The following is a 72,089-nucleotide window of genomic DNA, read 5'->3' on the forward strand; positions in this document are numbered from 1 at the left end:
ATTTAACTTTTAAAATGTATTATCTTTTTGTGGCATAAACACAAACAGTCATGATGTTTTTATCTGATTGTCAATCAATCACTTCAAAGGGCTCCTTCTCTAGGCTACCCACACACGTTCATCCACTCGCAAATTATTTCCAGCCTCCAAACATGAGGCTGGAAAGAAAGAGACATTTTTTTACACAAAAAGGGTAATGACATTTGGCGATCGTCATTAGGCCAGAATTTATACGTCCACTGCTGTCCCCGCGTGTCTCGGTGTCGGCCACTCATCTCTGCCTTGGCAAAATGACAGTGTTCTCATCTAACCACATCACGTTGTGGAGCGTAGGCTATACAATCCGTTTTCAAGTACATTTGCACATTTTTCATTCGTCTAACATGCGGTTATAGCCTACAGTTTTCTTGACATTTTGTTTTAATTATTGTGATAGGCTCATACCCACACTATTTATTTTGTCGGGACGCCGTACCAGACCGCCTTACTTACTTTCACCCTTGGTTTTCATACAGATGTCTCAATTTCCGTTTTCCCTTTATTTTTCATATTCTTGAGATGCCTCTCTGTGTTCACACTGCAGGTACTGCCTTTCCTCTTATCTGATCCGGTCTGGGCCCAGCACTGTCTGCAGCCCAGGCACAGCAAACTTCCCCATCGGCGCCCAACTCCCTCGCCCGCCCTTAGAAAACAGGAAATGATCCATCTTCAGCACAGCTAACAGGCTGTGGAGGCAGGAGGTTGGGAGCGTTAAGGGGGGGCCTAGGGTCAGACTACACTTCACCTAACATCCTGAATATGTGAGCCCCAAGACTTCTTTCTACTTCTGTCTACTTCAGAAGACATCAAAATCCTCTTTTTGAAGAAAACATCCATGCCTCCTGCACAGTGGAATGATTCCCCATCCTTCATCGTCCATCCTGTATCCTGCACTTCTATAGTGGAGGGAGCTGACCTCATTGCTCCTGTTCGTTGTGTGTCTGGACCCCCCCCCCCCCCCCCCCAGCCCCTGTATGGAGGACATTCCAGTAAGGGTGTCAGGTCAGCCCAGGAGCTAAGGGATAAGCAGCTGTTTGCAGGCAGACGTAATTTGTTCAACCTCTGATTAGGCCCCAGAAATGTCAACTATGAAGAGACACCAACGGTCTCGGCAGCATCATTTGACACCTCTGCAATCTGTCATGGCAGAGAGCAGCAGTGTATTAAGGGGCCGAGTTGAGGTGGAGACAAAAGCAGCTGCCTTGCGCACACGGGCCCTCATAATCTCAGCACCATTTGCCTAATAGGAGGACTCACTCGTGTGTCATTACTCTGTGTTTCTCCTCTATTTGACTTGGTGTGAAAGTCAAGGTATTGTCATAAGAGAGAGTGGCGAATTGCCTCTGTTTGGTAGAAATGTAGGACACCACTGGGCACACACTGGTTGAATCAACATTGTTTCAAAGTAATTTGTCAGTGTATTGTGACGTGGAATTAACGTGGAGAAATGCATTAGATGTTTTTTTTAAAGTTGTCAACCAGTACTGTTTTCATCTCATTTCAACCAGCGTTGTAAACGTTGAAATTACCTGACTAACAGGTTTTTACATCAATCTAATTTCCACATAATCATAACAACTATGTATACATTGAATTTTTGTCTGAAATTCCACGTAAAAACATCAATATTTTTTATGCTATATTCAATATATTAGGTGGTTTAAATTGGGTTGAATTTCATGTTTAATTAGACATATTTTATTTGACCAGGTTTCAATGTTGATTCTAAAATGATATATTTGAATCAATGTCATTGTTTCAACGTAATGCTATCAACCTAAATAAAGAGGTATATTGAGATAAAACTCCATGTCACAATACGCTGACAAATTGTGTTGAAACAACGTTGATTCAACCAGGGTGTGCCCATTGGGACCTGAGTGTGTATGTGTCAAAGGATGTTGTGGTGAGAGAGACTTGTGAATGAATACATTGTAATGTGACCACAAAAGCGGTCTGTTTCAAAATCAGCACATCGTACATAAAAAAACGGCCAATGTATACCCAGATTGAAAACATTAGTGCATCACATGCTTTTTATTTAGTTTAACAACTTGACATTTCGATCCACTTGTTACAAAAAAAAAGTAGTTTAATTAAAATATCAAATCTACAGTTTAATGAGGTAAAAGCAGAGTCATTTAATGCACGATTCTCAATTCTTATTTTTATTACTTCTGTGGTTTATGCTCAACGTCAAAAAACCACTGTGGTTCTGGAGGAATAAAAACAAAAAGGAGTGGCTTTCCTCAGGAAAGTTATTTTACATATACACTTAAATTATACAATTTTAGTATGTTAATAAACATGTCATTTCATAGTTTTACAAGTTCCATGTGTCTTTCCTCAACATGTAGCCCACCTTTAGTAACATTGTATATTAAACCGTACATTATTTCTTGTTGTTTCATGCTGGTAGTAATGCAATACAAGTACACACACTACACTTAAAGGAATCCTCCATTTTATGCCTCAGCCAAACGTTATTAAAACAACCGTTTCTAAGCTAAAATGATGAAAGAGGAAAAACCTGTCTGGATCCGGGGTTCAGTGCGGTTGTATGTCTAAGCAAAGACACATTCGAGGGACGTTGTGGGGTGTTTCCAATAAAATGGGACTTATCTTTTGGTCAGTGGTTAGAGTTTCAAAATATGGACAGACCACATTTCTGTCAAGGCCCTGTAGCCACCTCCGGTCATAAAAAGGTGATTATTCATAACATAACCTCTTCCCCTTTTTTAAAAAAACCATTGCTAAAGCAAAGCAAACTGAGGAGTACCATTTGAAAGGAACATTTATGAAGCTATGATCCAAGCGCTAGGTAGGCTAGGTAGGTTTTTTTTATGTGGTCGGAATGGTTCAGATCATCTACACTTTGCTGTGCCCCAATACTATATACTGTACAGTGTTTTCAAATGGAAAATCACAATCTGATGTTCAAAGGGTTCCAAAAACTCTCATCCATTTCTTTACGCTTTAGGGGGGTAGATGTATAGCAATACTTGAGATGGAAACTTACCATATTCATACAACATCTAGAGATAAATAGTGCATAACGTGCACTACCTTCAATTGGTTTGGTGTAACAAATAATGTTGTCCTTCTTATACACAATTTTACTAGTTACTGAATGGCAATGCTTTAATATTATTATTATTATTATTATATATATATATATATATGTATACTGCTCAAAAAAATAAAGGGAACACTTAAACAACACATCCTAGATCTGAATGAAAGAAATTATCTTATTAAATACTTTTTTCTTTACATAGTTGAATGTGCTGACAACAAAATCACACAAAAATAATCAATGGAAATCCAATTTATCAACCCATGGAGGTCTGGATTTGGAGTCACACTCAAAATTAAAGTGGAAAACCACACTACAGGCTGATCCAACTTTGATGTAATGTCCTTAAAACAAGTCAAAATGAGGCTCAGTAGTGTGTGTGGCCTCCACGTGCCTGTATGACCTCTCTACAACGCCTGGGCATGCTCCTGATGAGGTGGCGGATGGTCTCCTGAGGGATCTCCTCCCAGACCTGGACTAAAGCATCCGCCAACTCCTGGACAGTCTGTGGTGCAACGTGGCGTTGGTGGATGGAGCGAGACATGATGTCCCAGATGTGCTCAATTGGATTCAGGTCTGGGGAACGAGCGGGCCAGTACATAGCATCAATGCCTTCCTCTTGCAGGAACTGCTGACACACTCCAGCCACATGAGGTCTAGCATTGTCTTGCATTAGGAGGAACCCAGGGCCAACCGCACCAGCATATGTTCTCACAAGGGGTCTGAGGATCTCATCTCGGTACCTAATGGCAGTCAGGCTACCTCTGGCGAGCACATGGAGGGCTGTGCGGCCCCTCAAAGAAATGCCACCCCACACCATGACTGACCCACCGCCAAACCGGTCATGCTGGAGGATGTTGCAGGCAGCAGAACGTTCTCCACGGCGTCTCCAGACTCTGTCACGTCTGTCACGTGCTCAGTGTGAACCTGCTTTCATCTGTGAAGAGCACAGGGCGCCAGTGGCGAATTTGCCAATCTTGGTGTTCTCTGGCAAATGCCAAACGTCCTGCACGGTGTTGGGCTGTAAGCACAACCCCCACCTGTGGACGTCGGGCCCTCACACCACCCTCATGGAGTCTGTTTCTGACCGTTTGAGCAGACACATGCACATTTGTGGCCTGCTGGAGGACATTTTGCAGGGCTCTGGCAGTGCTTCTCCTGCTCCTCCTTGCACAAAGGCGGAGGTAGCGGTCCTGCTGCTGGGTTGTTGCCCTCCTACGGCCTCCTCCACGTCTCCTGATGTACTGGCCTGTCTCCTGGTAGCGCCTCCATGCTCTGGACACTACGCTGACAGACACAGCAAACCTTCTTGCCACAGCTCGCATTGATGTGCCGTCCTGGATGAGCTGCACTACCTGAGCCACTTGTGTGGGTTGTAGACTCCGTCTCATGCTACCACTAGAGTGAAAGCACCACCAGCATTCAAAAGTGACCAAAACATCAGCCAGGAAGCATAGGAACTGAGAAGTGGTCTGTGGTCCCCACCTGCAGAACCACTCCTTTATTGGGGGTGTCTTGCTAATTGCCTATAATTTCCACCTGTTGTCTATTCCATTTGCACAACAGCATGCAGAATTTATTGTCAATCAGTGTTGCTTCCTAAGTGGACAGTTTGATTTCACAGAAGTGTGATTGACTTGGAGTTACATTGTGTTGTTTAAGTGTTCCCTTTATTTTTTTGAGCAGTGTATATAATATGCATCTGTATTCATTACAGTATATTATTTTTCATATTTAAATGAGGAAAGAACATCACCACATTTTTAGCCTTGGCAGCCATTGGTTATCAGCCAATACAAAATGCAGATACATCTCCGTCAGTTGCCAAATCCAATAATAACGTGGCATTTTGAACTTTGAAAATAATCAGCACACTCTGGCAGGACAACAACTATATAAGTGGCAGCAAAACCATTGACTGAGCCAGACTTGTTCTCAGAACTGCCTGTGGAGTTCGTAGTACATATAAGACATTTTATACTGAAGGTGACCTTGTGACTTGTGACTTTTCCTCTCCAGAAACGATCCAGAGTGACTTATGTAGAAAAAACATCCTGTCATTCCAAATGTATTAGGCTATATAGAAATGAAAAGCATGAAAAACAAAACATTGTTCAATGTCCCAATGTCTTGGTGCAACACCTCTATAAAAATGCCTATATCTCCCATATGGTTGTGAGAACATTCCAGATGCACATAGGGAGTCGTGTAGTCTGAAGGCATCTACGCAGTCTGTCATGTAGTCTATGGGTAGTTGTGTAGTCTGTCATGTAGCCTACATATGCAGACAAAGCTGCAATGTTGCAGTCAGTTCCCAAAAAGGAGAGAAGTCTACCGCAATAGTCCACAGGCCTGGGGGTGAGAGTCCACAGGCCTGGGGGTGAGAGTCCACAGGCCTGGGGTGAGAGCTGAACTCTACTTGAGTTCATGCGTCAAATATTTAAAAAAAAGAGCGAAGCAGTTTGTCCTCCAACTTCGCAAGGAGTTCATCACTCACAGTTTAGCTCCATGATAAGACGAGACCCTCTCTCATTCCACAAGCCCTCTTCTCTCCAACCACACTTCCAGGCTGACTCCTGGAGTAACGTTACCAAGCAACAGCCAGGTGGTGTAGAGTTCCCCTCCGGACAAACTCCAAAGTTGTTATGGTGAGACGATAGTAACAGGGTAAAGCAGGAAGCATTCCTTCTAATATAGTTGTCCCATTGGCCTTACAGAGAGTGTGGGGTGGAACTCTAACGTTGCATCTGAAATGGCACCCTATTCCCTATATGGTGCACTAATTTAAAATATTGCACAATATAGGGAATAGGGTGCCATTCTGGACGCACTCGATGTCTATGAGAAGTCCAGCGGACGAATCATCATGGTTGTTGCTCGTAACGAGTAGCTGGGACCCTTAAAGTAGTGCCACTTGATGCCATTTAGCTTCCCGATGTGTTGCCCTTTGGTGAAGTACATTCCGTTGAGGTTGGACGGGCCGCAGGCGTCGAACCACCAACCTGGGCAGAGCAAAGAACAGATGGAGAGAATTAGATCATTTCATAAGCCCCCATGACAAAAAGTTTAAAACAACCAAAGACAGACATTAGTGTGTATGAAACGCCATTGCTTAAAGCTAAAGGAAAGCGGAAACTTTATACCAGAAGGTCCTTAGACCGTAAACGTCACATTGAGTTTCTCTATTCTGGTCCTGCAATGTTGAACCTTGACAGAATGCTACAGTGAACTCCAACAGCAGCTATGGAGCAGTTGTTTAGACATAATTACAAAGGTATTTAAGCGTGTTAACCCTCGCAAGGCTGCCGGCCCAGATGCCGTCCTCAGAGCATGCGCAGACCAGCTGGCTGGAGTGTTTACAAAGATATTCAATCTCTCCCTATCCCAGTCTGCTGTCCCCACTTGCATCACGATGTCCACCATTGTTCCTGTACTCAAGAAAGGAAAGGTAACTGAACTAAATGACTATCGCCCCGTAGCACTCACTTCTGTCATCATGAATCGCTTGAGAGGTTCGTTTTAAGGACCTGTTCACTCTCAGTGGTATTTAAAGAAAGAGTAGATGTGCATGGGCTCAAATAAGCTCTGTTGGGATTGACATTCAGAAGACAAAGTCCCTGCATATAATGCTGTTTTATGCACTTTTTTATCCTCTTACATTACCTTTGAGAAAGGTAATGTATTGCTTTACCCCTAGCACCAAAGAGCACATGAAAATGAGCAAGACAAATATTCTATTTTCAGGTTGGCACTGTGTGGCTGGTGTGGCATGTGTCAATCGATGGGTGATATATGGTGGGGCACAGCCTTTCCCCTCAGGTCTGAAATACCAGTGCCAGTGTGAGCTGTGACACTTCACAGAAGACCTCCCACTGAGTCCCACAGTTAGTACTGTTGCTCTTGTCTTTGGCATGTGGTCAGGGTGGCAAAGGTTTTCCCATTGGTTCTTTGTGACTAAATCCATGGGGATTTATTTCCGATTTGATCAGTATCCTCTGTGTTTCCAGTGCTGAGCTTTTACTCTCTTGTAAAAACAGATGCCCCTGCTAGAAACACTTGGTGATCTGTTTCCAGAACTGGATAGTCTATTGTCATTGTCACCTCAGTACATTAGTGAACATACAGTAGGACTGGAATGGTCTGTTCATTGTGACTGAGCTTGTGTGTACAGCGCCTTCAGAAAGTATTCACACCCCTTGACTTTTTCCACATTTTGTTGTGTTACAAAGTGGGATTCAAATGGATAAAAAAAATGTTGTTCTTCAATTATCTACACAAAATACTCTGTAATGTCAAAGAGGAAGAACAAGTCTAACATAGTTTTAATTACTGGAAAATAAAACACTAATATATCTTGTTTAGATAAGTATTCAACCCCCTGAGTCAATACATGTTAGAATTACCTTTGGCAGCGATTACAGCTGTGAATATTTCTGGGAAAGTCTGTAAGAGCTTTGCACACCTGGATTGTACAATATACAGTATTTTTTGTACAGTATTTTTTTTTTCCATCTGCGTTTGTGGGATCTTGTTTTTGTACAGCTCTGTAAAGCCTGCAGAACGTGATGTTCGTTTTCCGTTGTTTGTTGTTTTTGCTTTAGTGTTCTGAGTTAAAATAAATATTTATCATGAGCACTCAACACGCTGCACCTTGGTCTACTCCTTACGATGAGCGTCACAGTCTGTTAGAAAGCAGACTGAACCAAGTTTTCCTCTAGGATTTTGCCTGTGTTTAGCTCTATTTCAATTATTTTTATCCAAAAAAGAAAACTGATAAGCATACCCATTCCATGATGCAGCCACCACCACGCTTTAAAATATGAAGAGTAGTACGCAGTGATGTGTTGGATTTGCCACAAACATAACGCTTTGTATTCAGGAGAAAAAGTTCATGTCTTTGCCACATATTTTGCAGTATTACTTTAGTGCCTTATTGCAAACAGGATCCATGTTTTTTATTCTGTACAGGCTTCTTTTATTTAACTAGGCAAGTCCGTTAAGAACACATTCTTATTTACAACGATGGCCTGGGTACAGTGGGTTAACTGCCTTGTTCAGGGACAGAACGACAGATTTTTACCTTGTCAGCTCAGGGATTCGATCTAATAAACCTTTCGGTTACTGGCCCAAAGCCCTAACCACTAGGCTTACACTCTGTTAATGTTTTAAAATCACCATTGGCCTCATGGTAAAATCCCTGAGGGGTTCCTGTCAGAGGGGTTCCTGTCAGAACCGACGCTGGAGATGAGAAGCAGGTATGGAGAGTGAACATTTAATTTTGCACAGACATAGGACAGGAACAGCGTCAGAACCGGGTAACACCACGACATACGACAATTAATGCAGAAGCGGGGAACAGAGCTGGGGAACAGAGCTGGGGAACATACAGGGCATATAGGGGAGGTAATAACACAGGTGATTGATTCCAGCTGAGTCCAATGAATCACTGATGCACGTGACGAGGGAAACAGGTGTGCATAATGATGGTGGCAGGAGTGCGTAGTGCTGGGCAGCCTGGCGTCCTCGAGCGCCAGAGAAGGAGAGCAGGAGCAGGCGTGACACTTCCCTTCTTCTCCGGCAACTGAGTTAGGAAGGGGGCCTGTATCATAGTAGTGACTTAGTGTATTGTATTTAAATGTCTTTAAAATATATATATATATTATATATATTATAGGTGCCCTTTGCGAAACATTGGAAAACTTCCCTGGTCTGTGGTTTAATCTGTGCTTGAAATTCACTGCTCGACTGAGGGACCTTAGAGATAATTGTGTGTGGGGTACAGAGATGAGGTAGTCATTTAGAAATCACGTTTAACACCATTATTGTACACAATAATTAGTTAGCCCATGCCACTTATTACGTGACTTGTTAAGCACATTTTTACTTCTGACAAAAGGGTTGAATAGTTCTTGGCCCAAGACGTTTCAGCTCCGATTTTTTTAATGAATTTGCAAATAATTCCACTTTGACATAAGGGGTATTGTGTATAAATCAGTGGCACAAAATGTCAATTTAATCCAAAAGTAATCCATTTAAATGAATTTAAAACGACAAAATGTGGAAAACGTGGAAAATACTTTCTGAAGGCTCTGTTTGTTTTTCTCCTCTTTGGTTACTGTTGTTTTTCTTACTGTTTCTACTGCACTGATCATATATACATGTTATTACAGGGAATATGGTAAAAACAATCTACGTCAGTGCTAACACACTGCTGGATTGTGAGACTGGCTTGTTGAATTAGGGGAAATACGCAGTCCTTAGATCGGGTTGGACAGAATTCCCCGATCCCCGATATTGTCTTCTCTTGCCATTGACCATAAACGGTTTACAAGCCCAGTCCTCCACTGGGGAACTGTCATACAGTGAGTAGGGTCACCTTGCTCCACTTACGCAGCCAGAGAATTAGAGTCATTTTGAATCTCCCTGACACTTGGTACCCGGCCCATGGACATTTATGGTGCTAATTTGAAACCCCAAATGTGCTGTAGTGGGAGTGCAGAAGTTAGGAGATGCAGTAAGCTGCACACACGCCTCATTACTCTGTACTGTGGTACAATGCCACATGCACAGGTCCGTGTTAAAATGACACAACCCAGTCTCAGGGTTTGAGCTGGGAGGAATCAGGCTAGTCTTGTGGTGGAACCAAGTTCTCTAGACACTTGACCAGGATGCATTACAAAGATAAATCTTCCTTTCTGCCATGATGTAGTGGTTTGTGGGGACTCTTCTTGTGCCATTTCTCAGTGTGGTGCATTATTGGGTCTCCCCTACCACATCACTAAATAGTACATTATTGGGTTCTCTTTGTACCATGTCACAGTGTGGCAGTGTTGGGGAGTAGTGAACTGTATGTATACTGAACAAAAATACAAACACAACATGTAAAGTGTCCCATGTTTCATGAGCTGAAATAAAAGATCCTAGAGCTTGTTTCTCTCAAGTGTTGTGCACAAATTTGTTTACTTCCCTTTTAGTGAACAATTCTCATTTGCCAAGATAATCCAAACACCTGACAGGTGTGGCATATCAAGAAGTTGATTAAACAGCATGATCATTACACAGGTGCACCTTGTGCTGGGGACAATAAAAGGCAACTTTAAAATGTACAGTTTTATCACACAACAAAATGCCACAGATGTCTCAAGTCTTGAGGGAGTGCGCAATTGCTGACTGCAGGAATGTCCACCAGAGCTGTTACCAGAGGATAGAGTGTTAATTTCTCTACCATAAGCTGCCTCCAACATCGTTTAAGAGAATTTGGCAGTACATCCAACCGGCCTCACAACCGCAGACCATGTGTAACCACGCCAGCCCAGAACTCCACATCTGGCTTCTTCACCTGTGGGATTAACTGAGACCAGCCACCCGGACAGCTGATGAAACTGAGGAGCATTTCTGTGTGTATTAAAGCCCTTTTGTGGAGAAAAACTAATTCTGATTGGCTGGGCCTGGCTCCCCAGTGGGTGGGCCTGGCTTCCAAGTAGATGGGCCTATGTCCTCCCAGGCCCACCCATGGCTGCGCCCCTGCCCTGTCATGTGAAATACATAGTTTAGGGCCTAGTTAATTTATTTAAATTGACTGATTTCCTTATATGAACTCTAATTCAGTAAAATCTTTAAAATTGTTGCATGTTGCGTTTAGATCTTTGTTCAGTATAGGTCAACTAGTAATTTAACTACATTTAACTACATGCAGTAGCTTGGTGGTAGTTGAACTCAATTCAAATCTTGGTAGTGTTTTCAGTAGTTAATTACGTTTTTACCATGTAGCAGTGTAGCTAACTACTGGAACTATACACACTTATTTTTTTGCCAAAATAAAATAAAATATGGGTAAAGTAGGCAAGAATGTTTTTGTTTTATTCAGCATCAGACCTGCCTAATTCTCACTTCAAATATAGTTTTTGTGTTTAATAGGCTAAATTACACATTCTGTTAACATATGAACCCAGAGTGATATGGTCTTGCAATTTGTAGTCTGACATTCAGATTTAGATATGATAATTTATCACTCAGTATTTTGTAGTTACCTTTTCAATGTAACTTTAAGGGTAGCTTTACTTTTGCTTAACTTCTTCCATTGTGAAGTCATTGGTAGCTTGGTAAACTATATTGTCAACACTGCAGTAAGGTGCATTATGGGGACACTGGTACTTACCCCCTGTGAGCATGAGGGCACACTTGCAGATGCAGTTGTCGTTGTCCATGTCTTTGGTGCTGAAGTCTGCCCCGTGGATCACCAGACTGCTCTGCCTGCCTGCTGTCCCACTGTGACTCTTCAGGAACAGTCTGAGAGGAGGAGGTAGACGATGACAAGAAAAAAAAGACAAAATAAAAGAGGGCGATTAGAGGGAGAGAAGAAGACATAACACACTGTAAGAGACCTCCCGAGAAAGTTACATTTTCAGCAGTGATTGCCTGAGTAAATCTGTTCTGCAAACAGTCTCTCCGCCTGGGTCAACATGAATGAATAAAGAGAGAGAAGTTTAGACAAAGTTGTCTGGGAAGCACCTGCAAGCCTCAGAGCTTGCAGGTGTTATTTACAGTATAACAGGAGCAGAGAGACCAACGACCAGGTCGTTAAGGGCTGACCCAGGTACAGCCCAATGAGGCACCGTCATGTAGGCTACATAACTCCCCTCACACTGGTCCTAGTGGTCCTAGTGATGATTGGATCTGACTATCTTTCTCACCACTCAACCCCTAACAATTCTCCCCAACTGGGAATTGAATAGGGTCTAAGAGAGTCAAAGGGTGTGTACTTTGAAGAATCTCAAATAGAACATATATTTTGATTTGTTTAACACTTTTTTGGTTACTGTATGATTCCGTATGTGTTATTTTATTTTGATGTCTTCACTATTATTCTACAATGTAGAACATAGTTAAAAAAAACGAGTAGGTGTGCCTAAACACACTTGAGGGTGTGTCATTGTGAATTGTGAAATCACTCTTGGTAAGAGAGCAGAAATGCTGTAGTGTCAATCCTCTCTTTCCTGCTGTGACCTGCATCATTAGGAGCTCATTCTGTGGCCTGCCTTTCTCTAACCCACATTATCACACGGCTAAGAGTTTTCTCTCACCAAAGATGGACTCTCAGAGCCAAGGAACTCTGTCAGATGACCAAGCCAATGTGTCTGCTCTGCGCTCTGAAACATGTTCTGTTAAGCAAAATCATTTCCTGAGACCCATCGCCGTCAATCAGAATGGACAGGGGAGTAGGCGGTAACAAGTCTCAGTCAAGTTGTGTTTTTTCCTATGAGAAAGGTTGGAAATGCTTTTAAAAATATCTATATAAAGTACCAGTCAAAAGTTTGGACACACCTACTCATTTAATGGTTTTTCTTTATTTGTACTATTTTCTATATTGTAGAATTATAGTGAAGACATCAAAACTATGAAATAACACATATGGAATCATGTAGTAACCAAAAAAGTGTTAAACAAATCAAAATATATTTTATATTTGATTTTATATTTGCATTGAGGACAGCTTTGCAAACTCTAGGCATTCTCTCAACCAGCTTCATGAGGTAGCCACCTGGAATGAATTTCCCATTGCCCATTGAACGTGAGTGGGGTGAAATGTAGCCTACAAAATATGTGTACAACTAATGAATGCAAAGATATTACATTCTGATGTCCCTCAAACTGTAATTGACTGACACGTCTGCTTGTAACTGTGTGGTTTCAGGTTAGATTCATGAAGTGGAGACACTGGTCAGTGGTGTGTATTCTTGGAGCAAGTCTTTTAACATGAACATGACTCCTGTATTTAGACAGCTGTGTAAATGGATGATTTGTAAGGAGCGAAAGCGGAAAGAAGTGACTATGTCACTGTTGGGAATTCAACTAAGCCACTAAACCAATACTGTATTATGTAGTGGAGAGTCATAGCTCTAATCGGTGGTTTTATCTGAATCAAAGGTGGGTTGGATGAATAGAACATGCTGAAATTAGACATGGTAGTGGGGTGATGAAATAGTGTAGGGAGTTGAGTGTGTGTGTGTGTGTGTGTGTGTCTGTGTGTGTGTGTGTGTGTGTGTGCGTGCGTGCGTGTGTGCGTGCACTTGTATTCCTACATTATCTGGACCCCAATGTCGTAACATTTCACCTTAATGTCCTAAAAAGTTATTTGTTCAAATATATTTTAAGCTTAAGGGTTAGGGTTTTGGGGTTAGGGAAAATAGTATAAAAAAAAAAAGTACACTCCAAAAAGTCCTGAAATTTCACGAAAACACAGCTGTGTGTGTGTGTGTGTGGGTAGTGGAAGGTTGGGGGTAGTGAGTCTTCATCTGTGACACATGCTGAAGAACGACTCTGACCCTTTAAGACTACAGAAGTTCTTGCAGATACTCTATTGTAGGCCTATAACTCTCGTATCACAAAACACAGCTTGAGTTCCTGGCAGTTTAACTTCTGTTAATTCCTGACCCACACAATCCAGGATGTAGCCTGCTACTGCTCTGATAAAGAACAGACACAAGCTGTGTATTTAGAAGACATTTACACAGCCTTTCGACCGCACACAGAAACATCGCCAAGACACGTCATAAAGAGGGATTCTCCGCATGACACTCGTCCGACCTTAAAATAGGTTTTGTCTGTATTTACTGGGTGTGTTGTGTATTTACCAGACAATTTACCAGATAATCCACCTCAATTGACATCTGCATCCTGTCATGTCAAGTCCATTATGTGCTTAACTGATAAGTAGGGTGATCCGAAGCAGCAGTCTTCAAGAGGAAAAGACGGTTTTCCTGCGTGAGTACAGTTGTTCTGCTGTCTCTGTTTCTCGGCAGAAACGTTTAGCGTGTCATGTAACGGGCTGTATTTCATCTCCAGGGTCAAACATCTGCGCAACCGATGAGGGCCCTTACAGACTTTGAAGGCCAACTGTGCCGATCTGATTGGCTCTTGTTGGAATAACTCGAGCAAATTAGATTGGCCAAGGCTCATTAATAAACACAATGTTGGATTGTGGGGGATTGTTTTGAGCTTTCTCAATGACAGCCTGAAGGAAGAAGTGTTGGTGTCCTGCCATGTCTTCTGCTAATGTCCATAGGGGATGCTGGTTTGTTAGTGTTATTTCGTTGCTGGATGTTGGATATATAAAACATTTCTACAAATGCTAATAGTATTAATACTACACATCATTATTACCGCTTTGTTGTAGATTTGATTTCAATCGCAATAAGGAAAGGACTCTGGAGCATTGCAGAGTACAAGTGGGAAATTACCAAAACTGGGATCAGTTGAGGATCATTGTTTTATGATAATACATGATAATTTGAAACTTGAACAATTATCAAGCTTTCCCAAAATATATCCTTGGCAAACTAATTAAATTACATCTATTTTCAAATACAGGATTCTCTTGTGCTAAACTACACGGTATGCATCGACTAGTCCACTGCAGTCTTTAACAGCCCACTCCAATATGCATGAGGGAATGCATGAGGGCATCACTATCATTAGCGCAAAGTCTGCAGACACAGTGGCGGTCGGTGTTAAGATTAGGGAAGACGTTCTTTTTTTTTTGGCGCATGGCCTTATTTATATCAATCAATCAAATGTATTTATAGAGCCCTTTTTACATCAGCCGATGTCACAAAGTGCTTATTCAGAAACCCAGCCAAAAACCCCAAACAGCAAACAATGCAGATGTAGAAGCACAGAGGCTATGAAAACTCCGTAGAAAGAAAGGAACCTAGGAAGAAACCTAGAGAGGAACCAGGCTCTGATGATTGGGCAGTCCTCTTCTGGCTGTGCCAGGTGGAGATTATATGGGTACATGGCCATTAAGGTCAGATTGTTCCTCAAGATGTTCAAACATTCATAGATGATCAGCAGGGTCAAATAATGGTCACAATGGTTGTAGAGGGTGCAACAGGTCAGTACCTCAGGAGTAAATGTCAGTTGGCTTTGCATAGCCGAGCATTCAGAGGTCGAGACAGCAGATGTGGGTGTGGGGTGGGGTGGGGTGGGGGGGTAGGGTGGAGAGAGTCGAAAACAGCAGGGACGGTACAAGGTAGCATGTCCAGTGAACATCAGGGTTCCATAGCCACAGGCAGAACAATTGAAACTGGAGGTGGACTGGGAACAGTAGGCAAAATTAAGAGGGGAAAATAGACCAAACTATTAGGGTGAGGCACATGGGCTTATTACACAACACACACTTAGTATTACCTTCTTTCCTACAGTATACATATCTCCCTGGCATATTACATCATTTATGCAGAAGCATACAAGACATTTTTGGACTCACCTTGTTGTGCTGTGCTCACTTGACAAGGAAGGTGGCGCGGCGGTCCTTTGTGGGCAAATTTTGTCATCAAAGTCTGGCATTCTCTGGATTTATGGTGCCTTCAAAACAACTGGGAACTCGGAAAAAAACAAGGTCAAATCATGATGACGTCATTGATCTTCAGGTCGTAGCTCTAGAAAGAGGCCGGATTTACAATTCCGAGTTGGATGACGGTTCAAAACTTGTTTTCCCAGTCGGAGCTTGTTTATTCCCAACTTCCCAGTTGTCTTGAACTCGCTGAAGTCAAGTTTTCGCATTTCTGAGATAACAGTTGTTTTGAGCAAGGCACAAATCATGATTCATTGACATCATGGCCAATGTTGAATGTTTATCATTTTAAACTTGGAAAAGAGCTTAATCCCAGATTTGGGACCACACAGCCACTCCACTGAATAGCAGGCTAGTGATTTCTTTGCAACGCTTGCAGTTAGTCACGGATTCAAAACCACTCATTGTTGAATTTGTGATATCCAACTTGTTGTGTAATGTTTATGTCCAATGGCCGATGAGCACTGATTCGTTTTCTCTATAATTTCTCTTCATTATTTCTCTTCATATGACAAGGATTAAAAAGGATTTGCCAGTAGATTTTCGACTTCACTTATTAAACCTTGATTTAACTAGGCAAGTCAGTTAAGAACAAATTCTTATTTACAATGACGGCCTCCCAAAAGGCAAAAGGCCTCCTGCGGGGACGGGGGCCTGGGATTAAAAATTACAAATAAATACAATATAAATATAGGACAAAACACACATCACAACAAGAGAGACAATACAACAATACATAAAGAGAGACCTAAGACAACAACATAGCAAGGCAGCAACACATGACAACACATCATTGTAGCAACACAACATACAGTGGTTTGCAGCCTTACAACCTGGAATTAATTTTGGGGTTTGTATCATTTGATTTACACAACAGGCCTACCACTTTGAAGATGCAAAATATGTTTTATTGTGAAACAAACAAGAAATGAGACAAAAAAACGGAATACTTGAGCATGCATAACTATTCACCCCCCAAAAATCAATACTTTGTAGATCCACCTTTCTCAGCAATTACAGCTGCAAGTCTCTTGGAGTATGCCTCAATAAGCTTGGCACATGTAGCCAGTGAGATTTTTGCCCATTCTTCAAGATAAAAATGCTCCAGCTCCTTCAGGTTGGATGGGTTCCGCTGGTATACAGCAATCTTTAAGTCATATCACAGATTCTCAATTGGATTGAGGTCTGGGCTTTGACTAGGCCATTCCAAGACATTTAAATGTTTCCCTTTAAACCACTTGACTGTTGCTTTAGCAGTATGCCTAGGGTCATTGTCCTGCTGGAAGGTGAACCTCCGTCCCAGTCTCAAATCTCTGGAAGACTGAAACAGGTTTCCCTCAAGGACTTCCCTGTATTTAGCGCCATCCATAATTTATTCAATTCTGACCAGTTTCCCGATCTCTGCCTATGAAAAACATCCCCACAGCATGATGTTGCCACCACCATGCTTCACTGTGGGGATGGTATTCTTGGGGTGATGAGAGGTGTTGGCCTTGATGGCCAAAAAGCAACATTTTAGTCACATCTGACCAGAGTACCTTCTTCCATATGTTTGGGGAGTCTCCCACATTTCTTTTGGCAAACACCAAACGTGTTTGCTTATTTTTTTCTTTAAGCAATGGCTTTTTTTTCTGGCCACTCTTCCGTAAAGCCCAGCTCCTTCGAGTGTACGGCTTAAAGTGGTCATATGGACAGATATTCCAATCTCCGCTGTGGAGCTTTGCAGCTCATTCAAGGTTATCTTTGGCCTCTTTGTTGCCTCGCTGATTAATGCCCTCCTTGCCTGGTTCATGAGTTTTGGTGGGTGGCCCTCTCTTGGGAGGTTTGTTGTGGTGCCATATTCTTTCCATTTTTTAATAATGGATTTAATGGTGCTCCGTGGGATGTTCAAAGTTTCTGATATTTTTTTATAACCCAACCCTGATCTGTACTTCTCCACAACTTTGTCCCTGACCTGTAACCTACAGGTGTACTTTTGTTATATACAGTATGTCTGCTTGTACAAAAGTTTATTTTGTATGTGTGTGACATAGAAATAATTGTGGCAGTCTTTCAAATTGACTTCTTTCATCTCTTGACTGACACAGTTCAATCTAGCATGCTGGCTTCATTGCTTTTATCCCAGTCTGAGAAGGAGTTTGGAGACGACCAAACCTGCTGAGGTCCAGGCAGCGCATGCTGTCGCACACCTGGCAGTCATTAGCCTGCTGAACTGCAGCCTGATTGGCTCATAGCAGATGTTAATCACCATGCCCAATGGACCACGTCCTACCCAGAGGTGTCTGGCTGTAGCCCATTCGCTCGCCTGCCGCTGGGTGTCATCATGGAGACAGACGAACATATGGACACACACACACGTATGTGCACACACACTCACCATTTTTTACTTTACAAGTTGTCAATGATTATCATCACTGAGGTAGATCATACTGTATGCATCCTTGTTAATTTCTTTAAACTAAGACCTTAAACCGCAACCCAACAAAAGGTTAATAAAATATCAGAATAATACTACCGCCTCTCACCTAAATCATCTTTAGATTTTAGATTCACAACATCACGTTGAACACAGCTACCTTAGCATTTGATTTACAGACAGACAGTATTCTGTCTGCCTCCCCTCAGTCAGAATGCAGTGCGGATGAGTGTTGGATGAGTAAACTGAGCTTCAGGAGTCAGGGGTATCAGGGATCCCATCTCAGTGTGAGGCTAGCAGAGAGGGGTCACAGCCGAGCTAGAGAATCCCTCCTTGGCCAAGTCCTCCTCCAAATCCCCACGTCAAATACATCTGAGGGTACTGTCTGATTCCACCAGGGATCTTTCCATTACCATATGGAGAAATCCCAGGATTTAGGGAACTTGGCTGGTTGAAGAGGAAGGCTATTTAATAAAGACAGTCAGTTGAACATAATAGGGCCTTTCTCCAACGGAGAGGATTTCGGCGTACATGCGGAGAAGGAGAGCGTTGAGCTGTAAACCTCACTTGTGTTCGTGCATATGTTCAGTAACTCCCACACTGCTTTTTAACATAGTTCTATTTCGAAATGTTCTGGAGATTATGGTTTTATTCAATACTTAAATCCTCACATGCAACGTTAAAGCACAACTGCAATGAAATATACTCAGACACACATTTACTGGCCCAAATACAGCATGGTGCATGCAAGCAGAAACGAACATGAAATTTGAATCCTTGCAAAGATTCTATTCATAATGTAGTAAAATAAATAATCATAACTTATACTGTAGTTAGTACACCTAAGGGCATTTGAAAGTTAAGGAAAGTCTAAATAGCTTATAAAGGATTAACAAGTAGACTAAACAGTTATATAATTCAATACTTCAATATGCATTGTTAATATGTCAAATGTTCCCCCTGGACCACTGTGGTACAGGGCCACTACTCAGATCCATGTTGAAAAGGATGTAAGTCATTGGTCAAAGCCCTTCTGTAGTCTGTGTCATGTAATCAACTCTGACCCCTGACTGATGGCTCTGACCCCTGAGAAATAACATGTATCTGGCACTATCTCATGCCCGGCCGACCCCCGGAAACACTCTCCCTGACCACCCAGGCCACCACACACACACACACACACACACACACACACACACACACACACACACACACACACACACACACACACACACACACACACACACACACACACACACACACACACACACACATACACACACACACACACACACACCAGTTCTGGAAACAAAAGTCCCCATCCATTTGTTAGTTAAACTTTGCAACAACACTGATGTTTTGCTTCACAGCAAACCTTCTAAGCAACTTACAACCATAACTATCATTCTCCTCGCCCTCTTCGGTCCTTCAAAATGATCTTATTAAATAAGATTAGACACAAATCTATTATGAATAAGATCTGTCCACAGACTGGCAGTGTGAGTGGTTGTTCCATTTCCCTCCCTGCCCCTCTGCAGTAAAAATGTATTTATTCCCATCTTTCTGATCACTCTCTCTCTTTTCTTTCTATCAGTCTGTATTTCCTTTCCTGCTCTTTCCTCCCTCCATCTTTCTCTAATAAGATACCTAACAGGGTCTAAGGCCTCATTTTGAGGCCCATACTGTAAATGTTGATCAATTAGTGTTATCAATCGAATGTGTTGATGGAGGTCATTAGGTGTAATTTGCAGGTCATGTCTAAATTACTGTACAGCCCACTATTTCAGTTGACACCCACTATTTCACCGAGCTAACAATTTCAGTCCATTTTATAGACTGTTCCTTTGTATTGTTTGCAGAGAGACATAAGTTATAGCAATTACGGAAACGTGATTCACAATGGAGCGAAAACCAAGAAAAAATGTTTTACAAGCCTGTTCAAGCACGGTTCAGTGGGAGCTGTGTAGTTATGAGTCAGCCCGTGAATACTCTTTCAGCAATGTCAACGGTATTTGTAAAGTATAAGTTGAGCAGCATTGTTGACGCCAGTTTAAAGTATATTGTAATATGGGCATGGTAGGCATTGTCCTTTTGGGGTAAAATAAGACATTAAATAATGGGAAAATACGGCGGAGAAAAGCATTAGGGAACAAGAAAGTTAGCTGCACACACTGACTCATATTTAAAAGACAGAACAAGTGAAAATATTTTCACAAACACTGTATTCCCTTGCTGTAAAATTGATACTAAGATGCTATTTCATGTTTATATGGATGCAGGCTATTGCCAGTACAAACATCCTTAAGCACGGCTTCAACACAAAAAAAGGGAAGAGTTGCACAGACTCTCCAAGACATCTGCGTCAATCCCATAATACTGTGTCATCTGGAATTGACTATTGCCGCATTCAGATGCTAGTCGGAACTAGGAAACACTGAATTTCTGACTTGCTGATTCGTTGCAAGCTGCACGTGTATAACTATAACCAGTTTGCAGGTCGGAAATTTCAGAGTTTCCTAGTTCTGACTAGCACTTGAACACGGCATTAGTCACACCATGAGAAGAGAACCAGGCCAATTTACTTACTTCTCCAACTACTTACTCACAAATATGTTTTGAATAACCAAGATCTACATTGCGATGGATTGATTTAATAGCTTTGTTATATTGTATTTATTATGCTGTCTGGATACTAAATAAAACAGTGTTGGTGAGTCTTACTCAGCCTCTGTGCTTTGGAAATCATTAAAATAGGGGGGACAGTAATAAATGTGACAATTAGTCCTTTCTGTATGTGATTTAGATCAAGGATTAGAATCCTATATTTCTCTGGGCAATAATTGCACTTCTTTCAAACCAAGTCATTTCCGTCTGGCTTTATATTTAGACGCAACCAAGGAGCTGGCAGTAAAGCAAACATTTCCTAGCAAAGCTCGACATTGTTTATAATAAGTGGACACACTTGTGCATCGGTGGACTACAGCTTTAAATTACCATCTGTGGTATCCAATGGGTGCGTGTAGGTCTATGGGCCTGTGTGTGTGTGTGTGTGTGTGTGTGTGTGTGTGTGTGTGTGTGTGTGTGTGTGTAAGTGAGTGTGCATGACCGTGCTACTTTCGTTTACGTGTCTTAACAAACGTGTCTGTCTGCGTCAGTGTAGATTGTACTATTCCAGTAAAGCCCTCTCCACCGATGCCCAAAATAATCCAAAACCAAACCAAAACGTCATGCTATCTTTTGCTACAATCTGTTGCTTCTCAGTACAACCAATACAAATTGAAGAACATGTCGCAGATTGTTTGGGATTCTGAAGTGGAGGTGCCAGAGCAGAGGAGAACAGAACAGAGATGGCAGCTTTGTTTGTGGCCTGGTTGGTTTTGGCCAATGTTCTTGAGAAGCAATCACACAACTATTTGAGAGATAAAATATATTTATAGTGAACAGCAGGCCGATTAGATTTCTCCACTCAGAAATCTCTTCCCTTAACTAAAGCCCACTGTAGGCCCAAAGACGCCTCTTCCTGCCCTGAAGAAACAAACAACCACTGTTTCCCCCATCGAAATAGCAAGAGGTTACAGTATGTGTGCGTGAGGAAGAGAGAGAGAGGAAGAGAGAGAAACAGTGAAAGAGAGAGAGGGAGGGAGAATACTTTGAGTGCAAATAAATCACTATCCCTGTTCAAGTGTCCTTTTACATACAGTGTAGATAAACATACCTGCATTATCCCCCCTTCAACCGTATCCAACATGGTCCTTCTCTGCACTTAACAAATCGTTCCTTGTCAAATACCGACTATAGGGAGAAGGAAATTAGTGCCTGATGGGTCAGTATTAAACTCTGAGATGTAAAAAGGGATGGAGTTATCCAATCTTCACAATAGGAGATATAAACCCGAATTTAGTCTCAGCGCATAACAAAAGAAATTGGTTGACCTCTCCCTATAGCGTTACCGTAAAATCAGTTTCTGTAGCCCACAGAGAAAACCTGGAGAGTGTGCACCAGGTCCTAACACTTTAAGAGGCGGATTTCGGAAAGTAAATCCTGTCGTCACATAATCCAAGACGTTTCCACAAATTAGATATGACAATCGCCTCACTCTCAACCCGACACCACCATTTTGCCCAAAAATCTGAACGCTGCGAAACACCCTTCCCGGCAGCATAAATGGCTGTAACGTCTTCGGAAAACAAACAGAAATCCATCTGAAGTTGAAAAAAGGACATTTAGAAACTGAAGTACCTTCTTATCAGAAGGGGCTACACATCTGACGAATCACCTCAATTGGAATTGTCAGACCATCTCCTCTCAGAGACCTTTGATTGCTCGGAACTTTCTGGAATGTTCCAGTAGTTTTCCAAATCTAACGAATCCAAGCGTCTGCCATAGTTTGAAGCATATTTAGCGCTCTTGAAGAAGCAAAAAGTTTAACCCCTTATTCAAGGACCAAGTGTCAGTTGCGGGAACACTTTACTGAACGTAAATATCTGTTATGACATGATACCATTAAATGAGAAGGAATTTGGACTGGATAATGTCAGCAATGTCTCCATTTTAGATATCAGTCAGTAGTGGCAACATGAATTCGAGGCTTATCAAGATACATAGATACATCTCTTTAATAGTACCTGTAGTTGCGTTTCTCACTATCGATGTGAAAGCGGTCGTACAGGGAGAAGGCCTGGTGTCCGTCCCAGTCGGTGAGCTCCACACGAAGGGCATACTGCCTCTGGCTGGTCAGCAGGTATACAAACTCATTCCCCAGCCAGTGCTCTGCAGAAACGGTCCCAAAGCCCTGCAACAGAAGAAGAAGAGCAAGAGGAGGCCAGAGTCATCACTGAGGCCCATAAGGAATCTTACTGTAAATTCCGGGATACAGGATAGAAGTCGTTCCCGATCCCTTCCAAGGTCTTCCTGGAAAAGATGCAATCTCTCCACCATGGAATTTGTTTATAACATTTTTGTGATGTCATCATCAATGACTACTTCAGGATTGACGCCTAAACAAATGCAACACAAAGCATGAAACCGCACATGAATAGACCTCCCTGTTTATGAGAGCGTAAATTGGGACCAGCTGAAAAAGGCACACAAAGCACCTTTTCCACCCTTCCTCTCCCCAACCAAACCAGACGCGTAATAAACCCTCTTTATTACACAGTCCATAAGAATGACAACAGATGCACACAACGCCACGTATGCCTTCTGAACAATTACAACATTTAGATATGATCACAATGACTCCCATTGTAGACAAAGTGCTTTTGACAGCAGCAGCGGTAACAAACTTGCAATCGGGAGAATTAGAAACTAGGATGACATGATGGCTCAAAGAGACTGGTCTGGAGCTCTGGACTGTTCCATTAATGATTTGCGGAAGGGTTGGGGGTGGGTTGAAGGGGGAGATGTGCCGAGAGCCTGTGATGATTAGGAAAATGGAAGGAGGAAAGTAAACATGGGGCATTCCTCCAGCCTGAGACATGTCCTGCTGTGTGGGTGGAAGGAGAAAGTGGCTGGGCCACGTCCCTAACTCAATCTGACTTCCGACCGATCTGCCTTTTAAGCACCGTCCAAGGCCTCCCCTTGTGATTCCGTTTCACCTCTGGAAACATGGCTTGTGGTTGGGATGGTTGGACTCAAACAGTAGTGGTTCCCCCTTATTGTTCCACACCAGAGTGTTCATTCACACGCAAACGTGGCTGAATGCATCTACCAGGAATTTCAGAGAGGAGGTTTGAAGTATTGTTGGGTAGAGAAGTAAACATTTTCTTAAAACGATAAAGATTGATAGAAAGTGCTCTTTCATAAAGTTTGCCATACATTCTGACAAATACTAACTTAGACAAGTACTTACTTAATAAGGTATTGCAAATTGTCAAATTGATTTGTGTCTCATACTGGTTAAAGAACGCATGCACCATTTGTTATCCTGCTACATATACTCTATCTAGTACTGCTAATGTAATTATAAACATTACGGTCATAAGATCACATACTTGACGACTAATAGTAGGGGTCACTGCCAGAGTGCTCTCCATCCTCCCACAAAATAGGAATAGCCCAATGAGGTTCGCCTAAAAAATTTATGAATCCTTCAAGTGAATTTGAATTTACGTGCAAAAGCCCACAGAGACCAACAGCAGTGAATTGAATCACACAATAAAACAATATCAATCACTTTCAGGCTCTTCAAGGAGGGGTCTCTGAGGGAGGCAAAGGACCACACCGATGGTGTGCCGGTATTCGGTGGCGGTGCTAGGGTCTGTGCTGATTCCATTGCCACTTGTATTCCACGCTCTCCATGCTTGGCTAGAAGGGTGCCATGGCTCCCTCACTGCTTCTAACCAGCTGGACTTTCTGTCCGTATCTCTTTACCCTACAAATGAGCCCAACCCTTTTCACCCTTGTCAAATCCATATTTACCCTCTGCAGATCATCTATTACCATCTGCTCAGATTGGTAATTAAAACCTCCATATTTAATCTGGTCTCCAGCTGGTGTGATACTTACGTTATGTTAGTATACGCTACAGCTAATTGGAATGGCAATGGGGTAGCTCATCGCTCCTAAAAGCAAAACAGAGCTTATTCTCTTAGTACACCAGTCGATATCTATTCCCGTATTGAATGGACGATGATGATCTCAACACCTTGCACTGTTACGTAAGACTAAACAAATGTATCGTTTTCGGACTACTGCTGTCCTGTTTGAAATGAAGAACAACAGTGTGTCAGGCCCAGGGTTGGGTTGGATTTCGTGCCAGCCTCCGACACCCAAGCTGGAGTCTCTAATATGAGGGCTGAGGAATCCCTCCCTGTGTACAGATGTACCAGAGATACAGCTGGTGATGCCGGGTAGGACCCATTTTGTAGGAGTGTTCCACACGGGCCTGGCCACTCTTGAGAATACAAGGGAATCCTACCTCCCTCTTTGTCAACATGTTAAATCAAAGAGAGAGAGGCGAGAGTACACCCATTTGTTATAATTTACTGTAACAGAGGATGTGTGTTGGGAACAGACTCCTCATTCATGCATGGCTTTATCTGGTGCGTGTGGTGCTTTAGAGTTGGGCTGTTTGTTATTCTTCTCGTCTTACCGTCTTGTACTCCTTCCACGTTTTCTGGAAGTCCACGCTGCCGTCCTCTCTTCGCTGGATGATTGTCCATCCACCGCCAGCGGTCTCCATGTTACAATGCACCTGTAAGCACACATTGACAGACGGTCATTAAGTTCTCAGGCTGCCTACAAACACAATCTACATGCTCTTATCTTACAGTTTAGAGCACAAATATAGACATGAGAGGTTAAATTTGCATCATCATCAATTTGCATCATTCTAAAGTACAGCGGGCCTAAGTAGTGATTCCTTTCTATGAATCATCGGTTCCAGGACACAGTCCTTCTCATGTATCATCAAGGCGAAGTATTGTGAGTCCTCCTCAAATGTAATCAATGTGTCCTGATCCTCCAACAACTCCCAGGAGGTGACCCCAATCCCAGGCCTGGTGCGGATACAAGTGGACGGGGCCAGCGGAGCAGGACACATACCAGTGGACACCTGGATGGAACATGACCCTTAACCTTTGGCCGCTGTGTAAGCTGATAACAGGGGTATCTATCTGCTGTGGTGCTATTTGTTTGAGTAGTGGAGAAGGTCTGGAGGAGGTCTATCACCTCGAACGAGACCCCAGCTGAACACACAGCGCCCAGTCTGGGTATAATTAAGTAGGTATACCCCCTGACAGAATTATTCTCCGAAACCAAACACGAGGCTTTCTACTTTCTCCTTTCTCTCCCCCTCATCGCTCACTCCTCCGCCAACCTTCCCCCTCGTACCTCCCTGCCATCCGTCTGAGGCCTGGCAGCACCCTGTGGAGGTGGTGAACACCTGTTTCCCCCCTCCCCCGCCACCCTCTTGTAAACCCTGGCACTCATCAGGCTGCCAAGTGTATATTTTCAGCCTTCGATTATTCCTGAAGCACTGAAGCAGCCAATAGCTATCATAGCCCCACTTCACTCTCAAGTGGGTCAATGTCTTTGGCTTTCTTGGACAGAGTTGAAGCTCACTCTACTAACAAAAACACGCTAAACTCCATTAAACACCCATCAAAGAGCTGCCTAACGTGATGAAATGGTAGATATTTTCACATGGCAGTCTCTATATGAAGTTCTGACTGGCTGCCCACCTTTTTTGTCTCCTGGGCATTAATATGTATGGTGTAGACCCCATTCTTGTAGAAACCAGCCTGGTACAGATCGGCACAGTCCCGAAACTTCTTCTCTTCGTCCACCCGCTTCGTGCTGTTTGGGACTACTGAGGAAACATGAGATACATATTTGGTATCACAACTTCAGGCTGTGGAAATTCAGGCTGGTACTAGAAAGACTTCAGAAAATAGTACTTCTAAGCTAAACAGTCGCTCAGATGTAGTCGCTCAGAGGTGGTGTTGGAATGTTAAACTGCCACAGTTAAATTGCCTTCAGACTGTCAAACAATCTATCAACAAGTATCAACAAGCAACTTCCATATGTCTTTATTTTCAAATTATATATTTGACTGACAGGTGTCAATGAGGTTATTAATAGCCCTGTGTTCAGCACTTGGGCGCTGTTATCTATCCATTACCAAAATACACTGAGTATTCCAAACATTAGGAACACCTTTCTAATATTGAGTTTCACCCCCCCCCCCCCCCCCCGGCCTCAGAACAGCCTCAATTTGTCGGTGCATGGACAATACAAGGTGTCGAATCCATTCCACAGGGATGCTGGCCCATTCTGACTCCAATGCTTCCTATCATTGTGTCAAGTTGGCTGCATTTACAGTACATCCCTGTTAGTGAGCATTTCTCCTTTACCAAGATAATCCATCCACCTGACAGGTGTGGCATATCAAGAAGCAGATTAAACAGCATGATGATTACACAGGTGCACCTTGTGCTGGGGACAATAAAAGGCCACTCTAAAATGTGCAGTTTTGTCACACAACAAAATACGACAGATGTCTTTTACTTCAGCTCATGAAACATGGCACAGCACTTTACACTACATATTTTTTGTTCAGTGTATAGACAAGTATGTCATTTTTGATCCCGCTATTTAAATAAATAATTGACTACCTTTAGTTTCATGTCACATATGAGCCATCAAGCAGTGGGGTTTTTGTAATATCAAAACCGGCAGTGTCCATTGATCATGATTACCATCTTTACATTCCAGAAAATGAATATGTAAGTAAAGTGACACAGAAGCCAAACTACAAGGTCTCTGTGTGGATATCCATATAGCTCATGATAAAATCAGAGGGTGACTGGGTGGATTATTAGCAAGACAAAAGCAGTTTGTCAAGTGGATGATCTCCCGCCCAGAGAGAGGGCATCTGACTTTGACAGGCCTGTTCAAACAGGCAGCTGTGTCTATTTCCATCTGTATATAATTATGGCGGCAATATTTTTGAAACCAAGCAAGGGGCCTAGGACAAAATACTACAAGCTATACATTTCAAGTTCCTGTTATAACAAGTGGTTTATATTTACCCTCCAAGTCCTTGTTATATCGATGGAAATTCCAATTCCAAAACGGGGGGCGCATCTCAGTTTTCACACCATTGTTTTTACTATTGGGATTGTTTACGCAAAGGGGATGTCACTGGAAAGCGAAACTTGTCAGTGATCCTTAGACTCCACTTTGATCCCCCTTCCTCAGCTGAACAGTCAGTGGAGACACAGGCTGTAGGTTAGGCATATTATTTTGGCCATTTTGATGAAGTATTGAGTGTCAGCGACAAGAATATCCCACTGTGACAGGTTGACAGAGTAGGACCTTGCTCTGCGGACTCTAACACAACTAAAGGCCGGCCCTGTCGTGACGCAATTTACCTCATACGGGGAGATGGCAGGACGCATTAGAGAGGTGGGAGAGTTCGGTGTCAAAGGGCAACCTTCTGACTCACAGTCTGTCACAGTGAGGACAAATTTCACAATAAACGGTGCAGTCAAAGTCTACCAGAGACTGGTGGATCCCTGCTATAGGAGAGGCACCCTTGAAGAGCTTGCAGCCTGGCTCTGAAAATATGAGGTATTTCCCAATATTTATTTACAGACAAATATTTTGTGGTTCAGTGGAGACTTGTATTCAGCAGGAGGTTCATGTGAAAAGGACAGCAGGGCTGGGTGTTTGCGTAAATCAGTACCCTTGCCAAATGAGCCCAAATGGACCCAGAGAGGCTGTGACGCAGATCTAAAAAGACTCTCATGAACCTACATGGACCCAAGCAGACCCGAGAGGCCCCTCAAAGACCCCTGGGGATTGAAAAGGTCCCTTTATACATCTCACTGTGGATCCAGAAGGCACCTCATGGAGTCAAATGGACACACGTGGACACAAAGGAACCAAAATGGACTGTGACAGATCTAGCAGACTCAATTAAATGTGAAAGGATGTTAAAAACCAAATAAAATTGACTCAAAACCACAAACAAATATCTGAGGGAAAGACAAGCAAACCAAAATAGGGTCAATAGAAGTCTGGAATAAGTCCATGATAGATGGTGCCATTACACACCTCATGGATATTCTCTCTACTTGCTCCAGAGTATCTTTGCAGCGTCAGGTGTCACTTCAAGACAAATTAGTATGCCTAAACATGAGCATAGTTTAATCATAAAAGGCCTTAATAGAACAGATCTGATGATTTACTGTACACTATGTACAATCAACACTGTAAATGCCATTTTGAAGCATTTCATAGAACTCTGAGCTAAATGCGGGTAATTAAAATAAGATCATATTCTCTCCAGACATGGCTTTCCCGGCTGTCAAAATGATTGATGGCATTCATTAGGTGGGATGATAGAATACTGTGAAAGAAAATCATGTTTAGCGGCCAGAGATTTTGAAGAGCGTTCCAACACTGAGGTCAATTACCACTACTAACGGTATTTGGCTCAATGCTCTCTCTAAAGATTTAGTTAGTAATGACGACCCAAACGTGAGCTCAGTGGCATCTGGCTCCGTCAGAGATGGTTGGATTAGAGTTCAGAGCATAGTACAGTGGAAAAGGTACTGAAGAGTATTTCTGTCTGTAATAAAACCTTTTTTGTGGGGAAAAACTCATTCTGATTGACTGGGACTGGCTCCCCAGTGGGTGGGCCTGGCTGCCCAGTGGGTGGGCCTAGGGCCTTCCAGGCCCACCCATGGCTGCATCCCTGCCCAGTCATGTGAAATCCATAGATTTAGGGCCTAATGAATTGATTTCAATTGACTGAACTGAAACTCAGTCAAATCTTTGAAATTGTTGCATGTTGCATTTATATTATTGTTCAGTATAAGCCTTAATATTGAGAAGTATGTTTCTTGACAAACTTCAGTAACAATGTTTATGGGCATTTAAGCGTCTAAACTCCCTTTTTAAAGTGTTCCCCATAGTAACTGTCAGTGATGATTTGAATCTGAGCATTAAAGGAAATGCTAAGGGTCAGTTTTCAAAACAGAGCCTAACTCGAATAGACGCCATCCAATGGCACGAAAAGCTAACCCTCGAAACGAAAACACAAATCTGTTTGGTAAACAAACAAATCCTCCCCAGGAAAATCCTCCCCTGTAACGGAGCGTCATCACATCTAGATTTAGACACCGTGGGGAACGGAAGTGTTGCAACCTCCCCTAGGAGCCATTATAGGTTGAATTATTCGGCAGGGGTGAAGAGGTGACCCCAGCGCCCGGTTAGCCCTCATTGCCACCGTGGAGGAGGATGGGACCAACCACGGAGCCAGGGCGTCCATTGTTTCATTTCACTCTCCTCTTGTTAAAGCAGCCACCAATCAAGTTGGGAGGCTGGATGCCCCAGTGACCCAAAGAAACACCCCGAGCTGACAGGGAGATAACATGGCTGACTAGGTGACAAAGTTGCAGAGGTGTTAACGAAATGGATTGCTGGCAACTAATGGAACATGGCAGACGTGGACGTCTTTCCAGGTCAGTTAATGACTTGTTTTTCATTTGGCGAACAGTTTTAGCGACTTAAGAAACCCTAATAACATATTTGGGTCACAATATGGCACGGCACAGGGATTAGTTAATTCACAGGGATTAGTTAATATGACCCAATCAGTAGACAGCTTTAACGACACTCACAGGACCATCTGCCATAAAGTGTTCCTACTGTCAGAGCTATGAAATGAAGCCGCTAGGGAGTCTTTTTGCATAGAACAATAAAGCTATGAAGTAGCACGTGATAATCATGTCATGCACATATCTACTCTCCATGTCTTAGATATCTATTCATGCCTGCTCATTTCCTGTTATACGGGTGAATAGCCACAGGAAGCAGTGGGGGGTCATGGGCCGTCACAGCAGGAAGTAGGGAACATGAACAGAGTGCAAGGTTTCTCGCTAGACACTCCACCAATCCCAGCACACACATTTACTTGAAATCTCCTGTGACTGAATGTGATCGAGGGAAGCTTGGGATCAAGTGGGTTTGGGATTGTGCTGTTGTGTTGAGATGGCGGGGGTGTAATGAGTTCACTGCATTGACTAAACATGAGGCTCATGTTGCTGTCAGGGTCAAGAGGTGGACCGAAGGGTCCCTTATCATTGCCACGGGGAGACACGAACGAAGAAAAAGAGTTGATTGCTCAAAATGGTGGCTGTTTGACATTTCACTCAAGCGGTAACCACAGCCTAAGCTGTCACGGTGAAGCGTGATAAGCCATTACCGTAAAGAGAGCACCACACCGAGCAACTAGAGTGATGAGTGCTTCTGGGAAAAGAACGACCACTTTGGCTTCTCCCTCAAGCAGAGGTTAAGGGCATCACTGTGCCTCTCTGTATGGAACCATGTTTATCTTATTGGCATCATGGCAGCTCTTCCTCTCTCTCATCTTTGGGAGCCCAAACAGTTTCCAAGCACCTTCTTTTAAATAACATATCGATTTAAAAAAAATCTTGCACCTGTAATAACACGCATGCACATGTTTTGACTTTTCTCTTCAGGGTGTAGCTCCAAACTAGGCATCTTCTTGAAGGACAACACAGTGTGAAGTCTGTCAACACGAGACCCTTAGCTACTATACCTCCGTCCTTGTTGCAGAGGCTGATGAGGTTGTGCACTGTGTCCAACATTTCCTGCTGCTGCCTCTGCATGGCGGTGCTGTTGCCCGTGGCCCTGGTCAGCTGGGTCTCCAGCTCACGGATCACCCCACTCTGTTTCCCCACCAGAGCCTGCAGGCTTCCCTTCTCCTCCCGCAGTGTCCCCAGCTCCGACCGGTGTCGAGACTCCATCTCCTGCATCTTCTGCTCCATGAACCTTGGGAGGCGGAAGACCCGACATAGGAAGGTTTGTTAGACCTATAGCTTTAGTTTATAGATGACTGTAAACTAAAGCTATAACCAACTTTCGGATTAGTCCTCTATTCGTGATTTGGTGCTTACATAGTTGTATGGTAGTTACATAATAGTTACCAAATAATTACTGGTATTTCTTTGTGATTGTCAAAAACAGTCGAATTCCATCACTTTCTAAGTTGTTTTCTACGAGCCTTCTTTTGATAGGTCAAGCAAGTGAATTATCATACCAAATCCGCTTCCGGCATATCCCCTTCTCCCGACCCTAAAACATGTTCTGAACTGTATCCGTGGCAACATGTGGTATAGAAAGCCAACTATATACATTACGCACAGACATAATAGCAATGCAAATGTTTATGTCAGTGCATTCAGTCACCATGAGTTGCACACAGACAATGAACATATATACATTTCATCAGACACTTTGCAGACTAATTTAAGCTCTAACTGTATCCTATGGTCTTCCATTTTATAAATAACGTCTGAAAGATGATACAGTCTGAAAGATGATACAGGCTGACGTCGTATTGATGAAGAAATTCAGAACTACTCCCCTTGCATTAAATTGATGAATAAAATAAAATGTTGAAATGGGAGGTGATTTCATAATTGCACAATCTTTGAAAATTGCTCTCAGTAAAGGAATCCTCTGTGGCAAATGGAATGGCATTTGATACCATTTAACTTATTCCGCTCCAGCCATTACCACGAGCCCATCCTCCCCAATTAAGGTGCCACCGACCTCTTGTGGAACCCATGTCTATAAACCTTGAGTGCAGCTCTCAAATATAGGAATCAGTATATATATATATATTTTGTTCAGAAGACATATGAATGGAAGGATTCAGTACAGCTGTGTTACTGTATTTACAGTGAGCACTGGGGATGGGAGGGAGCTTTTAAGCGGACGATGAGAGACAGTCAACCGGACCAATCAACAAACTGGACTCTGAAAAGCCATCCAAAAGCCACATTCGATTGCTCCCATTGCAACATCATTATAGTGCATCTTTCAAAGACCAGCTCATCTAGGAAAATATGGCCTCATGAACTTCATACTGTTATACATCAGGGGATTGGGTGTGTTGTTGCACATCGAGTTGATCTGTCTATACATGAGTTTGTGTCTGGAGTCATGAAAGGCAGGGTGTCTTTCAATGAAGTTTCACATTGTGTTAGCGGCCTGTGAGTATACCCGTTCTTGTCGTGGAGCTTTCTGATCTCGTTGGTCTGCACCATGAGCTGCTTCTCCAGCTTGTTGGTGGACAGGGAGTTCTCAAGCAGCTGAATCTCTAGTCTGGAGGTTTGGTTCAGAACCTGTCCCAAGACAGAAAGAGGTTAGCGGTATCCTGCCTTATAGAGGTGTTCCAGCAAAACAAAATGTAGGTAAGATGTAAATCACCAGCTCCTCTTTAGGAAGAGGTAATAAAGTATAGGTTTGGCATGAAGAGAGGTTGTTCTGACACATGCTACTACTCAGTGATTTTGCTTAGCAAACCTGTATTTTTTTGGCACATCAACAAAAATCTACCCCCACAAGTACCACTTTTGTCCCCTTCCTTCTAAAGCTCCCCAAGTATCAAGAGAAGTTGAAACCTAAACATACATATGCACCAGTGGCAGTCAGTGCCGTTTAAGATGAGGGAGGACGATTATTTTTTCATGAGCATGGCCTTATTTATATTACAGCAAGTTGGATGACTGTCATTCATATTCCATTCACCCAGTTCAATGTAACAGCGTGTAACTACATGATACAAAAATGATGATACATGATACAAAAATGTTCCTTATACCCATTAGGAGGTTGCTACAATGGACACAGTGACACAAACAAGAGATTCTAATCTATTTTTCAACAGGATCGGCAGAATGCATACAACCCTGATCACGCGTAAACACACAGCCATGTCATATTTCTCTCTCGCTTCTCCTTCATTTTGGAAGAAATGCATTTGTTCAAAACTGTTGTCTTTCTCTCTCTTTGAGTCAACTTCTCACCACATTTTATGCACTGCAGCTAGCTGTAGCTTATGCTTTCAGTACTATAATAATTATTTGATAACTTCGATTGGGTGGAAGTCAACGTACCCAGAGGAGGACAGAAGCTAGCTGTCCTCCGGCTACAGCACACCATGGTGCTACACTACAAAGGGCTGTTGAGGCTACTGCAAAATAGTGTGTTTTAATCAATTATTTGGTGATGTGATTATATTTAGTATAGTTTTATCTAAAATTGATAACTTTTCTAATGTTTTACCATTTTTATTTTTATGAAATTTACTGAGGAGGTTGGTCCTCCCCTTCCTCCTCTGAATAGCCTCCACTGATATGAACATCACATAAAGAGAGCGTAGGTGTCACGTCCTGACCATAGAAATATGTTATTTTCTATGGTAGAGTAGGTCAGGGCGTGACAGGTTTTTTTTTTCTAGTTTAGTTTTTCTATGTTGTCATGCTCTAGTTTTGTATTTCTATGTTGGGTTTTGTTTGGGATGATCTCCAATTAGAGGCAGCTGGTCCTCGTTGTCTCTAATTGGAGATCATACTTAAGTAGGGTTTTTTTCTACCTGGGTTTGTGGGAGAATGGTTTTGAGTTAGTGTATGTTTCTACTCTGCGTCACGGTTTGTTGTTTTTGTTCGTTTAGTTTATTGTGTATGTATTGCAAAGTTTCACAGTGAAAATAAAATGTGGAACGACACACACGCACTTTGGTGCGCTCCTTCCTACGACAACCGTGACAGTAGGTATTTACATGTCATCCATATTTTCTTTGGCCAGTTCCCCCTTTTGCCTTTTTGGGGTGGTTTAATGTGGAATAGCTGAGTCTATGGTGCGTGAGATTGTTACCGGCAGGAGTGCGAGAAGTTTAGGGGGATATAGTACCTGCGTCTCTACATCCGTTAGCTTGCGGGTCTGCTCGGCCGTCTGGGACAAGAGGTTGGTGCCCATCTCCAACATGGCGGCCGTGTGGTTGTGAACGGCACTCTGCTGCAGCTGGGCCATCTCTGTCTTCATGCTCTCCTTTATATCGTTTTCAATCTGAAGATAGATTATGAGAGGATGGATGAGACACAGAGCATGAAACAGACTAAAACAGATGGCCCATAATGCAGACTCAACAAAACTGGGGTATGTTGAAAAACAAAAGTAGCAGAGGATAAACAGACGCTGTAAATCACGCAGACACAACAAAATAGAGATGCGTTTGAAAACAGTGACAGTTGAGAGACGGCATTCAATCACTTTACAGTTGAAAGAAAGAACATGCCTGACAAATGGCTACCATCCACATTGATCAAGGTTCAAATCTCATACATTCTGTAATCACTGTAACATTCCCTCACGTGGACATTTCTAAGGCCTTCTTATCAGTATCTCTATGTCACAGATCAACTGAGTTGATTCTGTCTTTCCACCACATTATTCTAACACAAAACCTCTTCTTTGGGGAACCACCAAGTGAACAATGAGCTTCAGAATATAGGTGGATCCAGATGTAGGTAATTAGCTGGGGAAGGAAGAGACAGAGATGGCCAGATACTCACTGGTGCTTATCTTGAGAGCACTCTTTCATCCCCCAAAAGTGAACGGATGACAAGGCCGGGACAGGGTTTTATTCAACGTCAGTTCATGCACCTGCGGTGATGTTCGGCCTGTTACGTTTCACCATCTGCACTGACACTTTTGAAAACATTCCTGAATAATCTAGATGGTGTGTTTGATTTGGTCAATCTGACAGTGGCCTTTCTGAGCTCACTATCTAATAGGGCATTTTCAGAAACGCACCAGCCAGTTCCAAACATTACAGTGTCGCATGCGCTGATGCCCTTACTCAGCAACTGTTCCTGGTACACATACACTTCGTTGAACGAAAAGAACAGCACACATGGAGACGTCACCAGCCACTCGAGTGTGAAGGAGTGTGAAGGATTTATGTTGTTGCCGTGAGACTCTTAAAGAAAGCATTTGAGACATCAAAATCTCTCACTTCATTTTCCCATCCCTCGGAAAATACAGATTGTTTCTATTGTCACATTAGCCGTGATGTCCGATGACACCCTACGACGACATGGTTAAAGGAACCATACATGTGTGGCCTCCAGGGACCTGAATGACTCACGTTAAAAGGCCCTTAGTCCTATTCTAGAAAACACAGGCACTGGGATAGTCTAGACTTTCATGCTCAGACCTTATGTTGGATTTCATGCCCATTATAGCTAGTGCATGAGTGATAGTTTCAACTTTGAAGACCGTAGAAGTTTCATCATTAACCCTTTACACATGTGGGAATGAACATTTATGGATACATTTAAATGTTTGACGAAGAAGAAATATGAAATGCATATGTACACGCATGGTAGCAATTGAAAGGGAACCATTTGGAGATTGTGGAAACAATTCACCTCGCACAAGACTGAATCCAAACGTTACACTGTTGATTTTATGTTCATTTTACATTTACTGTACGTTTTGCTGCATTTGTTGATAACGAAACCTGAAAACACTCTCGATATAGTCAGTAACAATGATACGAATATTTCTGGAAAATGTGAGGTAGGTGCGACATAAGACACGTGAACTGACTATCTGGTGTCTCCAAGTGGCCACCTCTACAAAGTGGGCACAGTTCCATAGTCATTTCAATGCGCTTTTATGACTCAAAGAAGAATCTTCAACTATAAGGTGCTTTTTGTTGTTGCTGAGCTCTCCTAGCTGTGTCGTTGAGGAACTAGAGCAAGCACACTTGTAGTAGTTCTTTCCCCGGAACACAGCCCTGTATCCCCGCCATCGCACAATTACTGTTGTTTTCACGCAATCTAAAAACGACCTATTATAAATCGCAATCTGGGTCAGGTGGGTATCATCTGAGTGATTGTTCTATTGCCAAAATGAAAAGCTAAGTTATAAAATATCATCTTGCAGTGTTAGAGATTCACAGGGCAATTCAGAGAAACACATCGTCATCTCGTTCTGTTCAGAACAACCCACGTCGTCTTGTAATTGTACGTCAAACATAGCGATCATGAACATGGACGCTGTGTGTGACATGAGTTTTATGATTTGGAAATGTGGAGTGCACATTTGGACTCACGGGTGTTTGTCTTGCTTGTATGACATCAAAGTGGTATTTATTATGATCCTCAACGCCTCGTCTTTCTAAATACATAGAGTCTTCTTAATTTACAGCATTTCCCTCACTGAGACAACACAACATGTGCAACGGTTGTGCAATTAGAGGGAGAGAGGGATGGGGGCAAATTCTTGTCTCATGCGGTGCTCAAATTCAGAATGGCTTTAAGTCAAAGACCATAAAGCGCTGTAAAGCTCAGAGCCTGAGCGCTGACATCATTTATAACGTAACCCATATACAGGTACAGTATGTTTGTAAAGGGCTATAAATTGTAGAAGTTTCAACTTTAAAGACTGTAAGGTATTAAAAGAGTATTATGCGTGTCTTCAGTTACGGTTTGTAATGTGCACAAAACGAACATATTTGAATTCCCACAGTTGTAAATAATAAATGGTTTGCAGAGGAACAAAACAGTGAATGAATCGCTTGGCAAAGCCAATCCCAATACAAAATAGACAAAATGGAAAATATGTATTTCGCTAAAAAAACATAAGTATATTTGACTGAATCTGCATCAGTAGAGTGATAAAACCATAGCGGCCGTCGACGGCCTTTCTTTAAATTACTGTAGCGGCGCCAATGGCCTTGTTTTTCTAACAGTAATATCTGTGTCAATATTGCAAAATGTACTTGCTAACAGGTTGTTAGCAAGTACATGGGTTGTCATGGGTTGTCATGTTTTCTAGGTGCAGATATTTATAGGCCTCATTTTGCTATTATTGGACAGCTTAGCTATCGTGTTAGGGTAGTAAATGCCTGTGCAGTGGATATTTATATGATGATTTGGATATTTAAGCAATAAGGCACGAGGGGTTGTGTTATATGGCCAATGTACGACGGCTAAGGGCTGTTCTTAGGCACAACGCATTGCCTGGACACAGCCCTTTGTCGTGGTATATTGGCCATATGCCACAAACCCCTGACGTGCCTTATTGCTATTATAAACTGGTTACCAACGTAATTAGAGCAGTAAAAATAAATGTTTTGTCATACCTGTATACGGTTCGATATACCACGGCTGTCAGCCGATCAGCATTCAGGGCTCGAACCACCCAGTTTATAATTGTTTACATAGCCAGCGAACAAGTTGCTTGTTCTATCCTGTTTCTACCAATGCAATTCATTTGGAAACTGTCCCAGCTTCGTAACTAATCAGCTAACATTGGCAAACTCTGTAGCTAGTCTGTCAGGCAAGAAAGCAAGAGTTGATTGGAGGAGAGAGAGAGAGTGGTGTGTGTGTGTGTGTGTGTGTGTGTGGAATGGGAGGCTTGTAACTGTATTAGACAATGTATTATGGAAACCCCTTATTAGGAAGAGAGTATGTGTATGGTTGAGGAAAAAGTAAGAGAGGGAGGAAGAGAGAGACAGTGTGAGGGAGAGAGAGAGATTATGTTCCTGACCACCTTTGTATCCTATTTGTTCCTCCTCTCCTCTCCCTCTGTTCCTCAAGGTCAGTGAAAGCGAAGGAAGTGATGTGGAGAGTCAGAGCTCAGGAGCAAAAGGCAGGGACCAATAGGAGTTAGAGATGATAGGAGGGATAGGGATGTGGAGCAAGGAGGGGAGGGAGAGAAGAGTGGAGGGAGAGAGCAAGAGGAGGGAGAGAGGAAGGGAGGGCGAAGGAGCGGAGAGTGGAGGGAGAGAGGAATAGGAGAGTGAGGAGGAGGGAGAAACGAGTGGAGCGAGAGGGAGAGGAGGATGAAAAAGAGGAGGGAGAGGACAAAGCCGAGGGACAGGAGGAATTAGAGGGAGAGGAGGAGGAAGAAGAGGGAGGGGAAGAGGGAGAGCACATCCGAGAGGGAAGCCTTCCATGGCGTGTGTCTGCCCCAAGTCCCACCATTCACCCTTGTACCACACAGCCTGGGCCTAAAGTGAAAGTGGCTGGGGTTTTGGAGTTGTTTTTAAAAGTGCTAGGAACTTATATCTGTTCCAGAGCTTGTAATGGATTACAACAAGAAAATAGGTGGGGTTGACCATCTTGACCAACTGAGGAGCTATTACAATGTTGGACGCACAGGCAGAAAATAGTGGAAGTATGTGTTTTGGGGGATGCTCAACATTGCCATCGTAAATGCATATATTGTGTGGGGGACCCTGCAAAGACCCGTTCCCAGAAACCGCAGGCGCTGGCCCCCGAAGGCATTGAAAATGCAGTTTGTCCATTCACTTTGTGATATGGCTACAGTGGCAGGAAGAGGGGAGCCAAGCCTGTGGCACCAGGGCGTGTGGACTGAGTTGTAACTCATTTGAAAGCAGGTGAAGTTTGAAGGGCGCAAGGGGGGGGGGGGGGGTGCATTCGGAGTGGACGCAGGGAAAAGAGTGGGAGATGTGTAGAAACCTCCTTTCGGTGCTCTACGTGTTCTGTGCCAATTTGCAGGATGGGGCAGTGCTTCCAGAAGTTCCATGACATTTAGACAAATGCAAACACTAAAGTGTGTGAAATATGAATTTGTCCTACAAATCTCGGAACAGTTGCTGTGTTTTGTAGCGTCTCTCTTTATCTATCTAATACTGCATTCACTGAATTGTTGTCAAAGTAGGCTACTATTTCTACATTTTGTGTCAGGCCTGGTCTGTACTAAATCTTATTGAGAGAGGTTGCATTTCTTTTTTAAATGGTCTCTGAATAGTTGTTTGAATTTTTACATTGTTGCAGAAGTAAGAAACGTTGTCATTACACTAGCCTACTTTGTGTGGGTTTTGAAATACTTTCTGAATATTGTCCTCTGGTCGTATTTTGGATATGTAAATAATATTTATAAGTATTATATGTTACACTTGGTACATTTTAAGTGAGTCATTTAGTAAAATTGACTGCAATTTTAAATACTTTTTGTTGTTGTGTTAATGTTTTTTTGATAGTGAGCGTCTACACAATGGTTGACAAAATGAGTGTTATTGCTATTGACATGAATGTGGTGTCGTATTAAAGAAGAAGTTGGGCTCTAAAACTAAGTTAACTTGTAATTGTCATTTGTACTTTGTTTTTGAGCTACCGTATGTCTGTTTGTTTGAAATGTGTGAGAAAATGAGCTTTATCATGAAAATTCCCAGTACTCTACAGCAGCATTCTAGAATTATCTTGGCGTCTAAAGGGCTGACGCTGAGAGTTTGAAATCACTTTAATGTGTACAACATATTTAAAAGATTGGCACTTATAAATAGAGAAATACTCAACTGTCATATTGCTTGCCTATATAAAGGATGGATTTCAACGTTTCGTGAACATACAGTACAATAACACAGACAGAGCAGAGACAGTTCCTTTCAATCCTAAAACTGTGACATCTTTCTACCCATCAGCCATCAGCAAATGTCTGCCACATGGAAATAGTCCTTCAGTGCAATATCCCTGTCTTGGCGTTCATATAAAAGCTAAGTGTAGCGTTGTTTCAGGCCCACTAGCAGATACAATAGAGTTCCTTTGGCTGTGAAGTACAACAGATTGATTTAAGTGTCACACTAGGGTACAGGAGTTTAGAAAGAACATGAAGAGTCTGGAACCTACATGGTTCGGAACACCGATATTATAACTATTGAAACCGTCTGAATCGATAACCTCAGGCTCATTGCACGACTTAGATGCCAAGTATTTATCTTTGGAGACCTGTGCCTTTAATGGTGATATACTGTAGTACTCGCCAATGCTTCACAAGCAGCTTGTACTCTTTATAGCAGTTTGCCAATCCGTTAAAACGAATCGGTGTAAATGTTGTCTGATATGCCTTGCTTGCACCCTGCATAAGTCACCTTGAGAGACCCCGGTGGAAGTGACACCGGTGACCCTCCAGAAACTTAAGCTCCGCACTCATCGGCATATGGCCGGTCTCCCAGGGAATGCGCCTGACTCAGGACTCAATCTGGCGAGGGTCATAAACGGAAAGTACCAAGGAGAAACAAGATTAAACAAACACGGCCCATCATGTAAAAATACCATATGGGAAGAAGCAAAGTAGCCCAATGTGGGTGTTAAGTTATTTGGCTGTGCTTTTCCAGACAGTGAACAGCACAGGATTAGAAAGCAGGAGAAAGTAAATAGTGTCCTTCAGTGGTAGAAAGTGAGTAGAGAGGCATACCCTTGTCGGGAATTGGGAAAGCGATGATGAAATACATACAAGTGCATGATATGCATGCAGTGCTTGTGTGCTCCACTCTCATGAGGGTTGGTTAAATGCCAAAGTCTGATTTTCCAGGACATCTGACCAGACAAAAAACATAAGTCATCTCAAAAAATGCACTAAAATTCTATTTGAAACAATGCAATGTAATTTGAATGGAAACTACAAAAAAATTCAAATATATGTTCCATCTAAATACAGCAGACAAATACAAATAGCTGTAGGCCAATGAATCACTCTGATTTTTTTGATCAAAATTCACGTTTGTTAGAGAGGAATCTGGGCTATTATCTGAGTCAGAGGAACCATGTTTGGGACCAGTTCAGCTTGGCTTAGCAGCAGCTGGAGGACTTGGTTAAACTCCACACGCAGCCCATCGGCTGAGGGTCACTCCAAATCCGTCAAGGTTAGCCATAACTGTGGTGTCAGGTTTAACCTCTTACCTGGACTGTGGATCATTATCAGAGCAATGAGTAGAAAGGTGGTAAAGGTTGTGTGATTGATTTACGCATTGCTTGTTGCTTACTTATACCATGGCATTGTTGAATACTCCTTTCTGATTGGCTTGAAGGGCATTCTAGCGTGTGCATTATTTCCCTTTATAAACTGGGTGGCTCGAGCCCTGAATGCTGATTGGCTGACAGCCGTGGTATATTTAAGCAATAAGGTCCAAGGGGGTGTGGTATAAGACCAATAAACCACGGCTAAGGGTGCTGTTCTTATGCGCGACGCAACGCAGAGTGCCTGGATACAGCCCTTACCACAAACCCCTGAGGTATACCACAAATCCCTGAGGTGCCTTATTGCGATTATAAACTGGTTACCAATGTAATTAGAGCAGTAAAATAAATGTTTTGTCATACCCGTGGTATAGGGTCTGTTACACAACGGCTGCCAATCAGCATTCAGGGCTCGAACCACCCAGTTTATAACAGACCGTATGTGCTCTGTTGTAGCCTAGCTTATCTCTGGCTCTGTGGGTGTCTGGGTTGCATTTCCCACTGACGGGACCCAATCATCTGAGAAGCCTCAAGTGGATACGGTAAAGGAGCTATTACTGTCAATTAGCACCTCACTCTACAGCACAGGGCACCTTGAGACTGATGCCAGCAAATGTGTTAATGCCTTCTTTTCGCCAAAGGACAGTGAAGGTTGGATTTAATACACTCTCTGAAACCTGTGGTTATAATTCACTCAATGCCCAGGACCTTTATGGGTTGCTTAAATTGAGGTTGCATGTAATTCTTTACAGACAGCATACATATAGAATATAACTCTGTCTCATTGCCCCAGCTTCAGCCAAAATGTAGTGGCTTGTTTGTATATAAGTCACTTTGAGACAGTGAGAGGATATGAATTAGGAGAGTAACTCAGGCTGAAATCAAAGTTAACTTCTACAACCTTTACCCTCCCAGCTAGATACCAGGCATTTACCAAATTGTGACTCTCTCTCTTTCTCTCTCTCTCTCTCTCTCTCTCTCTCTCTCTCTCTCTCTCTCTCTCTCTCTCTCTCTCTCTCTCTCTCTCTCTCATCCTCTGCCTTAACGTGGCAGAATGGGGATCGATCAATAGGCCCCTGGTCGGCTGGAATGGAGGTCCAGTGCTATGACTCATTACTGAAGCACTGCTGGGTGCTGATTACAGGGCTTAACTCCTCCATGGACAGAGTGTGACTGCCATGTACCAAAACTAAATGGCACCACATTCCCTATATGCACTACTTTTGACCAGAGTCCAATGGGAGTCACACTCTATCCAACCAGTTCACTGCCAGGACCCAAAGCTGTCCTCTCTGTTTCTCTCTCTTTCTGTCAGGATGCTGTTGTGTTGATTTCATTTCGTTATCCTTTTCCAAGGACATAGTTAGTCTTGTGTACACAACCTGAAACCAAACCAACCATCTCCAACCCAAATCATTGCATATAAAACCAGTGCCCAAAATCATTTAGCGAGTAGAGCCAATACACCACTTTCTGTCCATCAAAAGCTCCTAGGCTCAACAAATTGACAAAAGTGAGAAGCGTGCCCACTGGTGAAAACTCTAAAGACTTGGCGTTTTCTTTTGTTTCCAAAACTCCCTAAAATCTATCTGATTTAGAGTATTGTGCAGTAAGGAAAATAAGGACTTTCAAATTTCAATTGGCTCCTATTTTTATGCTTTTGGGCAAATGCAGATTTTACAATTTAAGTGACTTATCTAACTGGATTATTTCCATTCAAAATGAGACGATACGACTTAGGAGAGCGACTCAGACTGAACTCAAAGTTCCTCTACATCCTTTACCCTCACAGCTAGCTACCAGGCATTTACCAAATAGTGACGCTACTTCTCTCTCGCTCTCTTTCTCTCTCTCTCGCTCGCTCTCTCTTTCTTTCTCTCTCGTCCTCTGCCTTAACGTGACAGAATGGGGATCGATCAATAGGCCCCTGGTCAGGTGGAATAGAGGTCCAATGCTTTGACTCATCACTGAAGCTTTGTAAGGAAAGAGGTAAATATTTGAAATGGTCGGCTGAAATGGAGGTCCGGTGCTTCGTCTCATCACTGAAGCCCTGTAAAGAAAGCGGTAAATATTTGAAATGATCAAAAACAAAGGGCATTTTCAGGAACTAATGTGGAAAATTCTGAATTTTATCAATTTGATTTAAGACTCTAAATCTCTTTCCCATTTACCAGGAGGGGGGTTAAGGGTAGGTCATGTCGTAAAGGTGGGGTTTTAGGAGGGGCAGAAATATGGTGATGGACTCAGAGTCATGCATGGATTGCTAGAGGGAGTTCCAGAGCCTAGGAGAAACCCTGGAGAAGGCCCTGTCACTGAAGCTCTGGAGCTTGGACCTGTGGATGACAAGGTGGCCTACTGTGGTGTAACGAAGTGAGCGTGTAGGTTGGCATGTATTACTGTTGTGTAACAGCTCATACCTGAATCATTGTGTTTAAACCACAGTACATTTCTCTGAAGGACAAGCACAGAGCAGCCAGTGCATGTTTCAATACCTGGAGATATCCTACATAAAATGCATTAGTACAATTATGTAAACAAAATGATCATGAGAAAAGTATTGATAGCACGTTTGATCAAAATATCAATTATACAACACTTTATTTATCTTTGGACTGAAGGATTGAATCCAGACTTGATACATTTAGCATATTCCTTGGTGGGACATGTAAAGTATTAAGTCAAAGCTATTTATTTATGTTTTAGTCACACAAAATATATTTGTATGTTTTAGTAATGCAAAATATAGATCATTCACTTGAACAGTAACATTTCGCATAACTTGAAACAGATTAAAGATTCAAAAGTTTGTAAAGACAAAGGTCAAACGTTTATAAATGGAAAAAAGCCTGAGAAAAGTAAAACTATATCTGAACATGACTGCCAACACTTTTCTGTTCTTTATGGGAAATTTGATCTTACTTCATCCATCAGATACATTCATTCTTATGTGATTGGAATCATTTATCTGGTTCGAATACTTTGCCTATCCATCTACTATACATGTATTATTAACCAATGTCAGAGAGATGTCACACATCAATTCAAGGGCTTCAACAGTTGGTATCATGTATTAAACAAAACACATCCTCAGCAACCAAGGTAACGCGCTACTAAAAATGTACAGACCATGACAGACGGGTAAAACGTTTAAGAAAGGAGCCAATTTCACAAGAAAGCCCAAAATAAGTTAACATAACCAAGAAGCAATTAATTTTTGATATCCTGTCTTATAAACATGAACTTACTCGAAATATGACAAGAGGGACGGAGAAAGTGTTTGCTTTGAATTTCAGCTCTCCTCTCGGGAAAGACCGCAGGGATCTCGTCCAACAGAAATGTTTACATTTCTCTTTCAGATTCGGGTGCTGTTATGTGGAAGGCTTGCTTGTTATTGCAATCAAGATTCGGCAAATGATTTTTTAGAGTTGGTCTAGACAAGGATTATTTGGCTCTCTTATATGACCATATTCCAGTAGCAATACACTGATGAATCTCCAAAATTCTTTACTACTGAGTTTTCTATACTTGGTCCGAAAAACTAGATAAAGAACCGTAATATTCTATTAATAACTCATAACATAATTGAATTATAGGCTATTATAGTAATAACCATATATTGCTGTTTTCCTTCCTTCTGTGGAGCTCAGGTCACTTAGCATCATTCATGTGAATTCATCAAGAGTGAAAATAAATATTTTGCAGCCGTGATTGTGTGTGGATGTCTATTTTCACAAATCCTTGAGTTTCTAGGAGCTCTCTTATGTCATAGCAGGCCCTCAAATTACCCCAATTAATGATGTGTATCTGGACGTATGGGAGAGGAAACATATGCATTCATCCAAGACATGGGAATGGAGAAACAAACCAAACAATAAAACAAATTCAACAAATTCAACTGCCCTGGTACTGGACCCCTAGTTTTCTAGTTTTCCGAGGAATTGAGCTTGTCATTCTCTCAAACATGGGAACGTTTCCACTGGGCTTCATCCAAGTAGGAACGTGGTCGATAATGGCTGAGTAAACCCTTCGGCACTGCTGTTTCAATCTTCCTAGCCGTAGAACACCCAGGAATATCAACCCACGGGACGTGGGTGATTGGATCCAAACATTTGGGGTATCTTTATCTCTGCCAGCACATTTCAGACATAGATGGAATTAGTTTGCCTCAAGGAAGCCATAATAAAGTTAGTATGTGTGCAATCTCAAAGTTTGTGAATATGGTAGGCCTTTCTCATCCCATAATAATAACCACTATATTCCCTCACTGCCAGCGCCAGCTAAACATCTATCAGAGCTGATGCCTCTTCTATTCAAATTTAACGGCCATTTAATGCCAGGTATTGTTACATTCAGCGTCATGTCCATGTTTATCTTTCCCCCTAGCATCCCGCTAAGTGAAGAGGCGATCATTTAGAAACTCTCAAGTCATCCAGGGTTATCCTCGCCAACAGAAAAAGCTCCTATATAAACTCCCAAGTCAAACCAGGGCCCCCCTTCCCTCCTTTTGCTATGGATACATCACACAACCAGCCACACTGTTACATCAGGTCTAAATGATGAGACCCTTCTTCTTTGCCTCCTCATCCCCATCTCACAGCTAGACTGGACAATGTATCATCGGCAGCTGTGTGGGTCTAGACTCTGGACAGGGGGCTTTGATGTCATGCGTCTGTGCTGACAGCGGTAGTCATCGTGCCCCGGGGCAGTACGGGGTGGAGGGGCGCAGCGCGGGGGGGGGGGGGGGGGGGGTCAATGGTGTGGAGGCCACAGAGGCAGTCACTGGAAACAGGCCCTTTTTTCTTCAGTTACGGTGCCTACTGAACAACAGTGGAATGAAAACAAAGCAGCAGGAAGAGGTACAGTAGCCCTCACCAGATGGAACTGCTTTGGTCTGACCTCAGGTCATACCAGTGTAATGAAGGGAAAATGGATGCTAATGGCTACTGAGGCAGTGTGTCTCTTTCATAGGTTGAAATGTCTATAATATTCAGTATTTACACAATCAAAAGATTTCACAAATCATAAGATATGCCATTGTTCCTGCAATTGTATAGCTAGTTTCAAATCCTAAGCAACAACCCAGAGATCATGTTGTGTAAAATAATAATTATAAATAATAATAATACTTTTTTTCCCCTAATCTGCAATCCACATGTCAACATGGAGAGAAAGCAGTTACTTTCAAGCAAAACCCAACCCTTGGAGCTGTGGAAGCTCATAGTCATATCATATGGAATATCCCCAGGCAAACCAGACCAGACCTGCACAGTAGAGCTCGGTTTGAACCCTGTAACATCATTCTAACCCAGCGTGGTCCTCTCCAGTCACTTACAGCTCTGACTCCTCAGCGGGCCCCGAGCGGAGCAGCAGAGGACCAGAGCATACGCAGCACAATGTCGCCATATCCCTAGGCTTTCATCTGGCTGGACCTCTGTTTATTTTTGCTTTCTTAGACTGAAGTGCAAAAGAAGTGTGTATACACACAGTGACAAGCAGGGGAGAGATCAAATGATCGAAACCAGCGCGCCCCAAAGACAAGTACTGGAGGACCATCATCCCCCGGCTGAGCTGAAGTATAAGGGACTCTTAGGGATCCTTTCTGCTAGACTATGGTTACCATATTATAGTATGCTATAGAATACAATACTCCAAAATCCTTATGTGATATTTGAGAGCCCAATTTTTGAATTGATTCCTCTTACATTGGAAACATGTGACTACAAGTAGTCAACTACAATATAGCTTTATTACAATGTCCTGAATTGGTAAAAATAGGTAAAAATTAAGTAAGGTAAAGTAAAGTCAAAGAAAACGCTATATTAGTATTTTTCTATTTATTTTGTATTTATTTTTATTTCACCTTTATTTAACCAGGTAGGCAAGTTGAGAACAAGTTCTCATTTACAACTGCGACCTGGCCAAGATAAAGCAAAGCAGTGTGACACAGACAACAACACAGAGTTACACATGGAGTAAACAAACAAGCCAATAACACAATAAACAAGTCAATGACACAATAAACAAGTCAATGATACAGTAGAAAAAAGAAAGTCTATATACAGTGTGTGCAAAAGGCATGAGGAGGTAGGCAATAAATAGGCCACAGGAGAAAATAATTACAATTTAGCAGATTAACACTGGAGTGATAAATGAGCATATAAAGATGTGCATGTAGAGATACTGGTGTGCAAAAAGAGCAGAAAAGTAAATAAAATAAAAACAGTAAGGGGATGAGGTAGGTAGATAGGGTGGGCAATGTACAGCTGCAGCGATCGGTTAGATGCTCAGATAGCTGATGTTTAAAGTTGGTGAGGGAAATAAGTCTCCAACTTCAGCGTTTTTTGCAATTCGTTCCAGTCACTGGCAGCAGAGAACTGGAATGAAAGGCGGCCAAATGAGGTGTTGGCTTTGGGGATGATCAGTGAGATATACCTGCTGGAACGTGTGCTACGGGTGAGTGTTGTTATCGTGACCAGTGAACTGAGATAAGGTGGAGCTTTACCAAGCATAGTCTTATAGATGACCTAGAGCCAGTGGGTCTGGCGACGAATATGTAGCGAGGGCCAGCCGACTAGAGCCTACAGGTCGCAGTGGTGGGTGGTATAAGGTGATTTGGTAACAAAACGGATGGCACTGTGATAGACTGCATCCAGTTTGCTGAGTAGAGTATTGGAAGCTATTTTGTAGATGACATCGCCGAAGTCGAGGATCGGTAGGATAGTCAGTTTTACTAGGGTAAGTTTGGTGGCGTGAGTGAAGGAGGCTTGGTTGCGAAATAGAAAGCCGATTCTAGATTTGATTTTGGATTGGAGATGTTTAATATGAGTCTGGAAGGAGAGTTTACAGTCTAGCCAGACACCTAGGTATTTGTAGTGGTCCACATATTCTAGGTCGGAACCGTCCAGAGTAGTGATGCTGGTCGGGCGGGCGGGTGCGGGCAGCAAACGGTTGAAAAGCATGCATTTGGTTTTACTAGTGTTTAAGAGCAGTTGGAGGCCACGGAAGGAGTGTTGTATGGCATTGAAGCTCGTTTGGAGATTAGTTAGCACAGTGTCCAAGGAAGGGCCAGAAGTATACAGAATGGTGTCGTCTGCGTAGAGGTGTATCAGGGAATCGCCCGCAGCAAGCGCGACATCATTGATATATACAGAGAAAAGAGTCGGCCCGAGAATTGAACCCTGTGGTACCCCCATAGAGACTGCCAGAATTCCGGACAACATGCCCTCCGATTTGACACACTGAACTCTGTCTGCAAAGTAGTTGGTGAACCAGGCGAGGCAGTCGTTAGAAAAACCAAGGCTATTGAGTCTGCCAATAAGAATACGGTGATTGACAGCGTTTTATCAATGGCGGTTATGATATCATTTAGTACCTTGAGCGTGGCTGAGGTGCACTCGTGACCGGCTCGGAAACCGGATTGCACAGCGGTGTAACGCCCTGGCCATAGAGAGGGTTTTTTGTTCTTTATTTTGGTTAGGCCAGGGTGTTACATTGGGTGGGCGTTCTATGTTCCTTTTTCTATGTTTTTGTATTTCTTTGTTTTGGGCCGTGTGTAGCTCCCAATCAGGCACAGCTGAAGCTCGTTGTTGCTGATTGGGAGTCACACATAAGGAGCATGTTTTTCCTTTGGGTTTTGTGGGTAATTGTTTCTGTTAGTGTTTGCACCTGACAGGACTGTTGGCTGTCGGTTTTCTCTTTTCTTGTTTTTGTATAGTGTTCACGTTGTTCAATTAAATATTAAATGATGAACACTAACTCCGCTGCGTTTTGGTCCACTCTCTCTTCAGACAGCCCTTACAAGCGGAGAAGGTACGGTGGGATTCGAAATGGTCAGTGATCTGTTTATTAACTGGGCTTTCGAAGACTTTAGAAAGGCAGGGCAGGATGGAAATAGGTCTGTAACAGTTTGGGTCTAGGGTGTCACCCCCTTTGAAGAGGGGGATGACCACGGCAGCTTTCCAATCTTTAGGGATCTCGGACAAAACGAAAGAGAGGTTGAACAGACTGGTAATAGGAGTTGCAACAATGGCAGCGGATAGTTTTAGAAACAGAGGGTCCAGATTGTCTAACCCAGCTGATTTGTACGGGTCCAGGTTTTGCAGCTCTTTCAGAAAATCTGCTATTTGGATTCGGGTGAAGGAGAAGCTGGGGAGGCATGGGCGAGTAGCTGCAGGGGAGGCGGAGCTGTTGGCCGGGGTTGGAGTAGCCAGGAGGAAGGCATGGCCAGCCGTTGAGAAATCCTTATTGAAATTTTCGATTATCATGGATTGACACTATGACATACAATACTATACATTAAGAAGTTTGAGAACTTAATGCATAATGTTTTAAGCTCGATGAATGAGTTCTGGGGGCCTACAGAATCAGATCCCACCTGACCATCTATGGACCACCATTAGTCAGACTGAATCTCATCCCCTGCTCCTCCAGTCCATCCAAACACAACCACTCCAGACCTGCTGAGGATTAACCCCCGCAACCCCAGCCTGCAGCTCCCACTGACAGTAAAGTCCACTCAAACAAACATCTGCACCCATTTATGAGTAAACAGGCGTAAAGCTCCATTCGTTTTCCAGCTACAGGCATGTGTTCTGGGGCTGTCTCGTTGAGTGATTCTCTGGTCGTGGTCTGCATCAGTCTGGTAGTGACTGAATTTCTACCCTCGACAACAGTTACACCTCTTGTTGGAACGGTCCCTTTATCCCTGCAATTTAGTAGAAACACTTACAGTATCATAGTACAAGAGGTCAGTTTTATCCTGACCCAACAAAGCTTGCTAGGGCTCTATCGTAAGGGTAATTGAGACTACATTTAGTACAGTTATTCTCTAAAAGGTCAGGGTGTAAGGTGGATTGACCTTTGACTCCTATTTTAAGCAGAGGTCGAAAATGATGTGACAGGGAAGAAAAGGGGGAAGGGCGGGCAAGCACACTATCGACATCTTCACCAGTCATCTCCAGTTGGCTCTGCCAGCCACAGCCCTGGTATTGTGTGGAATATGAGAAACCTGGCTTGGGTCCCAGACAAGGCAAACACAGTGCTGGACAGGGTTAAGACATTCACCAGGGCTGTTCCAATGTCTGTGTGTTCGTGTGTGTGTGTGTGTGTGTGTGAGGGGTGTGGATGAGGTGCCACGCCGATCACAGCTCTAAACCGTTAACCCGGGACCCAAACACGTCCCACACACAAGACAAAACCACCCACCGCACTGGAAGGAGTCGTGAGTGGCCGACCATGTTGTGCAGTTTCAGACCGTATGTTAATATATCATGAGATATGGACTACAGCAACTTTTCCCTAAGCCTTACCAACACCAAAGATAGAACAAAGAAATTACTGAGGTTATTGCAAAGTGTGACATTGAAGCCTGATGTGCGATTGGCCCAGATCACAACAAGAACAGAGTAAGAGAAGGAAAACTCGCCTATTCTTCATTTACTGATCCAACTCCGGCTGTGAAGGAGTGAAACTGCTTATCTGTTACCCAATATCTCCCACACTCTTTCCCTCTCTCCCCCCCTTCACTTGCTTCTCTTCATTTGTTTTCCCTCACGGCGGGTGCTTTTATTACTTGTTATTTATCTGCTGTTCTGTTTGTTTATTCAAAGCCTCTCACTTTGACAGAAACTATTCCATTGCTCTCTTTCATCACCAATTGTGATGTTTTGATTTGTAATCATGGAAAAGTTGAAGAAGCTGAACTCTCAGATGAGGTGAAATGGTGTCCTTTGGAACTTTGGCAAGTGGCCCCAGAGCTGACAGACTAAAGCAACCACTCACAATGCAACATCTGTAGGACACAACCTCTAAGGGGAGTAGGGCTCAATGGTAGTGTTTTGGGATGCTTCAGGAATTTCCCCAAACTCCACGCAGTCAGCCTTATCTCTCAGATGAATAATTGTCAGATGGAACAGGATTCCGATGGAATTTGTAGAGGATAAATGCTACAGTGAACTTGAAGATTGGCTGGACCCGAAAAAAGTTAGAAAGAAAAAACGGCATAACATTACTGTACGTTCCTTCTATTCCCGCCGCATGCCAGTAAACAGAAATAGAAAGCATAGGCCTACATATCTTTCCTGTGATCGCTGTCCCTGGAAGAAAAACAGCAGTAAAATTTGAAGGTACACATTTATTTAAAGGCAGAGTCTTGTAGAGCCTCGTGGAATTTTACAGGGCTGAAATGAACCAAAACGGGCTCCCCGATGGACAGTTCAGAGAAATATGACAGAAACTTAACAAGCCAGAGAAATTATGACATGAGTTATAGTCTATGTCTTATATAAATAACAGAAAGCAGTGATACACCATTGGGTTCTTTCTAATCGCAGCTGGATTTCAACGATATGTTGTAGTGCACTGTGATAGCAGCATATATTGGACCACTGATTGAACAATCTGTTTTTATAGTGTTGTATAATATTCCACAATGGCTACTATCTTATATTTGGGTCAGAATCACTCACCCATACAGGCTTCGCACTGTATGCTGTACGTTTGGCAATGCTTCCGAGCTATAACTTCTAAAGACAAGCGTAACGACTGAGACTTTAGCAGACACTCTTATCGAGAGGGACTTACAGGAGCAATGATGTTTAACTGCCTTGCTCACGGGCACATCGGCAAATGTTTTACCTAGTCGGCTCAGGGACTTGAACCAGCAGCCCTTCAATTACTGGCCCTACGCTCTTAACCGCAAGGCTACCTGCCACCCAAGGTATGTTAATTCCTAATACAGGCACACCATACTTAACCATTATTCAAAACAAGGTCAAATATCATTGAGAACAGAAGTATCCAAATATCAGTTCCCTGACATACAGTATAGGCCTATGGTAAAGCTATCTATATCACCTGAGTGACATGCTGCAGCACACTCACTCTTATTTATAATACCTGTGGTAATCCCAGGAAGAAAAATGTGTTCCATTGAAGAAATGAATATACTTGGGGCACAAGGAAACCCAAACATAATACAGGACTTTCTCAATTTATTTCACACACATACTGGTGAGTGCAGAGCAGTAAGTAAAATGTCTTCTGAGCGGTGTATAACAAATGACTGGCACTCCTAAGCAAATTCAAAAATAATATTGCAATTAAAGCTAGATAAATCCTGTACAAAGTGCCCACTGGAGGGTAATTCATTGAAATGAATGATGGACGTTTAACCACATGTACACATGATGCCTCAGAGAGACTCAAGAGAAACTGGAGAGACTCTCAAGGCCGTGGGCATTAATTAACTCCCCTATTCATTTTGGTTGCATAACCGTGGCGTAGAGTTAAAAAGACTTTTCTGCCCAATATCAAAAGTTCTAACAGGTTCGAAGCTAACGACCACAATGAAATACTATTTCTGGAAAAAGAGTTTGAAACTAAGTGAGCTGCCATATTGACCGTGACAAACATACTAAATGCCCATTTCCTGAAAAGAACAATAACCATGTCGGCCTCAATGTTCACATCCATGTGGGAATACTGTGACATTGCCGTAATGGACTTCCTTATATATTCCCTTGACATGCTGTAAAGAAAGCTCTGTTCTCTTTTCACCTTCTCTGCTAGTGCAAGTGAGGCAAAGATTCATTTATGGAAGCAGTAGCAGAGTACAACAGCCCCTTCTGCTATTTTCGTGGTCTTGCAAGTTCTGCAAGGGACAGGAAGGAAGCGCTTCTCAGTCTGTGGTGCGTCCACTAGCTCACTGCATCGTCCGATTTGTTAGCTTTGGCCCGCATTATTTGCAAAAAGAAGCTTTGATACAGAGGAAGTCACCCCTAAAATAGCTTAGTCTTTCCTTGGCTCTTAGGCAGGCTGTGTGGCCTTCTGATAGCATTAAGAAATATTCACCCTTTTGATGTATTAACCCCAAGGGGTGAAGGGAAACTAGGAACTACCCATGTTGTGCATCCTGATTACACTAACCAGCATGGTCGTGTTCAGTTTAAAGGCAGAGCAATGGGAATTTCACAGGGAGAGCACTGTGAACACTGATATTGTCTCTCCTCCTTTAACTTCAACAGCTTATTCTGGCAATGCCTCCCTCTGAAGAAACATTGGTTTGAAACCCTTTCTACGCTCTGCACTAAAGTGAAAGTGTGACGATCTATCACTTTCACTCCCGAGGAGCAGGGTTTTTGTTTTGGCTCCTTGAAATGGACCTTGGTCCAAGTTTCAATGACTTGAGTTGTCCTTGAAATATTGAGGAAGTGGAAAGGGGATCTTGAGTGTATCTCTCCTGTAGGTGATTTATATCATTCAAATGTTGAATGCATCTGGAAGTGATCAGGTGAGTGATACGAAACATCTCACCCTAAGTTATTTTAACTTTGATTTCATGTTTTTAAAAAAAGGCAAACTGGATGATCTCTCTTCTACAACTGACCATGCACACTTTCACAAACCAGGCAGTGATGGAATGGAGTGGGGATGATTTAAGTGGCTACTTTCCAGCAACAAATACCCAAAGATCACAGGCAATCTGGTCCAATTCCCCCTTATTTACAGGCCTGCTGGGGAAGTAATCCTTGGACAAACAGAAGCCACCTTTGACTGCGCAGGAATGTTATCAGTGCCTGCTCTTCCCTGGGCCGACCAGACTTCCACGGAGGGGAATGATTGGGACGGCCTAATAATTCCCGAACAGCTGCTTGCTGCATCTACCCCCAACAGTTAAGCGCCCATGCATTGAGGAGTGTGTGGAATCCCTTGTGGATTATTTCATCAGGGGTGGCTGGAGTAGCATTAGGGACAGCTCTCCTCTTGACAAGCAGTCAAGGCTTACGTGATTAAGATAGATAGACTGGCTGGGACACTTAATCTTCTGTTTGATGAAAAATGTTAACTGCATCCTGATGTTCCCGCACCTCCATAATTGGGCTGAATTATCACTGTGTGCTGCCTCTTAAAACGTCTCCTCTAATTGTCATTATGTTGGTGTCAACTGGTTACTGTAACTTCTATTATCAATCAACTTTACTGTTGACACGATTATTGCACATTGTTCTTTCAGAATATTGAAGACATGCTGGATGCAGGATTTTTTTCCTTTGTTGTTTCCCCTCGTCTTTCTCGCTTAAGATGAAAAAATGTCAGAGGTCTGCAGAGAATGCAATTGTGTCGGGGAAGAAACACGATGGTATTAGTGGTGATGGCAGATGCTTTCACACACTACCATTTTTACGTTTGAGGAAAAGTTATTCCAACGGTCTCATTAAGTCTAGAATTCAGTCTAGAATTGCTGCTGTACTGTTTATATAGTACCATCATGGACTGTTGAAGTCTACTGAACAAAAATAAAACCAGTATGATTCAATGTCTGTGTGATTTCATCTCAGACTCCTTTTTACTCAGGGTGACCTTACAGTAGTCCTACACTGTAAAAAAGCCAACTAGCTTAATCAGCCTTATTCCGCGAGTTGATTGGACTTCAAAAGGACAAGAATTTGAGCTATGTACTCAAACTCTTCTCAAAGTTGGTTCAGCTATAAGGCCAAATGTGCCCAAATGTTGAGCAAACTCACAATCCTAATGCAGCTGGTTGACTTACATTGTACATTGAATCAACATTTTTTATTTTTTTCATTTTTACAATGTATAGTCATGGTCCTCATTATGTGATGTAATTTTTCTCCAATAAACAATCTTTTGCATGCCAATAGTTTTTCTTAATCTATATAGGTCATCATTCCCACAACCATTTACAGCCCACAGCTTATCTCACGTCTTAGAGCAGTTTTTACCATGGAAATTCCTCTTCCCAGATACGAGATAAACCGAGTGATGTATAGTGATGTGTGTAGTTTCTGAGCAAAAGCCAACCATTTATTTGGGAATTGATATGTACATACTTCTATGTTTGTGCTTTACTAGTGTGAGATACAACATACAGTAAGAAGGAATAATATCTCTACTACTTTCCTAACTACAAACTCAATCAACAGTTCATTGGAATGAAATGTTGGGTCATTTATAAAGAACGACCATTTCTCACAACCAAAGGAGTGGAAAGAATACATTTCGGAGGTAGATGAAAAGCAGTTATACTGTTGAGAAACTTGCCCCAATAGCTTTTAAGATGGTGCTCCAATTACTAGTGAGCAGAGAGCACAGCATGCTAACGGGTATTGATGATGTTCAGTTAAATGAATACCACAATTCCAGAGTAAACTATCAAATCTATTGTGCATTACGTGCAATTATTTGTTCGCTTTGTGCCAACATTTTACAGACAAAAATAAACGATTGTGTGTTTAAGCAATTCATCATAGATTGGCCGTCCTAATCTCCTTGTAAAGTCACATTATTGTGAAAAGTACAGCAGAGCTGCTTTTCCGAATTTAGAGTTTGTTTATTTGACTCGTATTCATTTCAGAGAGATAGTTTATCTTTTCAGCGATAAGGAGTCTCAAAGCTAAGATTAACAATTCAGTTGCCAAGTGGTATCAGTGATGGCCTCACAATTCATTAATGTCACAGTGAAACCATATTCATGGTCTTAAACACCTGACTGGCTTTACAAGTTGGAGGAAAAGGATTTGACGGAGTCGTATGCACCACAGGCATCTGTCTCTTAAACCCCTGATAGAGAGTACATTTGCTTAGTTCCCTTGCCTACAATTCTTGGCAAGCCTATCGACAAGTACATTTGTTGGTTGATTGTATTCCCAGTTGAATTCAATGAGCACCGCATTGCAAAATCATTATTTCTGTTTCCCGCAAAACTGTACCTTACCCAATTGTAAAGTCACATTAAGTATTAAAACTTGAACTGCCCTTGCTTGTTGAAAATCCAATTTGAAAGTTACCCATGGAAAATATACAGAGCTTTGACATTTATTTAAATAAAGGTTTATACACATTTTTGCAAGGCAAAAGATACAGAACAGAAAATGCAAGATCTATTCCCTTTAACTAGTCTATTCCCAATAATCAGTACGTTTTCACATAAAAAAGTATGTCTTTCATGTTAGTACGTCCTTTACTTAGAAAATATCTGATGATTCTATTAACTTGCTTTCTTTATATTCTAAAGCTAGAGTGTGGACTAATGGAAAGTCCTGGGTAGCAGTACATAGAGGGAGCATTCTTCCGTCACACTCTAGCAGTGGTCCTTATAGGCTTCCTGTCATTAAAGAAACAGCAAACTGGAGAACTCTGGAGGACTGACATATTACGACCACGCATTGGGACGGACGCAGCGTGGAACGTAACTTGACATCTGTGGAACTTGCTCAGGGAGCACAGAGTTTTTCGAAGAAGTACCGAGTACTGATCTTACACAAATAGATCAATGGTTAATATATACAGTTACGTAATGAAACAGCTTTGTGGATGTAAATTGTTTATGGATGTTGGTTATTTGTCGGTATGGAACAGCCGTACAAAGGCTTTTAACTAGATTCCTCATGAGATTTGTTCACAGTTTTACATTTGTCATAATAATCATTCATCAATTCAAGATCCTCTCCAAGATTTTAAACCATGAATACCAGAGTTGTAGAACACAGCTCCAGCCGTAGAGCACACAGATGTATCCCTGACAATACTGTAAGAACTTTCATTAAGACAACCACAAGGAAACTCCAATTGAAAGCCAGAGAACATCATTCTCAAACACACATACATTTAAAGGGGTCACAAAAAAAACATCAGAGCCAGACACAACACAGCCCTTGCATAAACACAGACAGCTTCAATGCATACTCAGAAAGTAAACATAAAAGACCACCTGCACAAGCTTTCAACTATGACTCCAGTCACCGCATTGCATTGCTTATGACAGTGTGACCACTTCTCCCTTACCTTCTGCAGCCACTGAGTGTAGTTTTCCATGACGTGCTCCAGGTGTTGGATCTTCTGGGAAGCGAAGTCCTCTTCCAGTGGTGGAGCGTCTCTCTGCAGCGCATTGGCGCTGTTAAACTGCGTCGCTGCTTTCCCTTGTCGGCACGAATTCCCTCCGCTGCCATCGCCCTCAGGTAGGATAAAAGTGTAGGTGCACTGTCCATGCTGGACTCTGTGGTACCTCCGATTACTGCTGCTACTAATTTCACTACTACTACTACTACTGCTGCTACCCGTGCTGCCACCTGTGCTGCCCTGTCCTGCGCTGCTGGCACTGCCATCTGTCCCTTTTCTATGCTCCCCTCCGCTGCAGCCCACTGCCACCAGTAGGGCTGCCAACGAAAGCAAGTGGTAGGCAAACTTGTTCCACAACATCATTCCAGCCTGGGGGAAAGGTTGAAAAGTAAAGTCCTTTTATCGTTGGCTTCTGGATGACTTTTCTTCTGTTTAGCGGTCAGTCTTGGGCCAGTATTTCCTTTAGTGGATCAGAATGCTGTAAGGATCCCAGTCGATGTAGAACATGTGTCATCCATCCCCGTGCTGGACCTCCTACTGTGAGAAGGTCTGGAGGGCATCTCCGGTGTGCTCACACACACTTACACACACACTCTTGTAATGGGCTGCTGGAGCGCTATGTGTCCGGTCAGAAGTCAGCCAGAAGTCCAGTTGTCCAGGGCTCGCCGCATACACGTGTTGCACCGTGACAGCTTGTGTGTTTATATAGATGGTCCTTGTTTACACTGTATCAATGCAGCATGCACGTGTGCATGTATGTCTACATGTGTTAAATACAAGGGTCAGTGCATACGGATAGTGTCGTCAGACCTCCTCTTGTGTGACTGCTCTGCTCTTCCTCCTCCGTCTCTGCTCTGGTTTCCCTGTGTGACTAAACAACTGGAGCGAGGCTCACTAAAAAACAGCACCAGGCTTCCAGCACACTCTGAGCCTGCCCCTCACAGAGACTGCAGAGGAATGTGTGTTTATGGACAAGTCTCTCTCTCTCTCTCTCGTGTGTGTGTGTGTGTGTGTGTGTGTGTGTGTGTGTGTGTGTGTGTAAGGCAGAGAGGGACCCCAAGCACAGAGGATGTGCTCAGACTGCGAGGATTGGTTTACACGCTCTCTGACCTGAGGCTTGTGTGGTAGCCCTGCCCCTGTACACACTCAGTCTGTTCCCGTCTCCCCTGCGCTACAGTACACAGCAGATGCCACAGGATTCTCACTGTCCACCACTCAACTATATAACACAGGGGTTCACAATGCTGTGTTGTATTTTCATGGTTTTTAGTAAATTGAGTTTTATCCCATTTAGGTGGTAATAGAATTCAATGTTTACATACTTTATCATATTGAGTGAAGTGATATATCATATCTAATGTAATTCTTCTCCTCTCACCAAAAATAGCCACAACATGGTGCGAAACTCTGCGAAAGCTGTCAAAATACCAATCCGGGAGAGCTCTCCGTGTTTTAAGGAAAACAAAACCGAAATCCAAGAGTAGACCGAGGAATGTCTTCATCGGCAGCCAGCGAGGGAAGCCGAGGGAATAGTGTGGTGAAAGGCCCAGGGTCAAAGGTCAAGTCCCTATTATGGACAGTGTCCTGACATCCCTATGATTCAGGGAAGGCTATCAACAGATAGAAATGACCAGGCCCTCATCACTTCACTGTGGTCCAAACCACCCTGATGTGTGTGTGATAAAGTGTGTGTATTCTGTGATAACTGATACAACCTAATGTTGGGCTCACAGTGTGGGAGAAGGAGGGGTGTGTGAGTTAATGCATGGAGGAGACTCAAGATAACAAACCCTGGCTACCCAAGACACAAAGCATGTGCAAACATTTCTGGGAAAACTGGGTACAGTTGATGTACTTCGCTGGTGTCCTAAAACATGGGTGCCTGTTACGAAGTCCAAATGAACCAGAGAGTCCTTGAGTGTATTAAATCAAAACTACTAGCACTGCCATACACATTAGCTTAAATGCCATGCTGTCAAATAAGATATACAATCAAACAGTCCACAGCCCAGGGTTGGGCTCAATTTGAATGGAAGGAAGTCAATTCAGGAAGTAAACTGAAATTCCAATTCAATTATTGAAAAAAGGCCGTCTATTTTCAATGACTTCTCAATAAACTGAAAAGGAGAAACTATATATCTCAAAAGTTACAAAATGTAGGAATTTTCTCAACTCTCAAATCAAATGTATTTGTCACATTTCATAAACAACAGGTGTAGACTAACAGTGAAATGCTTACTTGTCACAGTTCACAAACAACAGGTATAGACTAACAGTGAAATGCTTACTTAATGGCCCTTCCCAACAATGCATAAAGAAAAAAAGAGAAATAATAGAAAAATAATAATATAAGTTATAAATACACAATGAGTAACGATAACTTGGCTATATACACAGGGTATCAGCACCGAGTCAATGTGCAGGGGTACGAGGTGATTGAGGTAGATATGTACATATACAATAGGTAGGGATAAAGTGACTAGGCAACAGGATAGATAATAAACAGCAGCAGCGTATGTGATGACTCAAAAGACATTGCAAAAAGGGTCAATGTATATAGTCCGGGTAGCTATTTGGTTTAACTATTTAACTAATTATTTAGCAGTCTTGTGGCTTGGGAGTAGAAACTGTTCAAGGTCCTGTTGGTTCCAGACTTGGTGGATGAGTACCACTTGCTATGTGGTAGCAGAGAGAACAGTCTATGACTTGGGTGACAATTTTTAGGGCCTTTCTCTGACACCGCCTGTCGTCTAGGTCCTGCATGGCAGGGAGCTCAGCCCCAGTGATGTACTAAGCTGTAAGCAATACCCTCTGTAGCACCTTGGGGTCAGATGCAAAGCAATTGCCATACCAAGCAGTGATGTAGCCAGTTAAGATGCTCTCAATGTTGCAGCTGTAGAACTTTTTGAGGATCTGAGGGCCCATGCTGACTCTTTTCAGCCTTCTGAGGGGGAAGAGGCATTGTTGTGCCCTCTTCACGACTGTGATGGTGTGTGGGGACCATGATAATTCCTTAGTGATGTGGACACCGAGGAACTTGAAGATCTCAACCCTCTCCACTACAGCCCTGTCAATGTGGATGGGGGCGTGCTCAGCCCTCCGTATCCTGTACTCCACGATCAGCTCCTTTGTCTTGCTGACATTGAGGGAGAGGTTGTTGTCCTGGTGCCACACTGCCAGGTCACTGACCTCTTCCCTATAGGCTGTCTCATCGTCGTTGGTGATCTGGTCAACCACCGTCGTGTCATCAGCTAACTTAAAGGTGCTACACAGAATTTTTGGGACATTTTGCATTGTCAGAAAGTGTACATAATATATCTGCCAGTAATAGTGGAATGATAATGTTTCATAGTATTACTTACCCAGCAGTGTTGGGATTGGTTGTGATATTTGCCCAATGGTTTCTCCCACCGGATAGTCATCTGTTGTCAAAATGGGAAAGCTGATCTGACTTTGTTTTGGTCCACCACCTTAAGACAATGGTTTTGGTCCAGCAGCTTCAAACAGCTGTAGAAATAAAACGTTTTGTTATTGAATATATATTTACAACGATTTAGATGGTACAATGATTCTCTACAATATTCAGTGCTTCTTTTCTCACATAAACTGAAGTTGAGCAAACCGTGTCGAATTTTTGCATCCAGGAAATTACACAGCAATTTCCACTAGATAACATAGCCACAGATGCCACTCCGGCAGGAGAAATCAGTGGGTCAATAAGTAGCAATACTGTAATAATATGAAACAATATCATTCCACTATTACAGCAGATATATTATAGACATTTTCTGAAATTACGATGTGCAAAAATATAAATAAATCCTGTGTAGCAACTTTAATGATGGTGTTGGATTCGTGCGCGGCCATGCAGTCATTGGCCTACGTGCCAATACATGTGTACTCTATAAAATTACAATGTAGAAATGGTCATATCAGAAACAACTTCCTTTTATTCCAGCTTGTATTGGCATAGTCTGCCTTTCCATAATACACAAGCTGTTCGTATTTACATCATCTTAATTGAGTTGTGTAATCTCAGATCTTAATTCTCATAGGAATGTAAACATTAAACATTATTGAGAAAACAAACGCGATTTCAAAGCTACTACCGTCATTTTTTTAACTGTTGAGGTCCCAAGTTGTTCTTTCGCCATAACACTTTCTTTGACAAAATGGCTAACTTATGGCAATGAAGCACAGAATGGATTGTGTCAGTTTTTCAAGGCCGAATACAGCTGTTCTAAATCAGTATCTGGCTCATGTTGTGCTTTTGAAAAAGAAATGAGCAACATTTATTTGGTTGTCAGTTGATTTTATCAATGTATGTGTACACATACAAGACAAATATACATTTGAAGTCGGAAGTTTACATACACTTGGATTGGAGTCATTAAAACTTGTTTTTCAACCACTCCACAAACTATAGTTTTGGCAAGTCGGATAGGACATCTACTTTGTGCATGACACATGTAATTCTTCCAACAATTGTTTACAGACAGATTATTTCACTTATAATTCAGTGTATCACAATTCCAGTGGGTCAGAAGTTTACATACACTAAGTTGACTGTGCCTTTAAACAGCTTGGAAAATTCCAGAAAATTATGTCATGGCTTTAGAAGCTTCTGATAGGCTAATTGCCATAATTTGAGTCAATTGGAGGTGTACCTGTAGATGTATTTCAAGGCATACCATCAAACTCAGTGCCTCTTTGCTTGACATCATGGGAAAATCAAAAGAAATGAGCCAAGACCTCCACAAGTCTGGTTCATCCTTGGGAGCAATTTCCAAATGCCAGAAGGTACCACGTTCATCTGTACAAACAATAGTATGCAAGTATGTACACCATGGGACCACACAGCCGTCATACCGCTCAGGAAGGAGACGCGTTCTGTCTCCTAGAGATGAACGTACTTTGGTGTGAAAAGTGCAGATCAATCCCAGAACAACAGCGAAGGACCTTGGGAAGATGCTGGAGGAAACAGGTACAAAAGGATCTATATCCACAGTAAAATGAGTCCTATATCGCCCTAACCTGAAAGGCCACTCAGCAAGGAAGAAGCCTCTGCTCCAAACCGCCATAAAAAAGCCAGACTACGGTTTGCAACTGCATATGGGAACAAAGATTGTACTTTTTGGAGAAATGCCCTCTGGTCTGATGAAACAGAAATAGAACTGTTTGGCCATAATGACCATCGTTATGTTTAGAGGAAAAAGGGGGAGGCTTGCAAGCCGAAGAACGCCATCCCAACCGTGAAGGACGGGGGTGGCAGCATCATGTTTTGGGGGTGCTTTGCTGCATGAGGGACTAGTGCACTTCACAAAATAGATAGCATCATGAGGATGGAAAATTATGTGGATATATTGAAGCAACATCTCAAGACATCAGTCAGGAAGTTAAAGCTTGGTTGCAAATAGGTCTTCCAAATGGACAATGACCCCAAGCATACTTCCAAAGTTGTGGCAAAATGGCTTAAGGACAACAAAGTCAAGGTATTGGAGTGGCCATCACAAAACCCTGACCTCAATCCTATAGAAAAGTTGTGGGCAAAACTGAAAAAGCGTGTGCGAGCAAGGAGGCCTACAAACCTGACCCAATTACACCAGCACTCTCAGGAGGAATGGGCCAAAATTCACCCAGCTTGTTGTCGGAAGCTTGTGGAAGGCTACCCGAAACGTTTGACCCAAGTTAAACAATTTAAAGGCAATGCTACCAAATACTAATTGAGTGTATGGAAACTTCTGACCCACTGGGAATGTAATGAAAGAAATAAAAGCTGAAATAAATCATTCTCTCTACTATTATTCTGACATTTCACATTCTTAAAATAAAGTGGTGATCCTAACAGACCTAAAACAGGGAATCTTTACTAGGATTAAATGTCAGGAATTGTGAAAAACTGAGTTTAAATGTATTTGGCTAAGGTGTATGTAAACTTCCGACTTCAACTGTAAATGCAAGACAATTCAAATTGAGACTACTGAATTGTCTTTAAATATTAAGATTTAAAAAGATAAAATGTCATTCAAAAAGTATTGTTACACATGAAAGACAAGTTTCATTTGTCATAGAAGTATTACATTGTCTCCAGATGACAACTATACATCACATTTGCCTCCTACATGAATAGCACATTGTTGTCTTTTCATATTATGGAAGAAAGAAAACTGTTACAAAATGCACAAAGTGAATTGAACTTAACTCAGGGTTATCTCCCAATAGAGACTTAAGCAACTAATTCGTACCCACTTCAATAGCTTAAGACCCTTCGTACTTACCTGCTCCTTTAACGAGGCATATTTGAATTAATTACATAGTTGTGCAATCCAGTCAGAGTTCCACTGTGGTGCTGACACTATGAGGACAGAGAAGAGGCTTTAGCTCCTAATCCTCAGGTTTGTCATGGCAACGCTGAACCTGCGCCAGCGTCCATACCATTCATTGCAAGTGCTAATGCGGGTCATAACAGTGTATTATTCTCCTGTTTGGAGTTCTGAGTCCAGGGCAGACCTGTGAGCTCTACATATTCTCCTACTGAAATACCCACAGTCGAGTCCCTCCGTGGTCTCAGGAGGCCGTAAAGCATACACACAATGGCTGTGTTAACAGGACTCGGCGTGCGGACTTCACTTTTCACACTTGACGGTTGTGAGGTGAGAATTAGGGAATGAAGATGTGTGTGTGTTTGTCTTGGTGTGAATGTGAGTAGCTATGTGTTTGAGTATATAATAACAATAATATTTAGGTGTCCATGATGGAAATAGGTACAGGTTGAGAATTTAGCCAGGACAATGGGCTTAATACCCCTGTACTCTTGCGATAAGTGCCATGAGATTTTTACTGACAGAGAGTCAGGACACCCGTTTAACATCCCATCTTGAAGACGGCACCCTGCGCAGGGCAATTTCCACTTCACTGCCCTGGGGCATTGGGATTCAATCTTAAGACCAGAGGGAAGAGTGATCCCTACTGGAGCTCCAACACCACTTCCAGCAGCATCTGGTCTCCCATCCAGGGACCAACCCTACTTAGCTTTAGAGGCAAGCAAGCAGTGGTATGCAGGGTGGTATGCTGAGAGAGAAGAGCTGTTCAACTGTAACTAAATCCATAAGGGTACTTAAACAAGGCCTACAGTACAATGAGCTCACAATGTAAGCTCAAAATCCTTGAGGCAACAAATGAAGCGACTCAATCTCTCATGGATTTACTTGCAAGGGAATGCATATAAACGACTTAAGGATAGAAGTCGGTTACTCAACACACGAGAAAGAAAAGAACAGCCGAGAGACAAAGCGGGCATCTTGTCACAGGTTGAGCCTGCACCATGGATAACATGTCCCCGGAGGAGAGTGACAAACAGACAGACAGACAGACATGTTTAGTCTGCCTCATAGCACCTTGGACTAATTCCCGCTGCAGCAGATGACTTGATTGATTCTTTAAACAGCCCAACGTGGCACTTGCCTGGAGGGATGATGTCATCAGGGTGAGACGACCCGACGAGTGACTCCCCCAAGCCATTAACTCAAACGTGCTGCCATTCCTAGTTATCCCCTCCACTCTTGAGCCCGAACTCAACACCGGCACTGGGCTCTGTCCCGTGTCAAAGAGGCCGGATCTCCCCTATCCTCCTCGGATGGCAAAGTTCAGGTCAAGTTTACAGAAAGGTAAAAAGTCCCTGCCTGTCAATTTTCACTAAGCGCTCTTTTATTGTAATTCTTGATTGAGACCTTAGTTCCTCTCGTTGTCATTGGTGGTGCCCAGATGTGGCAGTGTCACAGGAGGAATGTAAGGTATGAGAGAATAACAGTCAACGGGGAAACCCACCCGTAGCTCCATTAGCTGTGGCTTAGCGCCATGGTAGCGTTTCAAAATAGAAAACAAAACATTCATAAACCAGGAAACTGACTAAATGATAGAGCAAGAGAGTGATCAGACAGCAAAAAAGACGAATGTGTTTGACACATAAAGTACCAGTCAAAAGTTTAGACACACCTACTCATTCAAGGGTTTTTGTTTATTTTTTACTATTTTCTACATTGTAGAATAATAGTAATGACATCAAAACCATGTAGTAATCAAAAAAGTGTTAAACAAATCAAAATATATTTTAGATTTTAGACTTCAAATTAGCCACCCTTTGCCTTGATTACAGCTTTGCACACGCTTAGTATTCTCTCATCCAGCTTCACCTGGAATGTGTTTCCAACAGTCTTGAAGGAATTCCCACATATGCTGAGCGGTTGTTGGCTGCTTTTCCTTCACTCTGTGGTCCAACTCATCCCAAACCATCTCAATTGGGTTGAGTTTTGGTGATTGTGGAGGCCAGGTCATCTGATGCAGCACTCCATCACTCTCCTTGGTCAAATAGCCTTTACACAGCCTGGAGGTAGGTTGGGTCATTGTCCTGTTGAAAAACAAATGATAATCCCACTAAGTGCAACCCAGATGGGATGGTGTATTGCTGCAGAATGCTGTGGTAGCGATGCTGGTTAAGTGTGCCTTGAATTCTATATAAATCACTGACAGTCTCACCAGCAATGCACCCCCACACCATCACACCTCCTCCTCCATGCTTCACGGTGGGAACTACACATCCATTCACCTACTCTGCGTCTCACAAAGACACAGCAGTTGGAACCAAAAATCTCAAATTCGGACTCAAAGGACAGATTTCCACCGGTCTAATGTCCATTACTCGTGTTTCTTGGCCCAAGCAAGGCTCTTCTTCTTATTGTTGTCCTTTAGTAGTGGTTTCTTTGCAGCAATTTGACCATGAAGGCCTGATTCACTCTGAACAGTTGATGTTGAGATGTGTCTGTTATTTGAACTCTGTGAAGCATTCATTTGGGCTGTAGTTAACTCCAATGAACTTACCCTCTGCAAGAGTGGTAACTCTGGGTCTTCCTTTCCTGTGGCGGTCCTCATGAAAGCCAGTTTCATCATAGCGCTTGATGGTTTTTGCGACTGCACTTGAAGAAACTTTAAAAGTTTTTTACATTTTCAGAATTGACTGACCTTCATGTCATTTTTCTTTACTTATTTGAGCTGTTCTTGCCATAATATGGATTTGTTCTTTTACCAAATAGGGCTATCTTCTGTATACCATCTCTATCTTGTCACAACATAACTGATTGGCTCAAACACATTTTTTGTAAATATTTTCTTAACTCTTTCTTAAACTGCGTTGTTGGTTAAGGGCTTTTAAGTAAGGATTTCATGGTAAGGTCTACACCTGTTGTATTTGGTGCATGTGACAAATTAAGTTTGATTTGATTTTGATTAGAAATGAACTTTTAACAAGGCACACCCATTAATTGAAATGCATTCCAGGTGACTACATTTTAGTCATTTAGCAGACACTCTTATCCAGAGCAACTTACAAATTAATGTATGAATGCATACATTTTTTTTGTACTGGCCCCCCGTGGGAATCAAACCCACAATCCTGGCGTTGCAAACACCATGCTCTACCAACTGAGCCACAAGGAAGGCCAACTACCTCATGAAGCTGGTTTAGAGAATGCCAAGAGTGTGAAAAGCTGTCAAGGCAAGTGGTGGCTACTTTGAGGAATCTCAAATATAAAATACATCCTTTTTTTTGGTTACTACATGATTCCATATGTGTTATTTAATGGTTATGATGTCTTCACTATTATTCTAAAATGCAGAACATAGTAAAAATAAAGAAAAACCATGGAATGAGTAGACCTCGTGAGTACTTTCCCCTACAACTCACCAGTTTAGCATTGTAGCTAAAGCAAACTGAAAGTTCAAGTAGTCATTCATCTTCAGGACTAAGAAGATACAAAAGTCTGCAGTATTTTGCATGCTAATGCTAACATGTCAGTTCAGCTATAATTCTGCAAATACCTTGTTACAGCACCTGTACACATAACACAAACATGTGCTCTGTAGCCTCACAATAGAAAGCATGTACATACTGTAGCGCACTAAAGCCTATCTCTGAATACTTAGACTTCTGCAGCATTCATAGGACTCTTTACAAATCAATTTGATCAGGATTGTCACATAGCAGTTTACATTATGTAACACGAGCCTGGCTTTTAATTTGCAATCAACAGGTTGACTGACCCCGTGCGCAAACAAATGCGTAAACAAAGAATATGATCTTCGCTGCTTGTTGCGAGGCAAGCGGAATTTGGCGCTACTTAGAGATATCTGCCATGTCATACAGCTACTCTTTCCTCCATAATTTGAAAAGCAGAGTCAACACTAAACAATGTTTGTCTGCAGGTTAGCCTGGCCGGAGAAGGTTCCAGGTGGTTCACTGAAGTGTGGACAATCACTGCATTTCCAGGGTTATTGGGTTTCCAGAACAAACGTTTTAGATCCCCCATAGGCCGTTAGCTTCTGTAATCTGCTTGATCTGGCTTGTATTTAAACAAGTGGCCGGTGCTGCAATGCTGTTATTTCGGCAAAGGGTGGAGGGACCCTTCAGATGTGTTTACAGAAGATCATACACCTAACAAGGCAACTAATGTCCCCCTAGATTTTACTTCCAGTTCCACTTCCGGTTCCCACTGGGCAAAAACTGGTTGAATCAACGTTGTTTCCATGTCATTTTAACCAAAACTTAAATGTGATGACGTTGAATCAATGTGGAAAACTGATTGGATTTGCAAAAAGTCATCAACTTTAAGGGAATGTCGTCTTTTTTTCACCCAACTTTTTGACAGGGGGATTTTTTGGGGGGGATTTCGTGTTGAATTCACGTTAACTGACAGCTCAACCAAATGTAAATCAAAACTAGACGTTGAACTGACGTCTGTGCCCAGTGGGCAGGGCCTAAACCAATGCCGACCTACCTCATACACCGGCCATAAAGACGATCTCTAGAGATTACACTTCAATAGTCTAGATCTGCTTCAAGAGGACCCCACCTCATACCTCTGCATTGAGTTAATGTCACATTTAAGGGACATTTTGGGTAAGACATCTCCAAGATTATAGCAATGGACTGCATGCACGAAGTGTAACTGGCACCTGCTGAAAGCTGATACCTGTTGATATCAGACTTCCTTTACCTGTAAAAAAAAATATTCTAACAAAGAAATCTTAATTGTAGCCCCTTAATTTTAGTATTTCATTCATCCACTTCATCAATACACCGAGATTATTCTGTGTGATTGTCTATATAGCCTACTACTCTTTGTCCCTAGTGTTTGTCAGCCTTCCACAACATTATCAACCCTGCAACCTGATCCACTATGGGGAATAGATAGCAATGCAGCCGTAATTAGCCCTAACTCATTTAGCTGGCTTCTTGGACCATTGTTTGACACAAGTCATGATGTGTGTGCCCCAAAGTCACTGTCGGGAAGCTTTTTGTCATTGTCAGCCTCTGATGCATTGGCCAACGTGTTCATCAGACGGACGTAACAAGCCAAGGTATCTTTCTACTTACTCTCCTAATTTCCCCATTGGAAAGATGTGTTTGCACTCTTAATCTCGAATGCAGCCACCATGCTGCCATTTGTCATGTTGTATTTTCTTCTGCACTAATGGGACTGGTCGTTCTAACATGGGAAAAGAGCATGACATCATCACATGGTTACTTTCTGGACTCACACTACCTATGGAACAACAACAACACATATCAAGTCAAAGAGTGTGTGTGAGGGTGGATGAGATCACCTACGCGAGAACAATAAATGTGTCCACCTATAGCACTTTGTCTTTCGTCTATTCAATCAGTATCCAACGATTCACACAATTAGCCACAGATAGAGTTCATGTGCGTGTTCATCCTCTTCTAGTTCTCCCAAGCCTCGGTTTTCTTGGCAGAGCATGCCTGTGTTTTCGTAACACACTCAGAGAAGCAGGATGATACATGGTGGTCTATCAACCCCCTGAGATTAATAGGAATAGGGATGGGTAAATCTCAGGTTTACTTTCAGTACACTCCCCTTATTTGGCTTCCAACACATGAATGATGGCGGTAGAAAATCTGATAAGGCCTTGAGCAAGGCAGAGCCTGTCTGTTTCTCGGTCTGCTCCAGCCATCACCTATTAGGGGCTGTTTGCAGATATCATGAGGTATGATGCAGCCAACACCAGACAGAGCATGGTTTTTTTTCTTGATTCTGTCACCATGGTAATCATTTAATGGGGGGAATGGGAGCCCATAAATGTTCACAATGTCGGGAAACGTACAATATGAGGACTCATGTACAACAGACGCATCTTACTTACTGTGGTTGATGTAACAACTATACAGGTTATGTTGCTGTAGATCTGTTTGGATCTGATGAAAACATATCTTCTACTTAGATAATGTCCTTCTTGTAGCAAGGCCATAAAGTTAATATGCAAGATGTTCCAGCCTTGTTCTTCTCATGTGATTAAATGTTTCTAAAGGGCTATGATATCCATCCTATCCATCTTCTGGGGTTATGTTGTTCATCAATAAACGTTTACTTGAAAAGCTGCGAGTTAAGGCTTCCTAAAACATCATTCATTTACAAAGCCCCTCATTTATGAAAACATACAGTGGCAAGAAAAAGTATGTGAACCTTTTGGAATTACCTGGATTCCTGCATACATTTGTCATAAAATTTAATCTGATCTTCATCTAAGTCCCGACAATAGACAAACATAATCTATTAAACTAATAAAACACAAACAATTATACGTTTTCATGTCTTTGTTGAACACACCGTGTAAACATTCACAGTGCAGGGTGGAAAAAGTATGTGAACCCTTGGATTTAATAACTGGTTGACCCTCCTTTGGCAGCAATACCCTCAACCAAATGTTTTCTGTAGTTGCGGTCAGGAGGAATTTTGGACCATTCCTCTTTACAAAACTGTTTCAGTTCATCAATATTCTTGGGATGTCTGGTGTGAACTGCTCTCTTGATGTCATGCCACAGCATCTCAATCGGGTTGAGGTCAGGACTCTGACTGGGCCACTCCAGAAGGTGTATTTTCTTCTATTGAAGCCATTCTGTTGTTGATTTACTTCTGTATTTTGGGTCGTTGTCCTGTTGCATCACCCAACTTCTTTTGAGCTTCAATTGGTGGACAGATAGCCTTACATTCTCCTGCAAAATGTCTTGATAAACTTGGGAATTCATTTTTCCGTAGATGCTAGCAAGCTGTCCAGTCCCCGAGGCAGCAAAGCAGCACCAAACCATGATGCTCCCTCCACCATACTTTACAGTTGGGATGAGGTTTTGATGTTGGTATGTGCCTTTTTTTCTCCACACAAAGTGTTGTATGTTCCTTCCAAATAACTCAACTTTAGTGTAATCTGTCCAAATAATATTTTAGGAATATCCAGGTGCTCTTTTGTGAACTTCCGACGTGCAGCAATGTTCTTGTTTAGTGTTTTACATATCGTAGACTCATCAACAGAGATGTTAGCATGTTCCAGAGATTTCTTTAAGTCTTTAGCTGAAACTCTAGGATTCTTCTTAACCTCATTGAGCATTCTGCGCTGTGATCTTGCAGTCATCTTTGCAGGACGGCCACTCCTAGGGAGAGTAGCAAAAGGGCTGAACTTTCTTTATTTATAGACAATTTGTCTTGTAGAGACAAATTGTCTTTTAGAGATACTTTTGTAATCCTTTCCAGCTTTATGCAAGTCAACCATTCTTAATCTTAGGTCTTCTGAGATCTCTTTTGTTCGAGGCATGGTTTACATCAAGCAATGCTTCTTGTGAATAGCAATCTCAAATTTTGTGAGTGTTTTTTATACGGCAGGGCAGCTCTAACCAACATCTCCAATCTCGTCTCATTGATTGTACTCCAGGTTAGCTGACTCCTGACTCCAATGTGCTTTTGGAGAAGTCATTAGCCTAGGGGTTCACATACTTTTTCCAAGCTACACTGTGAATGTTTTAATGATGTATTCAATGTAGGGAAGAAAAATTAAATAATTTGTGTGCTATTACTTTAAGCAGACTGTGTTTGTCTATTGTTGTGACTTAGATGAAGATCAAATTTGATGACCAATTTATGCAGAAATCCAGGTAAATCCAAAGGGTTCACATACTTTTTCTTGCCACTGTAGTTCACATCTGTGAGACAATTTTACACAAACCCTTTTCACTATTGAACTAGAAATCCCTTATGAAAGCCCATTTAAAAAACAAACACCTGTGGAGTGACTTGTAATACATCTAAAAAAATTCTAACCACAAACTGCTATTTTATATCATGTTTTATGTGCTGAAAATGTACACATTTGTTCTCTGCAAAAAAATGGCAATCGCACATGTACAGTGCATTCGGAAAGTATTCAGACCCCTTGACTTTTTCCACATGTTGTTACGTTACAGCCTTATTCTAAAATGTATTATATTGTTTTTTTTATCAATCTACACACAATATCCCATAATGACAAAGGAAATTTTTTTTTGATTATTTTGCTAATTAATTACAAATAAACAACAGAAATATCACATTTACATAATTATTCAGACCCTTTACACAGTACTTTCTTGAAGCACCTTTGGCAGTGATTACAGCCTTGAGTCTTCTTGGGTATGTTACAAGCTTGGCACACCTGTATTTGAGGAGTTTCTCCCACTCTTCTCGGAAGATCCTCTCAAGCTCTGTCAGGTTGGATGGGGAGCGTCGCTGCACAGTGATTTTCAGGTCTCTTCAGAGATGTATGATCTGGTTAAAGTCCGGGCTTTGGCTGGGCCACTCAAGGACATTCAGAGACTTGTCCTGAAGCCACTCCTGCGTTGTCTTGGCCGTGTGCTTAGGGTCATTGTCCTGTTGGAAAGTGAACCTTTGACCCAGTCTGAGGTCCTGAGCACTCTGGAGCAGGTTTTCATCAAGGATCTCTCTGTAGTTTGCACCGTTCATCTTTCCCTCGATCTCCCAGTCCCTGCTGCTGAAACACATCCCCACAGCACGATGCTGCCACCGCTATGCTTCACCGTAGGTTTGGTGCCAGGGTCCCGGTTCCTGGGGGCCTTCATTGCTGCAGAAATGTTTGGTACCCTTCCCCAGATCTGTGCCTCGATACAATCCTGTCTTGGCGCTCTACAGACAATTCCTTCGACCTCATGGCTTGGTTTTTGCTCTGACATGCACTTGACATGCACTGTCAACTGTGGGACCTTATATAGACAGGTGTGTTCCTTTCCAAATCATGTCCAATCAATTGAATTTACCACCGTTGGACTCCAATCAATTAATTGTAGAAATTATCAATAGAAACAGGATGCATCTGAACTCAATTTCGAGTCTCATAGTAAAGGGTCTGAATACT

General features: G+C 42.4%; 1 protein-coding gene across 4 annotated transcripts; it reads right to left on the reverse strand.

Moving 5' to 3' along the window:
* Positions 1-4,767: 4,767 nt before the first annotated feature.
* angpt1 (angiopoietin 1) lies at positions 4,768-57,864 on the reverse strand. Of its 4 annotated transcripts, XM_029731472.1 has the most exons (10): positions 56,787-57,863; positions 34,120-34,275; positions 32,428-32,549; positions 30,959-31,191; positions 26,070-26,197; positions 24,980-25,081; positions 22,512-22,678; positions 11,274-11,404; positions 5,947-6,117; positions 4,768-5,874 (listed from the first exon to the last, which is right to left on the reverse strand). In XM_029731472.1, the coding sequence occupies exons 1-9, from the start codon at positions 57,201-57,203 to the stop codon at positions 5,954-5,956; spliced, it is 1,620 nt and encodes a 539-aa protein (XP_029587332.1). In that variant the 5' UTR covers positions 57,204-57,863; the 3' UTR covers positions 4,768-5,874; positions 5,947-5,953. The 4 variants fall into 4 exon arrangements, with proteins under 4 accessions (XP_029587332.1, XP_029587333.1, XP_029587331.1 ...); XM_029731473.1 differs by having other exon boundaries at positions 4,768-6,117; positions 26,070-26,194; positions 56,787-57,864; XM_029731471.1 differs by having other exon boundaries at positions 4,768-6,117; positions 56,787-57,862.
* Positions 57,865-72,089: the final 14,225 nt, after the last annotated feature.

The sequence above is a fragment of the Salmo trutta genome, chromosome 34 (genome assembly GCF_901001165.1).
Source record: "Salmo trutta chromosome 34, fSalTru1.1, whole genome shotgun sequence".
Lineage (NCBI taxonomy): Eukaryota > Metazoa > Chordata > Actinopteri > Salmoniformes > Salmonidae > Salmo > Salmo trutta.

Excerpts from the sequence above, each read along its gene's own strand:
- angpt1 (XM_029731472.1), bottom strand. The coding sequence starts at position 57,203 with ATGATGTTGTGGAACAAGTTTGCCTACCACTTGCTTTCGTTGGCAGCC. Across the intron at positions 32,550-34,119 it reads TAACGGATGTAGAGACGCAG|GTTCTGAACCAAACCTCCAG; the intron begins GTACTATATCCC and ends GTCTTGGGACAG. Across the intron at positions 11,405-22,511 it reads AGTGAGAAACGCAACTACAG|ACTGTTCCTGAAGAGTCACA; the intron begins GTACTATTAAAG and ends TCCTCCTCTCAG.